This window comes from Labrus mixtus, chromosome 21 (assembly GCF_963584025.1).
Source record: "Labrus mixtus chromosome 21, fLabMix1.1, whole genome shotgun sequence".
NCBI classification, from domain to species: Eukaryota; Metazoa; Chordata; class Actinopteri; order Labriformes; family Labridae; genus Labrus; species Labrus mixtus.
In genome coordinates this window covers 13,282,690-13,343,637 of record NC_083632.1, presented here as the reverse complement: position 1 = coordinate 13,343,637, position 60,948 = coordinate 13,282,690, and the positions used below count along the sequence as shown (strand labels likewise).

Here is a 60,948-nt window from a genome sequence, read left to right as displayed (position 1 = left end):
TATTTTGATCAATAATTAGACATTTCAAGGGACTGCATTTGAATTCCAATGCGGTCAGGACTACTTTTCTGTGAATATATATTTAAATAAAATTAAATAACAAAACAAATAATATCTTCTCAACCAACTTAGTTTGTCTGCAATACTGATATAAAACCCTATAGCCCATTACTGCCAACATGAGTCTCCTATTTGATCAAGACATGTCCTTTAACTCTCACATAAAACACATTTCAAGAACAGCCTATTTTCACCTTTGTTGGATTATTGTAATTCTCTTTTATCAGGGTGCTCTGATAAGTCTCTAAAGACTCTTAGATCGATAGATAGATAGATATAGATAGATAGATAGATGATAGATGATCGATGATAGATTGATAGATAGATAGATATAGATAGATAGAGAGATAGATAGATAGATAGATAGATAGACATAGATAGATAGATAGATAGATAGACATAGATATATAGATAGATAGATAGCTAGATAGTTGATAGATGAGAGATGATAGATGGATAGATAGATAGATAGATAGTTAGATACTTTATTGATCCCGATGGAAATTCAAAATTCTTCAACTAGTCCAAAACGCTGCAGCTTGTGTACTGACTAGAACTAGGAGTTGGGACAACATTACTCCTGGCTTCTCTGCACGGCTTCCATATATTTCAGAGGGATTCACTAAAGTAAGTTTTGTTGGCTTCAAAGTCCAGTGAATCACAAGGTCTCTGTTTCCTGTTGCTCCCACTTTTTCTGCTGACCTTAGCAGGTGCCCTGGTTTTCCCTGCACAGACACAGAGTGACACAGAGTTCTTTTGGTTTTCCTTCTCTGTCACATAAGCAGAGATTTCTTGCTCGTAGTTTGACTCTTAAATCAGAGACATGTCCGTTGACAGGGTCCACGCGGCTTTACCTGACCCTCCACTTCAGAGCGAAGAAGAGAACAGAGAGGAGGAGAAGGCTTTTGGGAATGCCTTTGCAGAGTTAGAATCTGTGGAACTGCCTCTGGGAACCACCTTAAGGTAAACTCTGCAATATACATAAATATACAATATATATCATATACATACATCAGCAGGATTGTTGAACCATCATCTGCTGGTTCATTTAATGGTAGACTCACTTCAAGTGAGTCATGTAAAATGGTTATTTAGCTTTATAAGCATGTAAAGATATTTCAACAAACAAGAAAACAAAAGCCTTTAATTATGCTTTTAAAGGCAAAGGTTTCAAAGCATTTTTAGTTTGTTTTAAAAAAACAACTCACATCTTATATCTAAAGAAAGCAGCTTTGTGAGTAGCTCAGCCTGAAGTTTTTCTTTTCATGCTTCATTTAACCAACCTATGGAAGCACTGTACTGAGGTGCCTCGTCTGCAGGTTTTTTGGGGCCGTTTGAAAGTTATGGTGCACTGCTTGATTTAATTAAATATATTGGATCATGTTTGAGGTTTTAGATTAGTGTTACAAGACACACAAATGCTTGAGACAAGAGCCAAAAATGTCAGAAACAATTTCAGATTTTCATGGTCTCCACTGTGTTTTTTTTGGTGGTATTAGAAATGTTATTGTAGGAGCCATTATGTGCATTTTTTGGTTTTACCTTATTTAACCTGTTGAGTTGTGTGGCTGGAGGCAGACAAAGAGGGTGACTTGGTTTGCACATTTTCTGTTGAGCGTCATCGTTTGTTTGATACATTTTTCACTCTTTTGTTTAATAAATCCACAAACTAATCTGGACATTCTAATTTTATTTTGAAATGCACGAGTCACAGTTACAGACCCACTTAGTCTCTGTGCGGCATTCTCCAATCTAAGCCGCCACAATAGTAATAATTACAATAATAATACATTTTAATTTATAAAATGCTTTTCAGCTACTCACTTATTAGTTAAAAGTAATAAAAAAAAACATAGATAGATAAACAAAAAGCTAAACTTTTAAAAGAAAAGGGAAATAAGAAACTGGGAGCAGCAGGGTGCAGACAGAGTCCTAGGGCGAGTTCATTTATTGTAGATAATATTTACACATTAGGTAACGTGCATTTAGTCAAAATCAGTCAGTACAAGTCATCACCTATCTGTAATATTCTCATAGGGAACATAGGTTACTGTATATGTAGTCTACATAGAATAGATGAGGTTAAAGGTGCACTGTGGAGTTTTGGTAGAGAAATGTGAAAGTTAGAGAAGTGTACATATTCTGTGGTATATGTTCATAACTCTATACACAAACTGTCCTCAGAGAAAAATGAGGTCCCTGGAAAACTGTTTGAAGATATGATGCTTCCACAGTGAAACCTTAACTCTCTCCCGGTAGCTTTTTTTTTTTAGCACCAAACAGTGTCCAGGGACCCATTTTTTCCTTTGAGTAAAATTTGTGTATTCAGTTCAGAAAATACAGCATGGCATTTTTTTTCCACTTCTCCAACTTTCAAATTGCACTACCAAATCTATGCAGTGCACCTTTAACTCTGTTTGTGTATTATAAATGACAAATAAATAAAACAACAGAAGAATATAGGACACAGTAAATAAGCCCTAACAAATATAAAATAAAAAATATAGATGCAGAATTTACTTAAAGCCTCAAATCAAATTTAAATTTACCACAAAAAAAGTGTATAACTGAAGGTAAAAATAGTTACTGGGAGGCAGAAGTGTAAATGTATTATCACAGAATGACTGTATGAAAACAAGCTGCTGTAGTGCGCCCTCTACCGGCCAGACCTGACCTGCAGCTGCAGTCGCACGCACGCACGCACGCACGCACGCACGCACGCACGCACGCACGCACGCACACACACACACACACACACACACACACACACACACACACACACACACACACACACACACACACACACACACACACACACACACACACACACACACACACACACACACACACACACACACACACACACACACACACACACACACACACACACACACACACACACACACACACACACACACACACACACACACACACACACACACACACAACAATCATGGCGGAGAATGAAACCCTGGAGTGTATAACGGAGCACGAGCGGATTTTACAGGAAATAGAGAGTACTGACACGGCTTGTGTCGGTCCAACACTTCGGTAAGAATAAATGCACCATTTCAAAATTAGTATTCATAATAATGTCTGTGTGTTTTGGTCTGTATTTCCATCGTTACCGGACCTTTTGTTCACAAGCTAGCTGAGCTACCCGAGCCACCGGTGAGCTAACTGTAGCAATACGGTGTAGAAATGAAGCATGAGCCTAGCTTGTGTGGCTAGCTAACAGGCCAACATTGAACACTGTTTACGTCAATTGTAAGCAGCAGCTACAGCACAGCTGTGGTTGTGTGGGGTTTTTTGCAGACTCTGTGTGTTGATTGACGGCTGGTGACCTGTCAAATGTAACCGAAACATCATCTGTGGGTGTGGCTGTGCGATCCCACATCTTGTTATCATTACACAGCTGATGCTAGCTAATGATGCTAACTATTTCGGCTAGTTGTAAAGCGACTAAAATGTGAAAATTAGCCCCTCTGACAATCAGTTGTACCGCTGTTTGATGCGTCATCGTGACCCCCCCAGGTGTTTCCTTGTGGTTGCCAAATAGCTGTAGGGAAACAGGAAGTCCAGTTGCTCAAGCTAATCATCTCCTACAAACAGACAGTTAATGTAACAAGCTGCAGTAGTTATTGTGTACCTAACCTGCTGGTTGCCTCATCTTATCACACACACCTGTCCCGTAGACGTGCCTGTAGGCGGTGGTTGTCTTGCAGCATACCAGGGGGAAGCAGTGAAAGTATGCCCTGAGGGTAACTTCACCTGACTCCGCAAGCCTGTTTCAGCTTTCATATAATAATAATAATAATAACAACTGTATTTATATAGCACCTTATAGAAAAAACATAGAAAGAACAAAGTAAAATAACCACAACAACTACAAGATACAGAGCTGCTACATCAGGCCCCTAGGTTTGTTCTTCTTCAGGAAATGTTCACACGAGACATGACAAACCTGATCAATCATATCCTCCATACATGTTGATGACAGTATTCAGTTCACTGTTTTCCAACAGTTTTGTCTTAATTTGCACATTCCCATCTCATTCATGATGATCCGGACAAAACCATCCAGAACCAGGATGTAGTACACGAGTTGCAGAGCCACGTTTCTTAAAAAAAGGATAAGGGCCTCTACAAGTTGCTAATACAAGGATAATAATGTTTACTCACAAAACACAAAACCAGGATATGGAGGGGGAAACTAGAATACTAGTGTGCATGTTAGCAAACTCGTAGTTGTTCATTCTTCAGTCACCACTGTTAAGGGCAAAGCAATCAATAACATATTCACTGACACGCCTTGTTTCACAAAGTCAGTACTCTGGCATGTTTGAGCTGCAACATTTAACCCTGAATACCAACCAAGATGATGTTGTGATAAGAATTGTAATGCTACATTTAAATTCAATTAATTCAAACCATCGACTGGACAGGACTATTTTAATTTGTGTAACGATTCTCCAATCTGTCTGTCACTGTTCTCATTCTTATGCAGCACAGTAATGAGGTTCATTACAAGTTGGATATCCATCAGGCAGGAGTTAGTATCTTTTTATTATTCAACCAGAGCTGGCTTTACTCGCTCATGTTGCAGCATCCTCTATGGGGATGTTTTTTTTCATAGTCCTGTTTTTCTTCTTTCCCTGGCATCCATGCAGAATCGAACAATTATCACACTGCAAGAGAAATGTCCACACCTCTAAACATTGCACTTTACAGTCAAATAAAACACAGCTGGGTCATTATTTCACTGAAGCTTTGCATCAAGATTCGGTAGCAGTATTTCACACCATGATGTCAATTTATCCATGTTTAACGTAGAACTGTGAGGAATCCATACAAATCACCGATCAACTCGTTTCATCTCTACCCATAGGCTGGCTCAGCCTTCCGCCCTGGTAGGAAACAAGAAGATAGTGACCTATTTGTTTCAGCACTACCACCTGGTCTCAATTATTAATAACAGGAAAGAGGAACCTCACACAGTGCCAGGGAGGCTGATCTTTACTGTGCTGCATGGATGTGCACATGTCCGGTTTGGACGGTGGAAATGTGCTAAGCTGTTCATTTCAACAAGCCTTGTTCTTATGTTCAGAGCTCTCCAAACAGTATAAGACATTTTTATCAACTCTTGAACTATTTTTACATTCAATAGATTAAATGAAATTTGACAAGAAAGACACATCAATGATTCAATTATATATTTTTTGTGTCTGTTCAATATGTTGGAAGTTGGTTTCGGTGCCCTTTGCACACACTGAAGGTCTCTGAGTACAACTGCTCTTTTGTGAGCAACACTCAGTTCAGCAACACTTAGGTCACTCCTGCCCCTCTTAAGGCCTTGACACACCAAGGAGACCATCGGCCGTCGGTCCTAGTTGGACCGTCGGTGAGCGGTCGTCGTCCTAGTTTTTGCAGTGTGTCCGGCTCCGTCGCTACCCGTCGGCCCCCGTCTGCCTTTTTTTGACTTCATGGCCACTAGTTCTGCTGTCTGCTTGGTGTGTCAGGGCCTTTAGACAAACAAGCATTTGTTTACAAGCAGATGAAAAAAAGTGTGAAAAAGACAACTACATTACTTTACATTACATTACAATACTACTACAAGAAGCTGAACAACCATGTCGACAGACAAGGTACGGATAAATTACTGGATTTTGTGCAAATATGACTCTGCAAGCGTTTTCAGACCGTTATTTGCATGTTGAGTATTCAACTGTTACCATGATATCTCTGGGCTGTGGCTAAATGGCTATATTTGAGAGAGATTTGGCTATATATAAGATAAAACTTTATGTGTAAGATGGATTTTTTTCTTTGATCGTGTGCAAAGCTGAGACATAACTTGGGTTCAATTACTTTCCGGTGACTGCTAAACATGAGACGACAATGACACTTGTAGTGTTTTGTCACAATCTATTATGAACAATATCTGCAGAGACATTCTGCTTCCTGCTCGGTCACTCTCTCTTTTTCTCTTCCTCTTAACCTCAGCCATTGTATCAAACTGAACAGAAAGGCTAACTGTCTTCTTTTTATAACTGAAGGTTTGTTAGTGAGCTAGTGCTGTGAAGCTGTGTGTACTTCTCGTGAGATGACCTGAAGTTACATTTGCAGTCAACAGGCGATCAGAGCGCGCTGTGGACAAGGGAGAGACGCCATTCTCCCTGCTGAAAGTTATTGTGCTATTAAATTGACCTTTGTTCTACTGCTATTATTTAATGGTGGACAAGTTACATATTGTTGCTTTAAAGCGCCTGTGAGGAATGTACGGTTGGTGTTGATTCTGGCGCCCCCTGTGGACCCTGTGATTTTATCCTTTACATTTGTAAATGTGCTCTTTGACAAGAAAATCGTATCCAGCTATCGTTTAACTATCAAACTTCTGACTCACCAAGGATCAGCGTGCAGTTCGTCTCCTCATCCGACATCTACCGCAGCTGCAGTTTCAGTCATTAAAATTAACAATAGAGAAATAAACATTCATAAACACATTTTTAAAAATCTTGTCGCTGATGGTCTTGTTTGCTTTCGTATGTCATGAAGGGGCATGGCCTCTAAGTCGCTTAAAAGGTTAACAGAATGAAAGGAAGCTCTTTACCTTAAAGCTCTTTTACATATTAGATTTTTTACCTCACTCGCTTGGAGCTTGTTATACAGAAATGTCGTTGTGTGTCAGATATATCACCACTTGCCTGCTGAGCAGAGCAGACTTCAAACTCCTCTGCAAACTCTGTCAAAGAAAAGATAAAAATTTGTTTAGCTCATGTGAAGCAGCACCTCATTTGTTTAACAAAAAGGTCTCCAGTTGTCGCCCACAGAGGTCATATCAGGGTTTGTCGGCTGTGTGGGTATTGTATTAAGGACTTTGGTTGATGGAGTCATCTAAAGAAGAAGGAAAACCTGGTTGAAATATTGGAAATTCATCAAATTACACAGAAGATTGAAGGGAAGAATGTGCTACTTTTTGATCCAGTAGATGTCACCCTTGAGCACCAGCATGAAACAAAACAAACTGCTGTTTGTCCACACCTCCTCCATACTGAAGCCTCCGCTCTCCTCCAGAGACACACCTCCAACCTCCCTCCACTCGCGTACAAAGGAGTTATTAATTTGAACCATTATAATTAAGCACCATTAAGCGGAAGCAGCGGACAAAATTGTCCTTCGCTCGAGTTGCAATTTCCTGTGGCCTGCATTGTTGTGTTAGCATGCTAATGTTAGCGCTCTTTGGTTAACTCATAGCTTCATATTGCACATAAATTGACACAGAATGACCTTGCTCTAAAGACACTTACTTGTAGGGCTGGGAATCTTTGCGTGTCTCATGATTCGATTTGATTTTGATTCTTGGGGTCATTATTCGATTGAGAATCTACTTTTGATTCAAAACTATTCTGGATTCATGATTCAAAGTCTATTTTTGACGTGGAAGTGTTGAGCAGAGTGTGTTATATGATGCTATAATGATAATATTTGCCTTTATATGAATGCTATATGTAGTTCGACAGAATCTTAATATGAACTAAAGAGCAGAGAAGAACATACTGGAGAACTGAAAACATAGTGAAACTGTTTCACTATGTGCACAGAGATTGCACCTGATGCATGGATACAGTTAATAGTTGTGCACTGGTTGCAGGATATAAACATCATCACACTCACACTCGCTTTAGGTGAATTTACTTTCCCACCTCTACTTACATGACATCCAAATAAGCAGTGAGTAGGCTATGTTCTTCTTTTCTCTAGTACTTGACTAAAACAGCTTTATATGCAAGGACGTCCCCGTCCATGTAAACACAGCTCCGACAACAACTTCTTCCTTGAAGTATAATTATTTTGATGGTGAATCAGACTCTCTCCTGTAAATCTCAAAATGTAATTGGAAAATCCCTGTCATCATAATCATCTTTTTAAAGTGGTAAATATTGTCTCATATCTGTCGAAACTAAAAAAAAGTCCTCAGCAGAAAAGTCTAGAAAGGCCACTGCTTTCTCTGCCTCCATGTTTTGGGTTATTTACCTGAGCCCATTCACCTGTCTGCCTCTTCTCTTCTTATAAACACTATCTACTTTATAAGGAAAGCCTTTAAGTTATTTCTTCAGTTTTTGCACTGACCTTACATGGATGCAAGAATGAATTGATTTGAATTTGGTGGTCAAGATGAAGGTCAATGTGAACTGGTATACATTGTGTCAGTATTTATCTAAACAGCATCCATCACATTTATGTTCCACTGAATGCTGTGCAGTTGCTGTGTAGAGTTTATGTAAATAAGCTGGCCTGAATCTCGGTGCACCTGTGTTCAGTAGATTTCCATGAACGTTTATCTGAAATGAGCTTCAGCGTCTGATAAAATGTGACAAATGTGGTTCTCTTGAGGGCATTACCTACCTTCAACACTTCGATGAACCTTTGACAGTTTGATCAATTGATTTTAAACCCGACTGATAGACATGGATGTGGATGAAACTTCATCTTATTATCTTACCTTCTGCTTTCCAGTCTGTTTGTTTTGGCGTAGTGGTTTAACGCTTTACCACCGCAGGATGGAAACAATGGAGCTCTAGTATTGTTTTAAAGCGACACTGTGGGGAGGAGGGGAGCATGGCATTTTGAAGTCATTACATATTTTGGAATAGAGACTGCTAAGAGATGATCTGTTATAAAACCTTGTATTTTTTCCTGTTTTTTCTAGCTCTTCACTAATCTCTAAAAACACGTACTTTGATGAAGGAAGAATGCTAAAAATTTGGCTCAGTAGTATGCAACAAAAGAGGGAAACCACACATAACACATTGTTATGCAATACATTTTAATTAAATTACTAAATGTCATGCTTTTGTGCTTGTGAGGACGTCAGTGTGTAATGCAGTGTTGTGTGTGTGTTGAGTATGAATTCGGATATGTCTAGAATACAATACAATACAAACGAATGCTGACAGCAGCATGGAACAGGTGTTGCTGCATTACAGAGTCCTCTCAGACTCCACCCACATCTACCTGCACCCAGGAAAACAAAGCCAGCAAAGGGCAGAACAAACGGGTAGAGAGGCCAATCCTGAGGCCGTCGCAAGAATCTGTAGGCAAGCGAAAAGAGTTCTGATTTCCTGGGTGGTATTGACTGTGTCCAGCTGTTTTCATGTATGCTCGAATGGGAAATCGTAAATCGTTGTGCACTGGTCGTAGAAGGATATAAACGTCATCACCCTCTCACACTTGCTTGCGGTGAATTTTCCTTCTGTGTTCTCAGCTCACGCATAAACACACCTTTAAAACATTGGTGCCACATAGTTTGTTTTCATTCCAGCATAAAAATTCCACATAACAACTGATACAGTGACTTATCTAGAGCTGCAATATTAAGTCAATTAATCATCCAAGAAAAATATTGCCGCTTTTTGGATTATTGATATTTAAGTTGTTTTTTTAAGCATGATATAAATTTTGCTTATTCTTATCATCGCTATATGAATATTTGCAATAAACACTTTGACAGTCAGAATTTTTTCCAATCAATAATAAAAAATATTTTATGTAAATAAGCAATGCTTTCTCACTCAGCATGCTTACATTTGACCCAATTTGTGGAGTCCTAGTTGTCATGGAAATGCTCTCACATCATTTGCATGCAGTCAGATGAGGCTGAGCTATCAGCTATCTTTAGATTAATAGATGATAATTTAGTGGTGATGCTTATATTATTATCACCACTAAATTGTAATTAATATTCATATTTTGGATGTATTTTGGATTCAGGACATGTGAGCAATAAAGGTAACATGATGCACTCTTTAATAGTTAACATAATGCTGTTATTGCAATGGTAAAAATATATTTGCATATTGGATATCTTTCTTATATTCTGCAGGCTTACAACAATCTATGGTAACCATCTCTATCATGTATACATGCATGTTTCTTATGCTCCACACAATTTCAATACTGTAATCATCTATTGTGTTTAATGACCGAATAACATTTCATCTTAGGTTTAAATGGATTCTGTGTCTCTAAAGCATTTGAAATCATCTGAGAAATTAGTTCACAATAATTAAAATATAGACTGGCTATAAGACTGGCAGACCTTGTTGATTGAATAGTTATAAAAGGTTATTCATATCAAGCAGAATAATAATTCATGTCAGAGATTTTCAGAAATCAAAATATTACTCTTGTCATTTCAACAATATGTACGTTTGTTTATGAATTGCATTTCACTTCACTGTCACTAGATGGAGCTGTTCCTACAGTTAAAATAAAATTCTGCTTATTATGGTGTTGTAGGTCACTGGCTCATAGACTGTCAGTCAGGCTTGTTGTTTGAAGACATGCATACAGCAGCTGCAACAATTTTGTGTCAACACTTTGCATTTATGACTGATGGATGTTTCTCACATCCTGTCTCTGCTACCTGCTTGATTCACACTGCTCCAATCTTCACTGAAACAAGTGTGAATTCAAAACTATACAGTGATATTTATGTATGTTTAAGAAAAAAGTATTTAAGTGTACCAATAAAATTACAATTGATTAATAATAAAGAATAATCATTTATTTGGAAACAGCGCTAACATAGAGTACAATAGCTCTGGGTAGTTACAACAAGAGCAGACCTGAACGTTTCTTTGAACCTGTTTGGATATGAAAACTTTGAAGACTGGGATGCAGCCAAACCAAGAAGTGAAGAGGCACTCTTCCTCTGAACACCACAGGATGGCGCCTGCCACACACAAGCTGCAAGAAATCAAAAGTGATACTGTGAATCACATAAGCCATCCTCTCATGTGACATTAGCTTTTTAATTCCTACTTAAAGCTGTTGCAGACAATAAACAAAACCCATTATTTATTCTTCTTCTTAGTGTCCGTTTCTCAAATTAGCTGTATGATTTTATATATTTAGGTTGTTGTTAGTAGTCCCTCCTCTTGAAATATTAACAAATGGAACATGTTCTACAAACTGCATGCTTTTGATCTTTCTCAGAGACGGTGTGGGACTGTCACTGCTGACATTTTCTTTCACGTTTGAAACAAATCAAAAGGTGAATTCTTCTGCCCAACAAAACACCTCTTCTCTGGATCAGCAATTAGCTTGGCAGCATTACATTTACAACACACAACAGATCGGCTACCAACACGATGCATGCCACATGATTTGCAGATGTGCATCCCTACTTTGTGTCAACTGGGTGCAGTGTTTTTTTCATTTGCATACCATCAGCTTTCAGGCTAATAGCTGAACTGAATCACTCCATGAATCACTCCACTCGAAATATCTCCCCTTGCTCATACATAGTTATGACCAATTCTACTTGCTTACTCACCATTGCACTAGAGCCCTATGAGATGGAAATACAGTATTAGTCCAACCCTTGGCCGTAACCTTGGAGACAAGGTTGTGACTTGGGAAAAGCTTCATGTTTTTATTGCAAACATTAGCCCATAGCTAACTGTGGTACGGCTAATTGGCTGAAAACTTTCCCTGTCAAAATAAACAAATGAAATAAAATAAATAATTAACTTTTCCATGAATATGCACCGATTGGGTAAATCAGGGCTGATACGTTTGAATAATAATTTAGCTGATTTTGAGATTCTAATTCCGATGTTTGTTTCACGACTTCTTTTGGTGTAAGACTCCTACAATTTGGACTTTTTATCTCATGTATGACGATGAAAACAAGTCAGAGTTTCTTTAACAAGTCTCTTCTCTGAATCAGTAGTTAGATGTACTAGATGCCAGCATTAAATTGATTTGGCACAACAAATAAACATCAGCTCATTATTGGCTTATCGGCCAATGTTGAACCAACGCATCGGTGCATCCCTCATTTTACCAAGTGACAGTGTTATAAGCCTTCCAACCTGATGATGGACACATTGGGCCTCATTCACTACGAACACACACACGAACACTTGAAGGAATCTTGGTGTTCATGTGTTACTTTTAATGACAGCTGTCTTGTTCTATCGGAAAGGTATCCTTAAATGACTTCTTCCCTGATTTCCGACTCTATCCACTATCCTATCCCTACAATAAAGGCATAAAAAGCCCAAAAATAAATCTTAAATTTTTTTTTTTACTTGACCTTCATCGGGGGCGGGCCGCCCCCCTAATATAATGGTAGGGGAAACACTGCATCCAGTAAAAAAAATAGCCTATATATATAAATTTATATATTTTAAATAAATGTTGAAAAGGCAAGCATTAAAAACTTGAATTAACTAATGCATTGACTAAATGTATTAAATAATCATCAAATGTATGCCTTTTCATCCTTTAACCTAAAATCTCAAATCTAATCATCTACCACTCCCACCAGTAGTGCCATGAAAGATCGCATCTGTTACCAAAACCACCTGATTAATCTGAGAATATTTAAGAGCATGCAGGGAACATACATGATTAGAATTTACCTCTAAGAATGTGTAAAGATCAGCCTTGCTGAAAGATATTGCAGCCGGTGCCTTCAGAAGAAAGTGCATCAGACCGTCACAACACGTTTGGAGAATGTGACGAATGACTGATCAGCTGATTCTGACTGCCAATGCACGTACTGCTGCAACTATGTCATTCACTGTAACGGCATCTAAGCCGCAGACACAGTGACCTTTTTTGCCTTTTGGGGCCATCTCCTAAAAACTTCTACGTGTCTCCACCTCACCGCTCTCGTCCTGATACACCAATCGGATGTCCTTATATGGAGAGATGGGGGTGTGGTAGTATGCTGATTGCAGGCTGTGGGCACGAGCCTTACCATTTAGAATGATTCTGATTCACTAACATACGCAAGGTGGTGAGAACAAAATTGGCTGGTACGCACGTGTCATGAATCTGACGGTGATTTTGCGTATGCACTTATTTTATGCGCAGAGTAAGAACATTTCTACGCACATATTAGTGAATGAGGCCCATTGTCCGGCTCATCTACCTCAAAGTCATACCTGCCGTCGATGTATAAAAGTGCTTTGTCAATTTACCACTTGTACCTGATATAAAAGCAACTCCAGAGGGTACACATCAAGGAAGACAAAATGTTGGACATCTTGATCATTTTTCTTACCACATATATTTTGACCGTCAAAACTTAATTTCTTGTTACTTCCAAAAATAAATTCTATGTGAAGAGAGCTGATGCTTTTAGACAAACACATAGTAAAAGTGCCTGGTTAAACAAACGTACACACCTTTTATAGAAACTCACATGTACTCATAACATAAACTATTAATCAAAAGTATTACACTATCACACAATTCATCTTTTGCTCTGTTTTCTTGTTTCTCTATTTCTATCTCGTTCTCAATTTCGGTCCTTCTCTGTCAGTCTCTATCTCGCCTAAACACACACTCACACAGAAAACTCAAATACATACAGTATGCATACACAACCATCTGTGCCTGTTGAAGCTAGGCCAGAGTATGACAGAGTGGTGTGTGTGTGCGTGCGTGCGTGTGTGTGTGCGTGCGTGCGTGTGTGTGTGTGCTGGATCACCAGTAGTGATTCATGGCAGGGTTCTTTGCAGTGATGTGCAAACAGCTGGTCACCTTGGCCTCACCACTTGCACAGTCATGTTGATTTTCTTTTTTTTTCCAGGACCTGTTGTTGAGTTAACAGGTCAAAAATGTTTCCTTGACTTTCAAAAATGGATATTCAATATTGTTTTTTTCCCCGCTCTTTTGGTTATACAGTAATGTGTGATGGTTCGTATTCTGCTTTGTAGTAAATACTAATAGTTGGCAGATAATAAAACACAACACTCGACCATTATTTCATACAGCAGTAACCTCTGCATAAGCTGTGTTAGCTTTCAAGTCTCTTAGTGCACCACAGATGTTCAAAGGAACCTCCAACATGTCAAAAAACAAGTTTTGTAAGAGCAAATCATTTTCATTCTAACTTTTTTTGCTATTTTTTTCTTCTTTTCCTGTCATCTTCCTCCTTTGTTTCCTTTCTTTATTTGTCCGTCTCAGGTCAATTTACGATGACCAGCCCAACGCCCACAAACGCTTTATGGAGAAGCTGGACGCCAGGATAAGGAACCATGACCGTGAGATCGAGAAGATGTGCAATTTCCACCACCAAGGTTTTGTGGACGCCATCACAGAGCTCCTCAAAGTTCGTGCTGATGCAGAGAAACTGATGGTAAGGAAGTTTACTAGTGCACTACGGCAGGACCAGCAGGCAATCCTAGGACATTTTTCAATCAGATTGAGTAAGCATCTAACCAACCATAGATTGTTAAAACAAACATAGTATGGATGTTTAACAGGTCATTCATTAGCCTGCAAATCTGCAGCTAAGCTCAAAATCACCAGACGGTATACTTGTTGCTACTACTGCTGATATAAAAGGCTTATAGCCTTAGCCGTAGCTCAACAGCTTAACTGTCCTTTTTTTTACAACAAGGTGGCTTTTCTCTGTTTCCAGGGTTGCAACACAGACTTAGACTTGCTTCTCTTAGTAGCATTATAAGGAGAAAGTAGGATGCATCCTCAGGAGACATTGATCCAAGACTTTAGTCTAACTGATATCATTCTAAATCGGATTTCTTTAAATTGGACTAACTCACCTTGATAATGCTGTTGAGGGTTGATTTTCTCTGGCTTGTTCACACCTCAGTTGGCTACAAACTGACCTTTGCGCTCTGCACATGCTCCACAGTTCCCGTGCCAGGCTTTGACCCTGAAGTCAAACAGCATATATGTGTAGAATTAAGCTGGGATGAAAACGGGAAGAATTCTTCGAGTGCTAGAGTGAGACCACACATTTTTGGACAGATGAGGAAACACAGTTGTTGTGACAGAGTTCTCTATTTTAACAACCAGATTGCCTCTTGCTAATTTGTTTGCCAATTGTTTGGTAAGATTGAATTGTAACTAGCTGAAAGGGTGCATGGTGCCACCTATATGCCTGATTGAGCTATAACTGTAACTGTGCATGTAAACGTTGACGAGTGGATTTTTATGTTTCCTAGACATGGGCCCTCACAAAATCAGCCAGTCACTCTGGTGGTGATGCACCCGTGCTTCGTAAAAAAGAAAAAAAATGAGACAGTGATTATGTAGCCGGTCCTGCTTGTTTGGAAGCTTCCCTGTTGAAAGGATTGTCATCAAAAAGCCGACTGGTCATTTGGGTCATGGCTCTCAGCTGTGTGACAAGAGCCGAGAGTTCAAAAATCTTCATCCAGAATCGAGAAGTTTGTCACTGAATCTGTGAGAAAGAGCCTGTCACAAGCCATTAAACGCCATGAAAGGCCCAGTGCACCAATGATGGGTTCAGGTCCCTGCTGCCTGGTTAATCTGAATTTGCCTGCTTTTGTCCCTCCATGGACAATGAGCTGATTTCAAGGCTGAGCAGCTGCAGCGAGGGAGGTAGAGAGGGAAAAGAGAGGGCATGAAGAGGGGGAGCAGACAGAGGAGAGGGATGGGTAGACATGTGACAGCATGTTAGCTGATCCAAGACCAAGGTATTCATACCTCTCCAAAATGTTTTTAAAACTTGTGAAGTGCTCCTTTGGAGAAAGTCACTAAACAAACCCACATTTGGGACTGAAACCATAACTTGTCAGCGATAATTGAAGATTTCGACACATTATTGAAGATCTACATTTTCCAACCAGGGCTTTGATTCTCAGCTTCATCAAACTGCAGGTCCCAGCGCAGCTTTAGAGATCTGGCTCTGCAGTTGTTAGATTTTCTTCTGTTTCTGTCTACATAGTACCCAGAGACAACAGATGGTAATTAGCTATAAGCTAACTTAGGTGCAATTACATTAAATTGTGCGATGAATAAATATAAATCAATAATCAATAAAATAAATAAAAAAATAAAAATTACTCAGACAAAGTGTAAGTCTCTAGCTGTTTCAACACATGCAATCCTGAACATTTCAAGGACATTTCAGGACAGCCTTTCTCCTTAGGTGCTTATTTACACACATGTCCCTCACAGCATGAAGATCTCTCTGTCAGACTGGAATGGCGGGGTGTCAGGAGACAAACACAAAGTAAAAAAGATGCCGTGGAAATTCATGAAGGAATAAGGGCCCACTCACACTAAGCCCATTTGTCCGGTATTGTGCCTTTGAACCCGATTGTCCTCCACTAGCCTGCATTCACATTTCTGCAGCCCCAACCAGGTCTGAGAACAGTTACCTCTAGTACATAGTACGTCATCAGAAAGTCACCGATTTACCCAAAGACCTCAAAGTTCTTGTGGTTTTATTCAGCTCTCTCTGAATATTTGCACCTGCTAAAATTTTGAGCTCTGACCTCTGAATCGGACCAATGTCAACCCTTTACCACGTTTAATCTAAATGAATCTAAGAACATCTAATGTCTGTGTTTCTTTTGACAGGGCCAGGTCACAGACACTAATCGGAGACTACAGGAGGCTGGACGGGAGGTGAGTTCACATTTGCATGCATGCAAAGTGCAGAAGACAAAATGTGTGAGTTTATTTGTGTTATCAGGGTGTTGCTTGCTGGTCTCTCATTGTGTGTTTGTTTTTCAGGTGACAGCTCAAACAGAGGAGGTGATTCGCTGTCGCATCCAGCAGAGGAACATGGCCACTACAGTGGAGAAGCTGCAGCTCTGTATACCAGGTAACACTGCAGCATGGATGGTCAGCTTAATTCTAGTGTGTATGAAGTGGTCAGTGTGAACGCAGGGTGCAACTGGAAGCAGTAAACATGACAGCTAATGCTGTCGCACCTGCATGTAAGACTAAGCCTTTGAATGGAGGTCTTCCCGAGGGAATAAAGGTTAAAACTGTCATCCTGCAAGATGATTTCCATTGCGCTCAGTGAAGTTCAAAACTTGCAGTTTCTGTGCAGTTGTAAAACTCTTTCTGGCCCCACCTGTTTGAACCTTGTGGAGTTAGCGACTGCTGGATAAGTTGAGATCACAGCCTATGGTAATGTGAAGTATTGACCCACAGCCCGAAACCAATATGCCGTGAGTTGTACTTCACACCCCTACTGGTCTTGGCTAAAATTGAGACGTCTTGTCAATCGAACTTTTACTGTTGTATGTTTAATCTAACATACCTGTGAATGTTTGAATTCGGGCAAAAAGCCCTGCTACTGACACATGTAACTGATCGTTCTGTCCTCCTTTGCAGTGCTAGAAATGTACAGCAAACTGAAGGAGCAGCTGGAATCCAAAAGGTAACGGTTTCATCACAATCTGCCTGAAGTTTAACTCTTATTATAAAACACAACTTTAAGATTTTGAAGTCCAAAGATTCCCAAATCAATTAAAGTAATTTTTTAATCCACGTCCTTTTTTCGTCCCCCTGTGGCACGCCCCCTGCTCTTCCATTCTTTGTCGAAGTACAACAGGCCGCACACTGCTTTGATGTAGTCTGGTGCTGTAGGACTATTGTTCCAGCACGTACAAACGTTTGTAAAAAAGCTTGTTTTGCCACCTTTTTGTTTCATCTTCTCATCTTGCAGCAATTTTGAAAGTGCTGTCTTATATTTACATCATACAAATATGAAGAGTTTACATAAAATACTCTAAGATATAAGAAAACATGCACACATCCTCTCAGGTAAAATCTATAGACTGTATTCAACATGTAGTCTCAGTGACATCACTCATTGGTTTCTGAAGAGACGTTCTGAAGCCGAATGATGCCGTTTGCCATATGAGGGAATCCTGTCCCGACCTCAATTTAGTAATAGACAAAGAGGCGGAACCAGGTACGGAGTGGGACGCATTTTCAGCCCGGGAGTTTCATGGCTCAGACCAGCCCACTTAAGTTCATATCCTTTTGCTGGAGATATGCTATAATTCTATCTATTACAGTAGGCTACATACTTATGTCTGAAATAGTGCACTCCTCAATACCTTGTATTAAATAGTGTATTTGAAAAAGATATATATATATATATAATTTTCAATTCAAAGCATTAGCCGGCAGTGTTTCCCACAGGATTTTATGAGACTATTGTGGGGGGACAACTTTACTTTACTTTTTAACAACTTTATGCTGTTATAGTAATTACATACAAATTGTCAAAACATAGCTGGGGTGGACTGATAGTGTCTGTGCTCTCACTGTTTGCCTATGGACACAGACAGGAATTTCCAAGATACCAATTCCTTCTGGAAGAAAGAATCAGTTGAGGAAACAGACTTATGTGTTGAAGTAAATAAATGTTTGTAACTAGAGGATCTTAGTGGGAGTGGCCTGTAGTGCTGTGCATTCTGGGATTTGGTGTCTTTGGTGTCCCTGGCGGCCCTTCAGGCATCCCAGCCCACCGGGAATTGTCCTGGTTCTCCCAATTAGCCACTCCCGGCCTGGGTGGAACCAAGGAAGGTCTTTATTCTCCTAGCAAACAACTGCAACACGCCCACATATTCTTCCAACAGCCAAAAAAGACGCTGCAAAAAAAAATCGCTTTCATAGACTTTGGAGCAATATAAAAAAGCTTTTCTTATGAAATATTGTTTTTCTAACCAGGTTGTGAACATGTTAATATCTGCTCTAAAATGGGCAGATGGGGTTCTTCCTAATGACTAAACTCAAATTTGTTATTGAATATTCAACTAGCCTAAAGTGAAGAAAACAGTCAAAATCAAGCTCTATTAATCCAATTCAGCTAAACATGGGATCACAGCATCTGCAGGTTAGTTTGCCTAGTGTGGCTAATGTTAGCAATCCTTCTTGCAGCTTAATGTCTATATACCTGTGCAGGTTACACATTGCTCCAGTTGAGTTGCTATATGCCATTTTACCCTGACACCACCTACATACAACTTTATCTCCATTCTCTAGATCACAATACTGACTAGCTTCAAGCTCTTGAGATGTCTTCCAGCCACTTTGCTGGTTAACATCCAATAAGTAGTCCATTATGTTAATATGGCAGTAGACATTCACTGAAGATACAACCCCTTCTAGCAGCGAGGGTGTTGGTATTTAACCATTTGGTCAGCCACATCCATAATTTTAATATGGGGCGTAATTTGGATTTCTTGGCTTTTGCAGCCAGCCTCAAGTTGACACTCACACAACTGCAGTTCTGCATTGCTTTATTGTCAGTTATGGAGCTTAGTAAAAAGATGGACAAACGAAACAAAATCTAGACTTATCAGTTCATGTCCGTTCAAAATTATGGAGCTGGCCGGCTCAGAGGAGAACTGTTGGAACAGTGAGAACTTAGAAAGCGAGACACTGCTCTGCAAACAGGAATTCAGTGACTTTAAATGTCAATAAAAGCGTTCATCCAAATACTGATGTCCTATCAAATTAATTGGTAAAAACCTCATCCCATTCCTGCTAACTCCTGAGCTCACCCACTGCTGTGCAGGTTGGATTGAACTTCATTTTTACCCCATGAACTTCATGTTTGGCAGTAAATGACATGCCTGTCTGTATGAAGTGGAGAGGGGGCTTCACTTTGAACAGGAAAATAATGACCCTTTCTTGTTCATTACTGTGTACCAAAGGAAGCGGCCATTCACTGGCAGGACAATTGACCCTCAGTGTGCCCTTGTTCACAACAAGGCCGCCTCTTTCACAGCCCACAGCCAATCCAAGGCAATTAGACCATACTGACTAATGACATAGTACATACACATCCTATAAATTAGAATGGGTTTGTATGGCAGTAATGCAACTTTTTTTTTTAATCTGTACTGTATGTGCTGGTGCCCAGGTCACTCCTTAATGTCCTGCCACTTGCAGCTTTTGTGTCCTCCATCCTAGTGCTCTGCACTCTGACAAACCTTTTCACTGTACAGTTCATGAGGCTGTCTTCTGTTCATGTGTATACAACACATTTTACACTCACTGACCGACCAATTAGATCCCTTCACAGCCTGCCTATCAGCCTAATGATGGGAGCTCAGCACACTGACCCCACGCTGAACCCTTTTGTTGTGTGCAAACTATGAAAGACCTCAGAATCTTTATTACGTAGGTAGCTGAATAGGCATTGAGAATAAGACATCCCACAGTACTGAATGCATAAGACAGACATGTTGCTCTTAAATTGCCCTCTCAGAAAAAATGTGAAAAATAACAAGTGAGAAATGGATCAATTAGTGGGTATTTTAAGGAGACAGCACTGCCCCACCTAATTTTTTAAAATACAAATCTTTAATCCAGTAAGTTCTTCCAGAACATATCATGGTCTCATGTTTTCTAATATACTTTATTTTGTCACTGTTAGCACAATGTTCATTCAACCAATTGATGTACAAATGTAGATGATCTACCCTTACTTGGTTGTGAATAAAGACTCATAAGTGTGATTGTATCCTTACAAGATCTTTATTGTTTGCCTCTTCAGATATTATGCTGCACTGAAAACCATGGAGCAGTTGGAGAAGGTCTACATTCCCAGGTATGTTTCTTTAAGGACGTTTGGGAAGTTGTGTAAATGTCAATAAAAACAGAATAGCATTGGGGCGCTGGTGGCGCAGTGGTTATTGGCGCGCCCCATGTATGGCGGCTATAGTCTTTCAAGCGGGTGACCCCGGTTTGAATCCCACCTGTGGCTCCTTTCCCGCATCTCATTCCCAACTCTCTCCCCAATATCCAACTCTATCCACTGTCCTATCTCTCCATCAAAGGAATAACATTAGCAAAACATTGAAACTCCATATTTGATTGAAAAAAGCACAAAGACAACATCTCACATGTTGAAACTGAGAAATCTCATCGTGTTTCTGAGAATGATATGCCCATTCTGAACTTGATGGCAGCAGCAGGTTTCAGAAAAGTTGGGTCATGTCTACCACTCTGTTGCATCTGCATCTGTTTCTTTTAACAACACTTGGAAAAAGCTGTTGCTGTTGGAATCCCTTCAGAGTACAGTTTCCTCTTTACATGGTAACGGTAGCATTTGTGAATGCATCTGTAAACTGCGTTCAGAGACAAACATTTATGGTAGTGTTCCTGAGCCTATGGAGTGATGTCATCTGTTCTTCAGATAGACTTAAGGCACACTCATACCAGGCAATCCGTACCGTGTCCAAGCATGTTTGAGCCTCACATTTCAGTTTGATTTACTCGTGAGAGTGCTCCATTCAGTGCTCAACACGGTACACTTCTTTGACCCTGGCACTGATGGAAGAGTACATCTCTTCAGCACAGGACAGTTGGTCATGCACAACCACATGTACACACTGTGAACATGAAGTATGATCTATCCCTGCCTCCATTATTGAGAAATCTGGGAGGGTTTTGTCTGTGCTTAAACTAGAACGAGGCAACTGGGCCGAGTGTGAGTGCGCCCTTATCCTCTCTTGGAAGTTTTTTTTATGCCCATGATGTTACTAACTTGTTCCCTCTTAACCGTATTAACTGTGAGATGCACCATGTTTGTTTTTTTTTCACATTTCACACCTAAACAGTATTTTGTAGCAGCTGTTCCATCTTTTTTTATTTGTTTTAATTGTCAAATTTCCAAATTTTCCAAAAAAAAAAAAATTCTAATTACCAATATATATTGGCAATATCTGACATCTCTTCTTTGCTCTATTTTCAATCATATATTGGATATTAATGTTTTGCAAATCATCACAATCTGTTTTTATTTACATTTTGAACAGTGTCCCACTTTTTAGGAATTAGAGTTGTATTAAATAGACACTGTGGGATGGTTGATATATTGTTGTTCCCTGGGCTGTGAGTAGCATTGAACTGATTGTTAGATGGTTTCATCATTGGTTTTGGTTGGTTTGCCAGCATTTATTCTGTGTTATTTTTTTTATTTATACATTTTGTTGATTGAATACTATTTAAAGTGGTTATATCATGACTGGTTCTGCTGTCTATCCTGTAGGGTCAGTCATTACAGGTTCTGTCAGATCATGGCTGAAAACTTGCCCAGACTCCGAGAGGAGATCAAGGAGATCTCCATGTCGGACCTCAAGGACTTCCTGGAGAGCATCAGGAAACACTCGGACAAGGTTGGCGAGACTGCCATGAGACAGGTACGAGGGTCTGTGTTCTTATCCAATCCTACAACAGATGTAAAAAGGTATCAATCTGCTCATTAATCTGTTTGTTTGTATGTGTTTTTGTCCTCTCAGGCTCAGCAGCACAGAACTTTTAACAGCGCAGTAGCCAAACAGGCCAGCACGGGCCACTACACCAAGCCTATGTACTCGCTCAACGGACGAACACACACCCACAACGGCCTCATGATCGAGGACGACTCAGGAGAGGAGGAGGAAGCTGATGAAGAGGTGAGGAAATACTGTTGTGTAGCTGGATGTAACTTTATTAACTGTCCATCAATTTTTTATTTGTATAGCGTCAACTCATAACAAGTGTTATCTCGAGACACTTTACATAAAGCAGGTAAAAGACCTTACTCATTCTTATGTTACAAAAAGCAGGTAAAAGACCTTACTTATTGCTATATTACAAAGACCTGGCCTATCCATCATGAGCACTTTAGCAAAGCAGCAAAAGTTACAGTGGTAAGAAAAAACTGTCTTATTAAAAGGCAGAAATCTTCAAGCCGCATCCCCGGCTCATGACGAAACAGCCTTCAGAGGCCTAGACTGCGCCGGGCTTGGAAAGGGATAGGGGGAGAGATGGGATAAAATGCAGGGATCGGGAGCAAGGGGGGTGTTGTTGTTCAGGCAGGCCGTCTATCAACGATTCCAATAATAAGGCAGTTAATTACACAGGTTTCTATCTTCTCATTGGTTTATTTTATTGATGGCTGCTGTTTGAATGTTCTCATGTTTCTCATCCTTGTCTGACAGGTTCTAACAGCTCAGGACCTGGTGGACTTCTCACCTGTCTACAGGTGTTTACACATTTACACAGTGCTGGTAGGTAACCTGCTGTCTCTGTCTCACTCACAAACACATACTGCTCCATAAATCAGAACATAGCAACAAGTGGTGTAGCAGAATTACATTTAAACATTGTTAAACAAGATGAATAAATGACCTTTTCACTGACGTCTGCTCTTTACTGTTAACTAAACTACAGGCGCTCAGGTCAGGTTTACTGACATTTTAGAGGATTCAGGTTAAATTCTGAGACATAAAACAGGAAAACAGTACCGCTGTATTGGAGCCTGGCTCTTATGGAACTACTTAAATGCCAACTTTGCACCTGAATGACTCTGCAAAGTTACCTAGAAGACTCCTTATTTATAGAAGTATCTTCATTAAAGAATCATTTACATTATTATTCGTCGTGAATTAATTCAGTCCACCCTTTGCTCAGCTGAGCTGCCCAACTACGTGTGCTGCTTCATTAGCGGCATGTGTATATAATAAAATAAAATAAAATCAATAAAAGTGTGATTAGTTACTTCTGATGGACTCTTTACACAGCAGCCTCTACTACCATCAGTGTGTGAATGTGTAGGTGTGACATGTGGTGTAGAAGCGCTTTGAGGGGTCAGAAGACTAGAAAATAAATATACAAGCTCAAGTCCATTTATGAGATGAATCCATTCTTACACATATTAACACACTGATGACAGAGGCTGATATGTACAGTTCCCATCAGTATTAACTCATCCCATTTCAACACATTCAAACACCGCTGTTGATGCAACACGGAGCAATTTGGGATTCAGCATCTTGCCGAAAGGACACTTTGCATTAAATGTTTGCATGTATCAGGAAATGTCAGATAAACTGCTCCCATTAGCTAGTCCTGTGGAGGGCGCTGTAGCTACACATTCTTTAAAAAGAAAAAAAAATAATCCTTATTTGCATCAATACATGGGTGGCATTTTCTAAAAGAGAGAATGGGAATGTAAAGGTGATCATTTTTATAAGGAGATAGAACTCTGACTTTCTTTCTTACTATTATTTTCAGATGTATCCAGATGGTTTTCATTATGACTTTATTTGGAATATTGTGTTATTATTTACGTCATAAAGGACTCTTACTCTGAATATATTGTTGCTTTCTTTAAGAGGAGTTCATTTAAGTCAGATGTATGTCTTTGTGCCTGCAGGGAGATCGGGAAACATTTGAGAATTACTACAGGAAGCAGAGAAAGAAACAGGCCCGGCTCGTTCTGCAGCCTCAGGCTAACATGGTGAGCAGCACATCTCAGATGTCATTATGGTCAATGGCTGATCGCGTAGCACTATCATGACACATACATGTAATAGATATTTTTGAATAAATTCAAAGAACCAGATTCTACAGAAGCATATTGCATTCACGTAAGAAAATAAAATCTGCTGTTTTCTAAATTAATGAGGTTAACATCTCGGAATATCAAGTTATGCTTTAAATCAGATTCTGCTCTGTTTTTTTCTGAATGGACAAGATACCGGTTCCTTTAGATCCCTACAGAATTTTATTTTATTTTAATTTATTTTACCTTCATTTAACCAGGCAGGTCATTAAGAACAGATTTACAACGACAGCCTGGCAAAAGACAGAAGCCTTTTGAGGGGGGGGGGGGGGGGGGTGAAAAGAAAGGTCAATGTTAAAAGGACAAACAGCACAGTTAGAAGATAGCAGCGTACAACCTTTCCAACAGCCAACTACATTCCAAACAGTCACAGCACAATAAAAAGTGAAAAGAACATATCCAAACATACCAGCCATAAGGAAGGCAAAACACAGTCATCACATGTACAACGTATCCTCCTTACATACACTCACAACAGCAGCACAGCACATAGAACAACCACATAGATGTGTGGCATACACATGCAATACACAGAGAGGTGAACATCTAAAAGACAACATGCATGGGAGAGACAGTAATGAGCCAGCAGATAGGGGTTTGGGAAAAGTTTGTGCACTGAGAAACAGTTGCAATTGTCAGTGAGAATGTCCATGATAGAGTCCTTGAAAGCTGATTTAGGGATGAGAATGTCCAGTTTGAGAGTTTTTTGTAAGTTGTTCCAGTCAATGGCTGCAGCAGCCCTGAATGATGTTTGACCAATAACTGTATTTGTTTGTGGAATTTTTAGCAGAACGGGTGTTGTCGTTAGCGGTTGTAGTTTGAAAGAAACACAATGTGAATTCACACACTGGGACACTAATACTATGCAGTCGCAGAATCATTATGAATGTACAAAGACATGATGATGGCTTAGCTTAGTTATGGTACTTTTGAGGAAAAAGCAGTCTGAAAGGGTTGATAAGGCAATTAATGAAAATACTGCATCAGAGTGCAACTGAGGCGCCTCGTAACTCTTAATACAGAGATTATTATCTTGTTCATTCAGAAAAAAACTGAACTCACTTTTTATTTTACTCGTGAATACAATCGCTTCTGTAAGATTCCTACATATTAGTTGATGTTCTTCATTCATGTACTGTGTGTAAACATGTCTATGTGTGTGTCTGTGTTTTCAGCATGAGACAGTGGAAGGCTACAGAAGATACTTCAATCAGATTGTAGGGTAAGATGTCTCTCTCATGTTCGCGCTGTTTGTGCCCGTCTGTCATGTGTGTTTACAGAAAGGTGAGAAGTGAAATTAAGTCCAGCAAACACAGAAGAGGAAACGATTCAATGTTTCAGTTTCTTTGGGTTGCCTCTGTCACTTCCGTTTGTAAATGACAGATAACTGTCTACAAACTGGATTAGGGTGGAACTCGCTGGGGGGGGGGAAGGGCGGCCCGCCAAAATGTCCTTTATATTTAGTCAGATATTAGTCATTTGTTATTGATTTAATTTAGTCATTGCACATCATTTTAGTTGACGAAAATAGAAGATATTTTAGTCAACAAAATCAGACGCAAGCTTTTATTTTTATTATCAGAAGCTCTAGGGGGCGGGGCTTCACAGACCTGCAGGCGAGAGGCTCCAGGCTGCACATTGTTGCACTCACCACACACGCACACCTTTGATGACGTCTGCTATGGTTTACAATGATTTTAGAACAGCTGAGTGGGTTTAACACTTCCTTATCAAGGACGTGATAATCCTCACTTGTAATGTAGTTTTCGCCAATTAGATGATGAAGTAATATTATTTATCAAATCGTCAAATAGCAGAGTTTCGTCTCGTCATCGTCATAGTTGACTAATTTAAAAAGACCTTCGTCAACGAATATTTTCGTCACTTATTTCGTTGACGAGATTATCACTGGTCAACACACACACACCCAAACAAATGTTTTTATTCAAGTTCTTGCAGAAACCTACATTTTCTTTTTCTTGACCTTACATTTGAACACATCATGACGTGTAGGTGTATTTACCTTCGCCTATAGACATTTCACTGAGCCGACCTTGAACACATCATAATGTAACCTTATGTCACCATGTTAAGTTAGCGAACTAGTTTTTTAGCCTGCCGATTTCAACACTGGATTACTATTTTTAACCAACGGGGTTTGCTACAATGTTTGGATGCTCTTGCCTTGGTTACTTTGAGGGGAGGAGGAGGAGGACTGTCCCCCAGCAGCAGCCGAAGGTGGTGTTGTTTTGTTTAACCAGACAGTTCAAGGTGCTGCATTTTGGTTTAAATAGATTTTCAGTGCTGATGTGCTTGTTGGCTGTCAATTAAATGTAATTCATAAAACTTTAGCAGACAATCGATGTGTGTACCACGTGTGTATTTGTTTTTTTATTTTAAATATATGGATCTGGAACTGGATCCTTATGGACCCGGGTTTCAATCTCCATCCCCACGCATGGTGTGCGACATCTCTTACGTTATGTTCCTTCTCTCTGACCGTAATAGAAGTATTGAGATATGACTGTTTTCTGTTTGTGTTTTCAGTTTCTTTGTAGTGGAGGACCACATCCTTCATGCAACACAGGGGCTGGTGACCAGAGCTTTCACCGATGAACTTTGGAACATGGCGCTGTCCAAGATCATCGCTGTGCTCCGCACGCACTCTGTAGGCTCAAACACACACACACACACACTCAAACACAAAGACACGCACACACACAGCAGGGAGGGTTACTGTGAATGAGAAGGTGACTGTGAGTTAATAGAGATAATAGAGCCTTCTGTGGATCTATTTATCATGGAAGAAACGCCATTCACTGGTTGATACACACACACACACACACACACACACACACACACACACACACACACACACACACACACACACACACACACACATAACACTACAGAGGTCAGTTCACCCACAAACACACTAATGATGTCACTTTCAGGAGAAGAGGTCAAAACACACATACGCATGCGGCCAAAGAGGGGGTCATTGGGGCCTTAATGAGAGACAGATTGCAACAATAACAGCAGATTAAGGAGGCATATTCCTGACCGCTGGGCTCTACTCAGTTGTAAATGACCCAGAGGATTATGCTAACAGGCCAGAGAATGGGCCGCACAGCTTGGGGTGAGAACACTAACAAAGGCCCCTAGTGTCCCCCCCCCCCCCTCCCGTGGCCTCCAGCCCCTCTGCTGGGCCGTCACACAGGCAGCTCCACACTGTCAGGGGTCCTGCCCTTACAACCACTGCAGCGGCAGCACACCGGGACAAAATCTTTTCACGAACCCATCCATGTGCAACTTCGATTCTAATTCTCTGTTAAAAAAAGAAAAGAAAAAAAAAGAATAAATAAAGACAATTTTATGGCAAACAATAAAATGTCTTCATACTGTTTAAACTTCGGGCATTAAACTTCGAAACACACTCATTGTTAAAAAGAACTAATCGAAGGGACTCTTGTAATTGTTCACACTGCATGAGTGAAACACAATGACACATATAGTCAGGTTTAGAGCATGTAAAGCTGGAGTAATAAAAGTGTCTGAACATGTGAGGTACATTGTTTAGTCCTGTCTCCAGCTGGTTGTTTACTCAGACACACACATACACACACCAACAGAGAGGCAGGCGGCCGCTGCTTTACGTCAAATCTCAGCCTGTGTTCATTTACTCTGTTGATTTACACACTCCTGTGTTGGCAGGATCCCTGTGTCTGTGTGAGGGACTCTACTGTGCTCTCAGGGTCATAAATCACTCTGCACCCCAGAAAAATAGAGAAACCTTCTCGGTGTTGATTGACCTTTGGCTAAGACCCCTCCCCATACCCCAAACTCCCCCACTCGCTGTGGCCTTGCAGTCAAGCTTTCTATTCCAGCGCTTCATTTACGTAGTTAACAAACACAACTGTGGAAAATCGTCTCGTTTGGTCATCCAGCTTTACTTTACAGTTAGCAATGAATCAAAACTGTGCCTTTAGCTCCATCACTTATTATCAGAGAATTGTGCAGCCTTATTTTTATATCAAATTTGATAAAGAAGATGATGTTCATGTCACAAACTTCCTTTTTTAAAAGTTTGGAAATAATTGATGATTTTGTAAAGGCACAATCTTTAGAGCATACATTTTCACTCATTCCCCTTAGAGACGCACCAATTCTGGTTCTTTTTAAGTCTGCTTATTCCAGACTGTAAACACGTTATTTCTGCTGTAAAAGTGAGCATTTTCTTTATTAGACCTAATGAGGGTTCTGCCAAGTGGACAGTTTAGGAACTGCAGGTTTTTGCACTTCTGTATTGGCTTAATTTTTCAACACCAGAGTTTGCCGCTTGGTCTCATCTCAAGTCCTGCTCTTTTACTTTAGTTAATTAGTTTATTTGAATCAGGGACAATGTACAATGTTACAATTCACTTAGCAGATGCTTTTATCCAAAGCGACGTACATCAGAGAGTGAGTACTAATCCATTCATACACTGCCACTGAAGTGCGGGGTTAAGTGTCTTGCCCAAGGACACATCGGAAATGTTGCTCAGCTGGGGATTGAACCCTTGGCCTTCCGGTTGAGAGGCAACGACTCCACCAACTGAACTACAGCCGTCCGTACAATGTACAAAGAGAAAATATTATTTCTCCTAGATTTAGAGTAAAGTCTCTGGGCAGATGATGGCAAAAGTCAAATACAGATCAACCAATCATCTATACGCACAACGCACATTCATTTCATAAGAGAGAAGAAGAACACAGAACTATATACAGATATTTAAACATTATGTACACATGTCCCTGGATTGTAAAAAAGTTGTCGAGATGACATATTGTATGACTCTCTGATTTAGATTTTTTTTGTCTTTCCCTAGTCATACTGTGAGGACCCAGACCTGGTCCTGGAGCTAAAGAACCTCATCGTGATCTTTGCAGACACACTACAGGTAGGTTTAGAGCTGTACTTCATGGGACTCTGGAAACTAAAGGAGAACTGAGATTAACACATCATATTTCATGCATGTGTGTGTGCGTCTGTGTGTGTGTGTGTGTGTGTGTGTGTGTGTGTGTGTGTGTGTACAGGGTTATGGGTTCCCGGTGAACCGGCTGTTCGACCTGCTGTTCGAGGTCAGAGATCAGTACAATGAAACTCTGTTGAAGAAGTGGGCGCTGGTTTTCAGGTGAGCTTAGTAGAAGTTAGACGTTAGTTACATTGCTCTGTGAGATACGTGCAACAAACCAAAACTAAATCTACAATGAAAGCAGCGACTGACCACAAGTCCAAGTGATAGTAATCAATCAATGAGGGTCGTCAGGATTTTTAAACTTCAATACATTATTGGTAGCAATCCGACAATAACGATACCTGTTTCGATAACCACAGCCAGAAGAAATAGACTCCTGGGCACACAAAATAAGGTTGTTTCCTTTTTTTCATATGGCCACCAGTGTTGGTACAGAAATGGTCACTGAATAGTCGGCCCACCAACATTTGAAACACTGTAAAAAGCAATTCAAACAGTAATAGAATTTTCTTTAAAAAAATGTATAGACTCGAATGTTCCCTCTGAATTATCACTCATCATCCAGAAAAAGTGTGCAGTGCCGTCAGTACTCTGTAATTTTCTAATTCTTTGTTTGACTATTTTTTACATTTATGGCCGTCAATCATTGTGCAGTGGAGTGATGCTCGCTGACATTGCTCTCTGAAACGGACATTTATCATGTAACTGAGATGCTAAAAGGACCTGTGAATTTAACACTCTCAGTTGTTGTTGGCTGAGTGCCGCGGTGTGGCTGGGAGCAGAGCAGAGACACGCACTGTCGGACTAAATCCAGCTCCTTCCAGCACGTTTGTGCAGAGCTGTGGACGTTTATTTGAAGGCTTTTAATATAAAGTTTTTACTTTTAACAAACATTATGCAAAGAAGAATATTCCTGTTGAATGTTTTTTTTCTTAACCTTCTTAGTTCAATGAGGAAATAATGTCAGCCGCCACCACACTCTGAATAAATAGAATGGGAAAGAGTTTGATTTCATTTGTAGATATCAAAGCTGTTTTAACACATTCATAAATTGTACAAGTTATCCAACTATTTGTCTGTTTGAGGTCAGTTTTATTTAATTTAAAGAGGACATATTATCCCCGTTTTCCACCTTTTCAAACAGTCGCCTGTGGTCAAAATATAACATGAATCAAGCACCAGAGGAGGTTTGTGACCCTGTATAAACCAGCTCTCTCAGAACGCTCCGTTTCTGTGTGTGTGTCTCTTTAAATACAATGAGCCCCCCCTGAGTTTTTCCCGTAGACATCACTCCTTCGCTGGCGAGAATAAAAATGGCCGACCCACGCTAAAGTCTTGTTCTAGGCTGGAGGTGGAGTCCATGGGTGGAGATATCGGGGGGTGGGAGGGGATTTTTTTTTATATACCAGAATCCCACTGTGACATCACAAGGAGAGCACATTTGAAACAGAGCATTTTTCTCTGTGTTGTAAGACTTATGCAGACCACAAACAAAGGACTGGATGGATTTATTTCACATTTTGTGGGTCAGTAGACACTCAGGTTACCCAAATATATGTTCAAAAACCCTGTCAAAGTGGATTTTTCATAATATGTCCCCTTTAATTAAGTGGTATATTAACACATATACTAGTTTGTCATTATGGTGATTCCATCATTTCTCTTTTTTACTTCCTTTGTGATAAATACAAATACAACTCCAGCGTGATGTCATCTTTGGATGAAATCTGATGAACACAACTGAACCTTTAAACCGTTGGTGAACAAATTAGAGGCACTCAAGGCTCCACTAATGTACCAAGAGTTTGCACAGATAGTAAACTGTTTGTTTTCTTTCACAGGGAGATCTTTGAGTTGGACAACTACAGTCCAATCCCAGTGGAGACAGAGGAGGAGTATAAACATGTAGTCAGCCGCTTCCCGTTTCACGATACTGAGATTGAGAAGGTAAAAAAAGTTAAAGTGACAAATGACTCTCTAATCTCGTTTTAATAAACCATTAAATACTCAAATGTAATGAATTTAGGTGAATCTTAGGCAACATGTTAGTAATTTTATGTTGTTGTTTGTTGTTGTTTGTGTTTGTGTAAGCAGCAGGACTTTCCTAAGAAGCTGCCCATGTCTCAGTCCGTCCCTCAGATCTACACACAGGTCAAAGAGTTCATTTACGCCAGCCTGAAGTTCTCTGAGTCACTACACCGCAGGTTGGTTGACCAGTTACTATCTGTTCAATATTTATTATGTTGATGTTAGCCTTAGAACAGTTGCCTGATTTTTTTGGTCTATGTTTTTTGTGTCCAGCTCAACAGAGATCGACGACATGTTGAGAAAATCAACCAACCTGTTGCTGACCAGAACACTCAGCAGCTGTCTGCAGAACCTCATCAAAAAACCTCACATAGGACTAACCGAGGTACGAGCCACACTGCAGTTACTAACCACAAATATCATGTAGACTCACGTCTAACACTGTAAACCTGCTCCTGTAGCTTGTGCAGATCATCATTAACACCACCCACCTGGAGCAGGCCTGCAGGTATCTGGAGGAGTTTATCACGAACATCACCAATGTCTCCCCTGAAACCGTCCACACCACAAGACTCTACGGCTTGTCCACTTTCAAGGTGAAGTGTGAATATAATATTGATTCTCTGCAGGTTTTTTTCTTGGTGTTTGGTATACAGTTTGTTGCCGGGGTGATTACTTATCATTGCTGTTTCATTACTGCCAAAATCAGCTGTAAATTCCAAGCTAATGTTAATGCTAGTTCGCTAACTGAGAGGCAAGGCTTTGTCTGATCCGCTGTGTTTCTACATTTTGCAAACCTGAAACACATCAGTATAACTTAGAGGTTTTGAGTTTCCCAATCCTGAGCATGTTACAGCAGTAGAATAGCTGCCATGTAAATATATCGTGAATATGGCCAAAACCATGACTAGCCTAACGAACGCAGAAGCACGATTGCCCCCCCTACCCATTCCCTTGCTGGCCTGCACTCACATTCCTCCAGACCTAACCGTGCCATTGTATATGAAGCGGGAAAGTGATAAGTAGATTTCCTCACAGTTTCCAGGTGTTTGATTGTAAACGTATGTCTCTTTTCCTAATTGCTGTCAGGAGAACAGTATTTAGTCCTGTTTTCTTGTCAAAGCAGCTCATAGAACATATTTTTCAGGACGCTCGTCACGCTGCAGAAGGAGAGATTTACACCAAACTTAACCAGAAGATTGACGAGTTCATCCAGCTAGCAGACTATGAGTGGGGCATGGCGGAGTCGGATGGTCGAGCCTCTGGATACCTCATGGACCTGATCAACTTCCTGCGCTCTACTTTCCAGGTCTTCACACATCTCCCGGTGAGTCATACCCACTGACCAACCTCGTCTGACCCATTGAACCATGCCATCACTCTCCTGTGGGACATTGTTTTCTTGGTTTTAGACACTTTGACATTGTTTGTGGCACCGTTAAATGTTGATTTTTTTTGGTCATAGGGATGTGATAAACCCATATTTTATTATTTCAGTCCTTCATCCTTAAATCTCCCAACCTTTACTGTTGTTTTACTTCATGTTCATCACATCCCTATAAAATGTGTGTACTCTCTGAGAACTGCTACACTGGTAACATTAAAGCTGTACTATGTGTGTGATGCAGAGGTGGTCCGTCCATAAGCATGTTAACTGGGCTGTTACTGCGTCGTAGTCTGCCTTTGAACACATTGATATCAGAGAGTGTTTCATGAGATAACGTGTGAAGGACTCTGAGTGTTTCAGCACTCATGGCAGACAGCTTCAGCCTGTTTGGATCCACTCTCAGTGGGCCACCTGCCTCCTCTACTTTTCAACGTCTCTTGTTGTGTCTTGAATGACTGTCAGTTTTATTAATTTATTTTTTATTTTCAAGAATGTCCCCTGTACTCCCATCCACACCCCCTGTAATTAACCGCTCTGTGACTAATTTCTTTTACTAGCAGTTTTACTTCTTAATTTATTTGACTTGTCAAGCATGCAAGATATCTCTAGCTGAATTTACCTCCTCCTGTCCATTTATTGTTGGCACATTTCTTTTCCTTTCCTTTCCCTCTTTCCCTCCCCCTCTTCCATTTTTGGTTGGTTTGGGGTGTCTCTGCTCAGAATAACAACAATGACCATGCATCGATGTCGGTGAGTATAACTGCCTGGCTGTTACAATACTTTACTGCCATTCTGCAGGTGGAGTGGAGATGAAAAGCATGCTGTTGTCTGACTTTGGAAGCTCCACTTCTCTGGGCTTGTTGTCGGCTCTTTTGGCACTTGTTGTAACCTGGAGGTGTGAGATTGACGGATGGAGTTTTAGCAATAAATGGTCTCATCCAGGGGGATGAGGAAGGTCCTCTAAGGAACACTAGATGTCTGCCAATTGTATTTTCTTATCTCAACCTCTTTTTAAAAATTACTTCAATCACTTAGGATTATTTGTTTGTGTTCTCCACTATTGAAACCATTCCTGTAAGCTGCTCTAGCTGCATTATTGGAAGTGAAATGAGCCTTAGTATTCTGGAGGAGCTCTGTTTTACCCGTCACACGTTGACAGCTCATCCAGTCTTTCCTTTTTTTTTTAATAAGTGAAAGCCTAATTTTTCTCCCCTTCCGTTTTCTACTCACCACATCACAAGATGAAACTGACACCAACAAACAATGAATACACACATTAAACCTGCTTTTTATCTTTTTAAGGGCCTTTATATTCTTCACCTTCACCATTTTTTGATTGTCTTGCACTTTATCAATCTTTGTCTAACAGCTGTATTGTGATATTATTTTTAACGTAGGCCACATTCTGCCCTAAGTGATCAGATAAAACACCATAAAATGTAGTGTTCAATCTCCAACCATCAATCAGATCATGCCATTGCTATTTGTTTAAATCTATATTTTCCTTTCCTTTTCTTCACTTCAACACCAAGCTAGCATTATAAAGACCACTTTCTCAAAGCTCAGGTTCTGATTCACAAAATGATTGTGTGGTACTCAAAGGGTTAAATGCGCCCTAAACTGTGCACTGGTTATGGTATTAAAAAATAGCATGTAATTCACAATGAGAGTGCTAAAAAACACTTGCAGTGGCAGTGAATGTATTCACCACTCCTGAGAGTAGGTGGTAACTGCCCCACAGTTTTTATATTGGACGTCATGCTTAAGATTTCCTTCCATCAAGAAAACAACAGAATTCGTTGTTTGAAAAAAATTACAGTTGTATCACATCTGGAGAGTCTGTCCTCTCCCTTTCCTCAGCTCAACATCTGTCATCATGAGAGCTCATCTTCACAATCAGACACCAAAACAAGAGCAAAATGCATCGAGGACAACTTCATGGGCGTGTTTGAGATTGAATATCATTTGACCTTCAGTCAGAGCACATAGCGGGGGGCAATTGATGCACAATTCATGGAGCTACTAGCGAGGTGAATTATCCCCAAATCAACAACTACATTTAGATAGAAACATTTTGAATTAACTTACTCCGTGTCAATGTTTAGTGTGAGCAGCCACTTTTGTGTGTGAATGATTACTCTCCAAGTTGGCTCGCAGTCTACGTAGAGTCGACAGTTTATGTGAGGTAATATAATACCAGCCATCAGTGGAGATGTGCCTCATGCTTATCGAATGGATCGTTCTTTTTCAGTACACTACATGTGGAACTGCCAGTATGCCACTTTATTGTCAGCATGACGGGTGTAAAAAGGGATGTTGTGGACCTCGAACAAAGACAAGCCGTGTATATAATGAGTATATACATACCGTGTATTTATATATACATAAATATTACATTTTATATTATATACATGGATTGTCTATGCATGGTTTATGTTGCACCATTTGATTGACTTTCTAATGTCAAAACTTTTTGCTATCAGTTGTAAAAATATAATGTACCCCCATATACTTCACAGGAATCAGTTGTATTATGTCTAACTGTGGTAATATCCTTATGTGAATTAATAGAACTACACTTTCCTTGACATTGAGGGGTCACCACATCATCCCTGTGTTTGAGAGGTTGTTTTTAATTTTTGCATGATCTGTGAGTATGGATTTTGTTGATCTGCTTTTTCAGTTCCCACAAACACTAACTATGATCCATTCTAAGTTAGTCAGCGTTTAAAACCCTCAGGTTAAAGACATTTCGTGAGTTTCAAGGTGGTATACAAGATAAAAAACCTACCTCGTCACAAAAGTCACCCAGCAACCATTGTGTGTTAGGCCCTGTGTCCACCTAGCGTTTATTTCTCAGCGCCTGCGTCTTTTTCAGTTGTTTTCAATGAGTAGAGAGCGTTCGCAGCAGAAATCAGCCGTCCGGAGAAAAAGCGCTCCGAGCACTCAAGTTGAAAATATTTCAACTTTTCAGAAAAGGCGTTGTTGACGTCACCGGCGCTCTTTTCCAAATGTACAATATTCTCTGTAGTTTTGCCGCCTACAGATCGTGTCTTGTACCCACATCTTCTTTGCTCCGTGTCTGATCGGGTAAAAAATGATATTAAATATAAAACATGCCGTAAAAGGTAACGGAGCAGTGTCGGTTATACAGCGGCCGTTGTCAACAGACTGTTGTCATAGAGACAGGACGGACATGCAGCTGTTTTCTTCTCAGCACACAAAGACACTGAAGACACTCCCGAGCGCACAGCCAGCACTTTTCTGCCCGGAAAAAACGCCAGGTGGACACGGGGGCCTTAGTAAAAATGCTCACGATTGTTCTTTTTGAAACTTGATGCTGTGTACGTTTGTGGAGTGTTCCTTGTGTTCATTATTGAATGTGCTCATGTTGTGCCCTTCCTGCATGCATTGGGATATCTGTGATTTGGATTTAATGTGTGATGTTTAGCACTGAACACACGATGGGGAATTTAAGCACCGTAAATGCTTCATTCATCGTTAATGTAATCGACTGTTACCATTCTAATTTGTATCAATATTGTGGATACAAATCACTGCATTGAACGTGTCATGCTCCTAGCTTACCCTGACCTAATGCAGGAATGTTATTAGGGGGCTTGCAGGAAAAGAGTCTGGGTAAAGTCACGTTGAAAAATAAATTCCAGACGTTTGCATTCACACATGCAGCTCACCCTGAACATTTCAGGAGTTTTGTGCATATGTGAAAACAGCATTGTTGAGAATCAGTTTTTCACTTGTCAGGTATTTCTCCCGGCAAGTCATAAAGTCCACACCCAAACTGACTTATGCCTTGATTACATCCGTCAGACGCAAGACAAAAATATTCTATTTATTTTCAGTCTAAATACATCTTAAATCCCTCACACCCACACCAGAGAGTGCCACATCCGATTTTATGGAGCTAGGCCGACATAAGTGGTGCTACCAGCCAGCGGCTAAAAGCTTCCTTTGTTTTGGGCCTGATGGCTATCCTTCACTTAGGAGGTCAGAAGTTGTATAGCTTTAAGAAGTCCATGACCCCCGGGCTAGATTATGGACTGTCGCAGGTGCCTGTTGTGTGCCTTAAATATTACATGTACACCTGTTTCTCTGTTAATGAAGTCTTAAAGATGGAGCTAACTTTTGATCTTTTTAACTTGTTGCTCTTTTTCCCCCAAATCTTTATAACCTTTATATCTACTTCCCAAAAATCGTCCTTTTTTCTTTCCCCATTTAAACCTCTGTTTTTCAAAATCTCTTTTGTACCTCTTTATGATCCTCTTTGTCATTTTTCCTTTTAACACTCTCTTATTCCCCATCCCTTTCTGTGCACGATCTCTCCACCTTTTCCTTCATGTTCCCCCCGTCTTCTCTTCTCATACCACCCGTCTCCCTGCCTTCTTTTACTCTTACGTTTCTCCTCCACTCCCTCACCTTAATCTTTCACACACTCTTAAATCTGTCCTTCCTCATTTTCATCCTCCTCACCTCTGTCACCTCTCCTGTTCTTCCTTCTCCTTCTCGCTGTCCTTCGCTCTGCAGGGTAAAGTGGCCCAGACAGCTTGTATGTCAGCCTGCAAGCATCTTTCCACATCACTGATGCAGATGCTGCTGGACACAGAACTCAAACAGATCAGCATGGGGGCCATTCAGCAATTCAACCTCGATGTCATTCAATGTGAACGTGAGTACAAAAATGTCATTTGATGAAATCAGTGATTTGTTCATCACATGTGTCGCTTTACATGAGTGAGTCTTGTAAAATTGGATATGGTGTTTTTGCTTCTTGTTAGTGTTTGCCAGTTCTGAGCCGGTCCCTGGCTTTCAAGGAGACACGCTCCAGCTGGCCTTCATCGACCTACGACAGGTAAACTTTCTAACTGCACAGCGTAGAAGACATGAACTCACCTGTGTACACAAACACACAGGCAGTTTACCCTTGGTATTATTGACAACATGGCTGATTTGACCAACAGCTCGAAGCACAGCTGTTTTGACCTGGACAGATCATTTATCTCCAAATCTGCCTCCAGTGACCAGTTTTGATCGGCTCTCACTTTTCCCGACCAGTAATCAATAATTAAAGGCTCCTTGAACAAAAGAATCACTCTTCTTATCTTTTTTTAAAGATTTAATTTTATTATTGGAGAGATAGGACAGTGGATAGAGATGGAAATCAGGGAGAGAGAGAGAGTGGGGATTGACATGCGGGAAAGGAGCCACAGGTTGGATTCAAACCTGGGCCGCCCGCTTGGACGACTACAGCCTCCGTACATGGGTCGCGCACTACCCACTGCGCCACCAGCGACCCAAGAATCACTCTTCCTTAGAGCTGATCCATTGTACCAGCACATAAAGATGGTAAAAAGATGTCAGAAAGGTGGCCGGGGGTGCAGATGGCCTCGCTGTTAGGTCGTGCAATATATACGGAGGCAGTCTTCCAAGCGGTGGGCCCGGGTTCAAGTCCGACCTGTGGCTCCTTTCCCGCATGTTGTTCCCCACTCTCTGTCTCCACTATCCTATCAAAATAAAGTCCACAAATAAATCTTAAAAGAAAGGAAGAGGCCCATAATTTATGTGAACATTTAAAACTTACAAACTAGTTTCTGTATCTTAAATATTTCCCTCAAACTTTTCTGCAGACCCACATCTCAGCACTCTGCGTCCAACAGTATTTTATTTCCCAGGCTTCTCTTGTGTGACCTTTTCAACTTTCACTTGTCCTGTAGTTCACCAGCTTAAGAAAAATACCTTTTTCAACAACAGCACCCACCGTCTGCCCCCTTTTCTGTAGTAAACAGCAGTGGTATGTAAAGTGTTGCTGGGTCTCATTAACTTGTTTCTGTGTTGACCTGTTAATCTGAGCCTGAGGGAGGCTTGGCTCTGCCCTCCAGTCCAGGTCACACTCATACTTAGGGAACTTGTTGAAAGAATAAATGTGAAGATTTTTACAGAGGTCAGGAATTTACATTGAACTGAATCAGTTTTTTTTAAACAAAAGGATCCTCCCAAAGTAGCTTAGTTGTGCATTTTTTTGTCCCTGCTCTGGTTTTAAATCATAAAAAAGATATGGGAATGCAAAGTTAGGGACATGTATTGAAGGTACACAGGTGAAACACTCTCAGTTAATAGGATGTTGGCGCGGCGCCCAAGTGATCTGCTTTTTGTCCTGGACTAAAGCCAGCAATTAAGAAGTTCTGACTCCGTGTGTCCAACTGAAAACCCCTTTTTAATTGATCTAAAGTATTACAAATGTATGTTTTTATAATTCAAATTAGCCATCAGAATCCTATCTTCCTTGGCTGATCCTGTTATCTGTTTGTACTTCAATTAATTTTTAAAAAAAAACAATACGTCAAAAATGCTGAATGATGTATAAATCTGTTTATTTTCATGCCCAGAATTGTTTGTTTGGAAAAGTATGATTGGATACAATACGATACGATATGGTACACTTTTTTCTCACTTTGGGGAAAGTTGTCTTGGACCTCAAATTTCCCCAAGACAACTTCCCTAGGGGAAAAAAAGTGTATTGTTTCCTATCGTACTATCTTAGTACTTTTTAAAATGTCGTCTGAAAGGGCAGATGTTACTTAGTACGAGTTATCAGGAAAGCACACCCTTAGTTTTTTTAATTAATTACAATGGAAAACTTTCATCCTTTTTTATTTTACATAGAGAGCAAAGAACATCCGCCTAATGTCTTGTTAACAGGATATCATAGAGTTCACCATAGCCGAAACTTGGGGGACCAGGGTTAGCCACTGATTGGCCACATCCCAAACTATGATTGGATATTCCCCTTGTAAGAGGCGGGACTTCAGTTATATCAGCGATTTGAGTTGTGTTGCAACAGCCTGCACCTGTACCTTTTTTTTTATTTCAATGTTGCTCTTTTTATTTGGTTATGTCTTTAAATTGAGCGTGCGTGCGCATTTCGCCCACACGGCTTCAACAGGTTTGTCATACGTGTTGTTAGTTTGAATAATTCAGCCTTCTTGTGTTCGGTGAATCTTCTCATTTGCTATCAAGACGATGTTTCTTGCCATCACTTGCACCAAGATATAAGGACTGACAGTGCTGTGCACAGGGCGTCCACATTTGCAAGATTATTAGGACTTTAATTTCATCATAATTCATATAAAGTCCACAAAACTAGTGGGAGATTAAAGGGCTACTTCACTCTTAAATATAAGTGTAGATATTAAAGATTAATTTTTCATCGTAGAGAGAACATACTTGCTAACCCCTCAAAGGACCTGACCCTCTCAGCCTTACCGGATTCCTTATTTGCCGTAGAGCTAATTTTCCTGCAGTGCAGATCATCACACACCTTTTAATACAGGCTGCTTGGTTGACATGTTAATCCTAGCCTTAGGTAAAAGGAGTCATCCACAGGCTGAGGTTACTCAGAGGTCATCCTGAACTTTCCCTTTATCTTATGGCGGCTGATTTCTAAACTATATGTGCTTTTTAGATCGTTATCCTGTAACCATTTAGAGTGATTGAAAGTCAAACATATCTAAGGGCATATAATGAGTTTTCAAAGAAACACCGGGGTAGCAGGAGGCTTGATTTGTGTGCTATGCTCGGAAACAGAGGTAATGCTAATGCACTTACTTTAAACAAACCTTGACTAAGAAGGTTTCACATCAGGCTTAGGGACCCCCTTTAACTTTCTGAAATTAGAAGGAGCTCGCCGTCTTCTCGCAACTTCATTGTGTACTTACTCTACAAGTGTAGCCACTATAGAAACATTTTAAGGCATATCTGACTCATGTGTTCTGAAACTGCAACACGCTGGTAATGTGAATCCATGTACTCAAAAGCTGACATTTTCAGGAGTGCATATCATGTAAAAACAGCTTTTGAGGATGGACAATAAAGTGTTTGTGTTTTTAAAAATTAATTAAAAAAAATTAAATTTCATCTCTCAAAAGAAGTCTGACACGTGCCAAAAGACATAATCGAACAAATAACCATCAGACTGAGTGTAATATTGTGCTCATTTGAACTCAGTTGAGGCCTATTAGAGACGAGACAGACTGTCTCCTTGTCTTTGTTTAGACTGCAGGCAAATCAGATCTGTTTCTAACATCAGATCTTCAGGACAGACTGTCTGCATTGTTATTGTCGAGTGATTAGATCAGATTTAGAGAGCAACTACCTCGCTTTACTGCACATAGTTCTGTTTACATCTTTTTACTGCACATAGTTCTGTTTACATCTGTTAGTCCGATCACTGTCCACTTATATCTACTCTTTTTATATTTTGTATTTTAAGTTAAGTTAAGCTTTAAGTTGTATTTAAATTGACACTTTATATTTAGGTTAAAATGTTTCGTCTACCTGCACTGTTGTTATTTTACTGCTCTGTGTGCCTTTGAATTTCCCCCCGGGGACAAATAAAGTTTTTTGAATTGAATTGAATTGAATACATCGGCCGCTTTCGAGTCCATGTGACCACGTGTATGGGTGACAGGTCTCTCAGGAGCTTTGAGACCTATGAAGCCAACATGTGGGACGGGGGCTTTACATGCAGCTAGGACTTCACTCAAAGCTCGAGATTCTGCATAGAAGTCAGTCAATCAGGATCTTGTAATCAGAACTATGTTCAGAAATTTTCTCAAAATGAAGAGTGCATGTTTAAAAAATGAAATATGAATGCATTTTTAATATTTGGGATTTCTGTATTCAAGACATGACATGAGCAGAGCGGCTGTGGCTCAGTTGGTAGAGTCGGTCGTCTCTCAACCAGAAGGTCGGGGGTTTGATCCCCAGCTCCTGCAGCCACATGTCCCCTGCTTCATCTGAGGTGTATTAATGTGTATGAATGGATTAGTTACTTCTGATGGTCTCTTTACATGGCAGCCTCTACCATCAGTGTGTGAATGGGTGTGACCTGCGGTTTACCGGAGCCCAGAAAAGAGCTCCTTGTGATCCTCTAGCAAGACATGCTGCATCTGAAACTATTGGTCGCCTGCACGTCCTCTAAAACAATTGTTTACACAAATCTCTTAGAAAAGACATTGTAGAGAGCTGGGAAGTGACTCTGAATTGTAGTATCCCAATATATTAGGATTTAAAAATATAACATGTTCTGTATTTAGGCTTCCGCTGAGACGCATGATTTCACCTCTTGAAAAGCAAGAGCCCATTGTTTCAGCAATCCCATTATCTCAAAATCTATCCAGAGCTCATTGCAGAAAGTTACTAATAGTGCTTTCACATATGCACTCCTAAAAATGTCCAAATCTCCTGATCTGGTAGTTCACACATGCACTTCACAGATTGGGTTCCCCTGAGGCAAGATGTGAAATAAAAAGAGCGATGCAAGAGTGGCCGCCCAAGCAACAGAGTCAGCTATGAGAATATATTGCTATTACTTCAACAGAATCATAATATCAGCAAAAGAGTGAAGAAGAACCTACAGGAGAACAAAAAACATAATGCATCAGTTTAATTCCGTGCACCGAGATAGTAGCAGCTGTGTGCAGACTGTGTATGGTCGGGCACCAATCACAGGGAATAAACGTTACAACCCCACCTGTTTGGAGCTGAATTCTCCTGATTATATCCTGATGCGTTCTCACATCAGCTCTGCCTTTGTGAAAAACTGTTTTTGTACAGACATGCAGCTCACCCCGAAAACTTCAGGACTTTTGCAGGAATCTAAAAGTGCTTTCACGCTTGCATAAAACTCCTGAAGTTTTCGGGGTGAGCTGAACGTGTGCCTGTGCTCCCTGATGTAGTCTGTAGCTGTTGATGTATCACATCGCTGTGTTAAATCCAAAAACTGAAGATACATTCGCTAAACTGACGCTCTCCATCTGTTGTTTATCTCAGACAAAATGCCCTGCAGGAGCAGCCAGTGCACACAGGAGATCAAAAATGTCCCAAACTGCACAGGGGAACTTGCGTGCACACAGCTTTGACAATGTTAGTAATCAAACCATGGGAAACATTTAAAAAATGTAGATCCTTGACTTTTCCCTGTAATGGATGAAATCCTGTGGAGTGTTGTGAGTGGTTGAGAGTTCAGTGGGTGTGAGGGTAAGATGTGGCTCATCACTTAGCTCCAGGTGAGAATAATGGCTTTAAGCCTCTCTGTGTGTCGGAGTCTCAGTCAGCTGAATAATGCTATTATCACTAAGCTGTTCTTTCACTGCTCTTTCAACATGACCCAAACACCCAGCTGTTTCACCCTATGACATTAGCATACACTGTGTGTGTGGGTGGGGTAGGGGGGTCATCTCCATCAGGTTAACCGGGGGTCGTAGCGGGGTCATTTTAATGTTCCTGTTCACACTTAAAACTCAACACGCAGAGCCCCCTCCCCGTCTCCCTTATTCTCTTTGTAAATCTCTCTCTTCTGTCGTCTCTGCCTCTTAGATTAACAGTGACCCAACATGCACAAATGTCTGCCATCATCTCATTATGTGACCTTAGCTGATTTCACACATGCACTCCTGAAAAATTCTTGAAAATCCTCGGGACACGACCCTCACAGCCTGAGGATGGATAGGGAGTCTCAGGAGGCAAGACATGATGTAAAAGGATGCAGCGAAAAAACGACAGACGCCGCAACAGTCTAACACCATATTGACAGATTTCTGCCTTCATGTAATTCTACATGTATTTGGACATATTCAGTGTCAAACAAAAGAGCAGAGAAGAACATAATGGTGATATAGATAAAGTTTCACACATCACAAACCAGTCATGCAGCGGTCAGAGGATATACATGTCAAGTACTTTTGGTTCTTCCAATGTCTGTCTTTTTAACAAATATATTAATATGTAAATGCACTTGAGCTTGTATAGCGCTTTTCTAGTCTTCTGACTACTCAACGTTTTTTTACACCGCATGTCACACCTACACATTCACACTCTGAAGGTAGATGCTGCTATGTAAAGTGACCATCGGTATTAACTCATCTATTCATACACATTCATACACCGCAGATGAGGCAGGAGCAACTTGGGGTTAAGGGCATTGCCCAAGGACACATCGGACATGTTGCTGTAGGAGCTGGGGATCAAACCTCTAATCTCCAGTTCAGAGACAACCCACTGAACCGCAGCCATATGTCACAATATGTGATTCAAAAGAAACATTTCTGTCATATCAAATATGAAATGGAGAGTAACAATGTAAACGTTTGTCAGATTTAAGGCAATGCAAAGAACATTTTGCACTTTTTGTAAAGGTGTAAGGTGCCAATATGTCTTTGTGTGTGTTGCAGCTCCTTGACCTGTTCATGGTGTGGGATTGGTCGACTTACCTGGCGGACTACGGCCAGCCAACCTCCAAATACCTGAGAGTGAACCCGGCTACAGCCCTGGCTCTGCTGGAGAAGTGAGTGCATTTCTAACTTTCACCCTGCTGGGAGAGTGAAAACAATATGTCAGCATGACTTTCTAAAGGCCAGGGTGTGGGTCTGCTAATGGCCATTAGAAAATGCAGGCTTAATTGTCACAAACATAAGACATACTGTTCCATATAACAGTTGTTGTGCTGTGTTTGTTTGACTCCAACACTTTTAGAGCGTGACAGTGATTTTTTAATGAAGCTTTCAGAAACTGGCCCTCACACTCAGATTGTCCCCTATTGTGCTAACATTTGCTTTGCTTGTTCTCACACTGTATCAGACACTTCCAGCTAACTGAATCAACCTGAGTTGGTGGGAAAAGGTTGAATTTGAGTTTTGGAAATATGTGCAGACAACATTATCTGCATCTAGGCATTTAAGTGAGAGCAGGGACTATGCGCAAAAGTCCTGAAAATAACCTATCATTATTATTATTATTTCTCAACCTGACGTTATCAGCCTGAGTTTTTGGTAAAAGGCTGAGAGGTTACAATATCTGAATTTAAGGAATGAGTTTGAGCACCAGCCGAGAACATTTAAGTGCAAGCAGGGCCGATCTCAGAGCGAGGATAGCGTTTAGAGGGAAACCATTACAACATCTGAACTTAAAATAAATAAAAACATAAATTCAAAAGCAGTAGAGTTTCAAAATGTAACACATATTGTCTTTAAATGCACTGAGTGAAAATTGTGAGTGAAAATTGTGAGTGAAAATTGTGCATTTAAACAGTGAAAACAGTCTAACTCTGACAGCTTGCCGCAGGGATGAAGGGAAATATCAGCCTTTCCATGAATGAACATTGTATGAAGCATTTATGGAAATTTTTACAACTTTCGTAACACTTAATAAACATCTGAACATGAGTTATTACAGCTCATGATAACTTAAGACATTGATATGGCAGCTGTGTCTGCTTCTTCCTCTTGTTGTGTTTCATCTCTTCTCTTCCTCTAAATCTTTTCTCTGCTGTTTTTCTGCTGCTGTTCAGAGTCTACAGAGGGTAGGTGCAGCTTCCTCTCTGCTTCTCTTTGGCTTCTGTAATGCATGCTCTGATCTGTGTATAGTCTTTACTGATAAAGCCATATTAATTAACAGGTGATTCATTCATGGACAATTTTGCTAGCAGAAGGCTTGCCCGGTCAGTTTGGGAGTTTCTGCAGGATAAAATAAAGTCTAATGCTCTGAAGATCACTTTTGCCTTTTAATCAATGCTATGTGAAGTTCAACATGTGGAGATTTTTGGATTTTTCTGCCGTTATTTTTATTTTTTTTATTGCAGTTTTGTGCATGTGTGAGAACAACAATGATTCTAAAATGATCTCGAGTCGAGTTGCTTTTACATATTTGGTGTTCACTTTTTTTAAGAGTTCAAGATCAGCAAATTGTTTTTTTTTTTTTATTCTTCTAAATTCATGCTAAAATATATATTCGCTTTGTAAAAGTCTGGGTGGTATCTGGAAAGGAGAAAGGAAACTCAAATGGCCCCGCTGTAAAACTGACAGGAGTAACAGGAAGTTAACATTTTTCATGTTTTTGTTTTTTTTTTTCGTTTTGAACTCGGCGTGAATGTGCTCATTAGTTCCCATCTACAGAAGAAAAGTCTGAAATCCCTCCACTTCAAACTAAATTCTGACGTATCAGTGTCTAATGTGGCTGAAAAGATGATGATGACATATTCAACCTGAACAGTAAAGTCGGCTTGATCCCTGAGTGTTTGTGTAACGTTGATGTGTGTGTGTTTGTCTCTCCAGGATGAAGGACACGAGTAAGAAGAACAACATCTTCTCTCAGTTCAGGAAGAACGACAGAGACAAGCAGAAGCTGATAGAGACTGTGGTCAAACAGCTGAGGAGCCTGGTCAACGGCATGTCCTCCTAAACACACACACACACACACACACACACACACACACACACACACACACACACACACACACACACACACACACACAGACAGGAGTGACGTTCACACGGGTCTCAAAGAAATAAAGATGGGAACAGGCATGCAGTCACATGCACACACTGAACTGCCAAGACTCTCCCAAAGGTAACACACCTTGTAAAATGATGACACGCGACGTAACAGTGACAGATAAAAGAATCACACAGGGAATTTACACACACAGACAAAAGGGACATGCACACATCACATAAAGGCACAGCAATACACACGATGTACAAAGCATGCAGGGAACACACACACACACACACACACACACACACACACACACACACAGGAAGTCCTATCCTCTCCTTACTGTTATACCTGACTGAATACTCCGTGTAAATAACAAACACACACACACACACACACACAAACGTCCATACACACACTTTCACAGGATTGAACAGTAAAATGTTTGTAAAGTATTTTTAATGGCGATGATAAGACAAACTATGTTTTGTACATCTGTGAGAGTGTAATCATTGAACCTGCAGGAAGAGACACTCGCAAGTACTGGGACAATGAGGTCAAAGGTCAACCTTACTACAACACTTAGTTGTTCAGTCAAAAGAACTTTATAGCTGTGTCCTAATTCAGGGGCTGCATTATTCGTGGGGGGGGGCATTTGAAGACTGATTACATCACAGCGATGTATCGAAGGCTCTCACACTTTGAAGGCTCCTTCAAATGTATCCGCCATCCGGTGACACCATCCCCTCGTGGCTCAACATATCCTGAGATACATTTCACTTAAATTGAAACGTGACAGCTGGCCCTCAATTAATTTCATTTTATTTGATCAGGAAGTCCCATTGAGACTAAAATCTCTTTTAGAAGAGAGCAGTCAAACCCATTAAAGAACGCTGTAAAATCACAATTTCAAACAGGCTCTTGATTGAACAGTGGCCTTTTAAGAAAAACGACTACATGCCTTTGTGTCCACGTTCTTTATGATACTCTTAAATTAACTCAGCAGTATGAGTGACACTTTAGCTCTTCTTTTGTTCTCCATTTTGTTTGTTTATGCTCATGACTCTTGCACGTGCAGAGCGCTCTGAGCTCTCATTGGTCATAGCACTGATGTGATGGAATCAAACATGTCAGACTTTCTGTGAGGAGGTCGTGAGGCGTCCCAGATGTGGCCTTGTTTGTTGTTCATTATGACATATTACACGGGATAAAATGATCCATTTTCTGGGCTGACGGGTCCAACAACCGTACAGCTGCTGGTTCGGACTGTAAACATTCTTATATGGTGTCTGACCTCGGCATAATCAGAAACTTAGGGCGCGGTCACACCGTCAATCTGTACCGTGCTGTGCTTGGCAATGGTCAAATGAACTGGACTTTAGGGGTGAAGCTATGCGTGAGACAGCGCCCTTACAAAAACCTTTTCAGGTGGGGCGCTGGTGGCGCAATGGTTAGTGCGCGCGCCCCATGTATGGAGGCTGTCGTCTCAAGCGGGTGGCCCGGTTTCACATCCCAACTGTGGCTTCCTTCCCGCATGTCGTTCCCCACTCTCTCTCTCCCTGATTTTCGACTCTATCCACTGTCCTATCTATCCATTAAAGGCACAAAAATAAATATTTAAAAAAATAAAAAAAACCTAGGTGGTAACTGGCATGAAAACATCTCACTGTTTCTTCCAGCATCTCTCTTCAGACATATGGGTTTAAAATGTGACCTGACAAAGATGAACTGGCACTCATTGTCCCCGTACTCGAGCTGTTTCTGTGTTCACGTGTGCAGAAATGAAGGGATGCTGAGGCCATGGATGGATGGATGGATGGAAGAAGAGATGAATGGATGATGACGTCTCGAAAGACTGATGTTCATGAAAGAGTGAAGTTTTGTTGAACCCCGCGGTGGTTTCTCTCTCTGTTGTTTTTTTCCTGCCTCACATTGTACGTTTGAAACAACCTAAACGAGACATGACTGTCCCAGCCAGTAAACGCGATTTAACTATGACGAGACGGATAAGAAGGTGACCCTCAGATTGTACTTGGAATCTTCACTTCCTGGTTTCAGATGTGAATGTGAAAAAGGGAGGGCAGCAATCTTGAAATGAATTTATTATTTTTATGTCACAAAACACACATTTATGCAGATATGGGGCGGCTCAGTGAAGGTGGTTGTTCTTTATTTGGCAAGACTGTGCAGGTGATCAGTAAAGGCTCAGAGTTCTTAAGAGTGACCCGTGCATGAAGCAATCCTAATTCAGGGTTTGCGTCATAAGTCAAACAGAAAATAGTCACCTCTCATGTTGTTTGGATACGTCTGGTGTGAATGCAAGCAAAACACACAGCGATGGGAGTGTGAGCACGGTAAACAGTCCGGGAACATTATTTAAAAAGAAATCATCTGACATGTTTATACCAGTTGGAGATGGGGGTCTAAAGATGGTCCTCAGGCCTTAACTCGTTCACAGCTTTTATCCATTAATCTCCGGATAGCTCACCTGTACTTGTTCATAGCAACCACGGCTCAGATGTGAAGAAGGTGGTATCAGGTCAAACGTGCCGCCTTCCTCGTCTCACTTCAAATCCTCCGTTTTTAGAGTGAAGTACTTTATTTATGTGATTTTAACCACAGTTACGTCTTACAACTCTCTCAAACTACTTCATTCATACAAGAGAACTTCTGGAATGACGTTATTAGTGATTATTTACACATGCTATATATTTAACAGTTCAATGACTCGCAGTCTAATTATTCTTTCTTTTTGTTCCTCAGGGTGAAATGAAGCTTTAGAATCTCATAACCCACATACAGTTTATCCACAAAGCACAGCAATAATAATGAATTGGTTCCTTTGCAGCCTCTCTGCAGGCCGCCGCTTACCTAAAACCTGCACGTGACTCCTGATGACAAACGTTTTATAACGAGACTGTTTCTATTCTCTTTGTGTTTGGAGTCCGTGCTCCACTTTCAGCAGCATTTTTGCACTGAAACTGATTGTTGTTGTTTTTTCCTTTATTCTTTTTTGTCCTTTTTTTTTTTTTTTTTTTAAGAGTTGCCATGTAAATGCCACTGTATATACTGCATATTTTGTAAAGAATATCACAGCAGCGCGTCTGCTACAAACAGAACTGGAGGTTGACATTGTGACATGCAAGATTAGAATGTGTTGCTTCCTTGGCGACTGTGTGAGGAGCTCAGTGATTGGTACCTTCTCTCCTCTCATTTGCATGGTTACCATACAAAATATGCTTTATTGTGTTCAAGCATAAACCCTGTGTAAAAAATGTGAAGTATGTAAATACAAATACAAAAGATTTCAAGTGACTGCTTATTGGTATTATCCAAAATAAAGGACGATTCCAAATAGCGTAAGGGTTTCTGTTCACACACCTCCTGTCAGTCGGATTAGATTTATTAAAGTCAATAGGAGTCATTAAATATACCGCTACCACGGCAACGAAAATATAAATCCCAGTCTTTCGGTATTGTGTAAATATATTGTGTCATTTCTTGTTTTGAATCACCAAAGAGTGCAGACAAACTCCTGCACGCTTCCTAAATCGCACAAAGGTGTTGACAATGTTTCTGTGCCGAAATGTTGACATTGTGTTAGTGCAATTTAGACAGTGCTCGCTCTATCTCTCTCTCTCCCTCTCTCTCTCTCTCTCCCTCTCTCTCTCCCTCTCTCTGTCTCTCTCTCACTCTCTCTGTCTCTCCCCCCCACTCTCTCTTGCTCTCTCTCTCCCTCTCTCTCTCTCCCCCCTCTCTCTCTCTGTCTCTCTCCCTCTCTCTCCCCCCTTTCTCTCTCTCTCTGTCCCTCTCTCACTCTCTCTCTCCCCCCTCTCTATTTCTCTCTCTCTCCCTCTCTCCCCCTCTCTCTCTCTCTCTCTCTCCCTCTCTCTCCCCCCTTTCTCTCTGCCTCTTTCTCTCTCTCTCTCTCTCTCCCTCTCCCCCTCTCTCTCTGCCTCTTTCTCTCTCTCTCTCTCTCTCCCCCCCCTCTCTCTCTGGCAGCTTTTTAAAAATATTTCTGGAGATCTGTAGTTATTTCAATCTTCTGTACTCTAAAGATAACAAAGATTGTATCATATTAAAAACATTGGGCGTGGAAAGAATCAAAGTCTTGAACATTTTGACGACCATACTCCTGTCTGGGTTTCATCTCCTCAGTAAAAACTGGTCCTCTTGGTTTGATGTGCAGAGCAGCTGATGTGTAGTCCTCCTCCTTCTTTCCTGTATTCATGTTTCACTTAAAAGTCTTAAATTCAAAGATTCAAATACTGACCAACTTGCAGAAGCACAAAATCAAGGCTCAAACTAAATCTGTTTATATGACAAGAGTGACGTCATACTCATACATACTTTTTTTATTTTTGATCATTTCAATTGATTCACTCAATAAAACTCGAGATCATCAAATTAACGCCTACCTGAAAAAATCTAGTTTTTAGGCGCTGTGTCCATTAACCTCAGGTTCAGAGCGCTTCCCAGCAGCTCTTACTGTTGCTAGGTTACGAAAGGTAATTTCCACATCCACAGGTATGTTTTGGATAGTTTTGTCTGCTTAATCTTTTACTTTACTTCAAGGAAATATCACCAAAAAAAACATGAATATCATGTAAATGAGACGTGTCCTGCCATCAGCTGTCGCTCTTCACCTGGAAATCATTCCCTCAGAAAGATGATTCACGTCAGTCTCTTCTCCATCTCGCAGCTAATATCAGAAATCCTGCCCCCGTCTTGTTTCTGATTGGTTGATGAGGGAGAAGTGACACTGACAAGTGTGACAGCGTTCCAAAAGTTGAACTTTATTCAACTGAGAGCGGTGTGAGCACATCGACAAAAAAAAACACCTGACGCTGAAGGCAGTTCTGCGCTGAACTGAAATGAATTGTTCTTGGATTGAAAAGGAACGCATGCAGCCAGCACAGAAAACAGGGGTAGTGGACTCAGACCCTTATGATCATGAGATACTTTAAATTTGAGCCTATTTTGGTTGGAAGTGAGGAGTTCCACTGACAGTGATGTAAAAGCCAATGAAGAAAATAACACATCTGAAGTAGGAAAAATCTGTAAATAAGATTAGTATTTTGTGAAATTAGTGTAGCAGAAGGGTAAGATAGCGTGACCCTGGTGATGGAGTTGGAGCTTAAATAAACGTTAAATAAATAAATTTACAGGGGCGGATCCAGACCTTATTTACTGGAATGTCCCACACACACACGTATTGTTTGTTCTGTGAAGACTCAACTAGAAGATGTTTGTCCAAAGTCAAAACTTCAAGAACTACCAAATAGAGTGGAGTATATTGGTAGGTAAATGAAGCTCGGTTAGACTTTTACAACACGGTCCAAAGAGTTGATTTTTACTTAAGTCCTGCCTTTGACAAAGCAAATTAGCCAATCGAATTTTCAAGGCTGGCCCTGTTTATTCATGAGTACAGTTAACAGTAGAGGGAGTGATCATCACAAGCAGATCAGAAAGAAATGTCTATTAAAACTGAAGTCCACAATATTTACAATGAAATGCAATTTGTTGCGCATAGTTTCTAAAACCGTGGCCACAGTTTCCAAATCTGCTAACACAGACATGTAATCTGTGGGTGAAGATTTACAAACAGCTTTTCAACAAGGAATGTGGAATAAAGGCCTGGCCCTCTTTTAGCAGGCATGGTAAATATATGACTTGTCAATGTTTGTTAATTTGTCACATAATCACTGGAAGAGTATAAAAGATTAATATCAAACACAAAGTTCATGTGCAAATGTTCTCAGTTTGTTGTCTATTTGATTTTTGACACTTTAATGTTAACTTATAAAATGGTTCAAATCAGATTTTTCACTGCTGACATCCCAATGATTGTTTCAACTGTTTCCTCGTCTTCTTAGTGGAGAGAGGGTACACTATGGTATCCAAAGGAATCCTTGCTTTACTGTTGTCGCACCACGACTGAGATGTTTTCCTTCGTTGGTTGTTTTTATTTGTGTGCTGTAATAAAAGTTTATTGAACATCGATCTGTGTGTTGTTGAGTATACTGAAACCAAAGCGTGCAAAAGTCCTGCACACTGTCTAAATTGTATTTTTTGGTACCAAAACTTGTGTAGAGTTCATCTTAATAAAGACTAGAAACAAACAAATATATCATAATGAATAATAAATGTTATTCCTTAGCTTTAAGTCTTGTTTCCTAAACTTTACTTTATTCAGTTCTGCAGCGCTTTGTATCCAAGAGGCTCTGTCCCTCAGTGGTCAGAGGAACTGTTTAGAAACGGGATCATTCCTGGATGTCAGACAGTTTTGGTTCACCGTTTTCTTTTAATGATCAAAGTATTGAAAATAACTGAAACTCAAATAAACTACAGTCGTATTTTAAACCCAAAGACTGAGACACTGTCTACATGTTTTGATGCCGAAAGGTTGTGCTGGAATTTGCCCGCACTGTTATTAAGAAATGATTCATTATTAAGAGTCTAGTCGTTTTCACATCTCACCTGTTGGGTTTGGTTGAAACCAGCTTGAGTCTGTTTGTCCGTTTAGAGCATTTCATTTGCGTTGGTGAGAAAGCAGTCAATCAAATCCTGGTGCAGACAAAACAAAACATTTTCAGACTCTGTTTGTTTGTAGTAAGAACAGGAACTGACCTCGATCCCCCGATCTCACAGCAGGAAGCAACAACCTTGGGCCCTCTCTTTTCAACATCACTGAACATTAAAGACCTCAGGCAGATGACGTGTCTTCACAAACAGTTTAGGTGGATGAGCAGGTCCTGGTTCAGGAGGATTAACGTGCTCCTTATCCTGTCTAATAACTGTCTTGATAAACACCTTTATCAACTCCAGAACATCAACATTTTATTTTCCAGCCACAGTTGAGCCATCATTATTTTCAAACTCTATTGTTTGCATACAGGAATAACTTAAAACAATATAAAAGCCAATGAGCAGAGCCGACCTCAATCGTGTAGTTTTCTGTCCAGTCAAATAGTCTTTGTTCACTTCCTGGATTCTTCCTGCAAGAAATTCCAACCAATCAGAGAGCATTTTCCAAGTACATCACATATTTTTCGTCCACTTGTACATGTGCCTGTGTGAACACCGACCAAACTTAAGGTAATTATGCAGCAATGTAACAAACTAGTCGATGATTCAGACCGGAGCAAACACACTATCGATGTAAAAACGCTCAAAGATTTCTATTTATTGTTGCTATGGTATTGAAACAGGGGATGGTATTGTGTGATTTCTACTATCTTATCAAAGTCTAAAACTCTGGTATCCTGAAAACCCTCGTACAAACAAGAGCTCCAGTCAAGTCCACTTAATTATCAACCACTAGTACAGCTAGCTGAACGTAATATTGTTTTTTTCTGGACAAGATGCAGAGACACAAATAGTGCACATGACAAACAATAACAAACCAATCAACAAACAACAGACAAACAAATGTGCTGCAGATGACGGTGGTGTATAAGGTGATGTAAACAAAGTACTTGAGCTTGTGCAGCGCTTTTCTAGTCTTATGACTACTCATGAAGTGCTTTAAAGGCCCTGACACACCAAGGAGATCGTCGACCATCGCTCCTAGTTGGACCGTCGGTGAGCGGTCGTCGCCCTAGTTTTTTACATCGTGTCAGGCTCTTCCGCTACCCATCGGCCTTTTGCCCGATTCGACATGTTGAATCGGCGTCGGCGTTCTGTGAGAGGGATCTCTCTGATTGGCTGTTAGAAGGTTTCATTTCTCTCCAGCTCTCAGGTTCAGGAAAGCCCCTTGAGCATGCCGCTGTAGTATCCATGCTTTCACCCATTAGTGCGCTTTCTCCTTATCTGTCTTCCTCCTTCTTTTCTTTTTCCACTAAAAGACCAAGGGCTGACAACGCCAGCGCCATTTTCAACTTTTTATCAGACATTATTCTCCATTAGTAGGCTACCTATAATACGAGTGGTGAGCGACAGCGGTGTCAAAATGGTCTTCTTGTATCATAACAACAGACTACCGCCACCTGCTGGCATGGAGAGTTATTTCCTCGCACGCATGCTCAGAACGTACGTGGTGAGGCGACGTGAGGTGACGCCGTCTCTCTCAAGCCGTCTGCTTGGTGTGTCTGGGCCTTCACACCGCATGTCACACCCATTCACACACTGATGGCAGAGGTTAGTATGTAGTGAAGTAACTAATCCCATTCATACGCATCCATACGCCACCGACAAAGCAGCAGGAGCAATTCAGGGTTAAGTGTTTTTCCCAAGGACACATCGGACATGATGCTGCAGGAGCTGCTGCGTGCATCGAACCCTCGACCTTCAGGTTAAGAGACGACGACTCTACCAACTGAGTCCCTCAATGTAAACATAGTACACAAAGTAGAAAACAGCACAATAGCTATAAATATCAATAATCTCATGAATTAAAATACAGTATGTCAAATAGATGTGATGAGTGTTAGTAGTAACAGAATGAAATGATCTGGGGTTAGCTAACCTGTATTGTAGCCAGAGATGTCTTCTCTTTAACTGCACCACGTAGATATTTACTGTGGATGTGAGTGCTCGCTCTCTTCCTCTCTCACAGCAACAGAAGCGTCACTTTGTTCTGTGATCTCGGCTCTCTTCCTCTGAGCCTCGCTGTCCCACCACACACACGCTAACTGGGAAACAGCAAGTGAACTTTGGCCTGGGTCAGCGCTTGAATGCGAGGATCCCTGTCGCCGCAGATGTAATGAGGCGAGAGACATTTGGAGAGTTCTATTATCACTGGACGGCAGCGACCCTGCCAACACACACACACACACACACACACACACACACACACAGAAATGTGTTTGTTTTCCTCAAAGGGTCACGGTGCACTCTCAGCTCTACTGTCGTGTTTAATTCTGCCACCGCTCTTATTTAACATTGTGACCTTTTTTCACCTCCTCTATCCTCTTGTACAGCAAAAGGGAAAATATAGTTTGTCTTAATAATTTAATATTCTTAAAATAAAATGTGATTTTAAGTATTATTGAACATTTCTAAATAATTTCAGGAGGACTGCCCCTAAAATCCTTCTGAGCTGGTTGTTTTTCACACAGGCACCTCACAGAGGGAGACTGTCCCCGTTGGACAGTAGGGGGGTCAGGGATGGGAAGTCTCCTGAGGCAAGACATGACGTTAAAAGAAAAAATGATAGAAGTGGCAAAAGAAGCATCAAAGTCCACAGTGTAACCTCAGGACCCACCAACACCTCCTAAATGACAAATTGTGAATTGTGAAAACATTTAAATTCACCATTTAAATGTTTTTAATGAAAATGTTTGGACACTGAGGTTTTTGTCCTTCCTTTTTGTCCTCAGTGTAAGAAAGCCCATGTTTTCTTTGTCATATTTGCATTTCACCTTGCCTTGGCAGCAGCAAAACAAACTTTCGACTGTCTTCTTCTTCTTCACTTGTAGTTTAATGGAAGATGACCAGTTAAAGTGCTTTTAACATCACTTACTGTCACCTACTAGGTATGAATAAACAACCCTATTATCTACAGTATGTATTTTATAATAAAAGCGCACCACTTTGCAACCCCACTTTTGCGTCTCACCCACCAGTTGAGAACCATGGCACTAGTTGACGCTAAAATGATTTTATATGCTGATATATCATTGCTATGTTTAGTTTGACAGACTCGGAATATGAACGAAAGAGTGAAGCAGTTAAATTAGGTGCACAGAGATCACAACAGTGGCGTGCAGACAGATTATGGTCATGCACCGATTGCAGGGAATAAACGTCACCTCCTCAAACTCCCTCAAGGTGAATTCTCCTGATTATTTCCTGCTGCGTGCTCACATCAGCTCCCTCAGACTTTCTTCTGAATGATACCTGGGGGCTGGCAGAAGAACTCAGCTGCTTGTGTTCACACATGTAGCTCATCCAAAAAACGTCAGGAGTTTTGTAAAAGTGTGAACAAGGGCATGGTGAAAAAATCTCAGGCGTATCATTATTTTTAATTGCCAAAGAGACGGTCGAAATGTTGAAGAGGCAGAAGCGACAAATAAGAAGAAACGGCAGCGGCATGCTCAAGAGGCTTTCCTGAACCTGTGTCGAGAACTGGAGAGAAATGAAACCTCCCAACAGCCAATCAGAGAGATTCCTCTCACTGACCGCCGACGGCGATTCAACATGTCGAATCGTGCAAAAAAAGGCCTTTGGTAGCGAGAGAGCCGGACACACCCCAAAAAAAAACAATAAACCGGAAGAAAAATACAAAAATGTGGATGTGATCTTCATAAAAAAAAAAAAACATTGGCACAAACACTTCATGAAATAACACAGCTCCACCGAGCGTTCACCAACGGTCCAACTAGGACCGAAGACCAACAATCTCCTTGGTGTGTCAGGACCTTCAGGGTGAGACATGATGTTCAGCATGGTGAACACCATCAATGGGACTGCAGTAGCCCGGAAATAAATAAGCAAACTGCAAACAAAGTATCTTAAACAGGAGTTGTGATTAGGGGTGATCAGAGGAAACGATTCTGCGTTCCTGTGTAAATGCAGTGGGGGGGGGGGGGGGGGGGGGTTCCTTCCTGGGTGTCAACAGGAGTCAGAAGTATTTAGTGCAGGGATCAAACACTTTAACAAGGCAGTAAAGAGCTTTTCCATTTACTTTAACAACGCAGTGGAGAGACAGAGGAGGAAGAGGAGACACATTCACGTCTGATATCTTCACACTCCTCATTACGGAGTCACACGGCTTTTCATCTTTTCCTTCAGAATACTGTGGCTACATTTTAGCTTCTCTCTTTATTTATTTATCACACACAGGAATGTAAATACAAGGCATATTAATAAAATGTATTTTTTAAGTCGTTAAGACTTTTTTTAAGTTACCTAAAACCTCTTCAAGAGTTAGTGTCTAAGTTGTTGCTCAGTCTTTAAGGATCTACATAACTTCTATCTAATCTAATAATTCTTCTGAGTTTCTAAGTCATTTCTATGTCTTAGAGTTTTCAGTCTTTTTAGAATTTTCTAAGGGCGCGGTCACACTGGCAATCCGTACCGTGCTGAAGCACGATCGGAGAACATGACAGCTAGTTTTTGTCTTTACTTTGAGTCATGTTCGTCAGATACAGACATGAAACTCTGGATTTCTCCATAATGAAGGCTGTCAGCGTTGTGTACCCGCGTGCTTGTGCTCGTGCATGAAGTGTACCGTGCCGAAGCACACCTCTCTGAAGTGTGCCAAAGCCAAGGAAGTGTACGGCACAGAGCAAGCAATGCTTCAACCCTAAAGTCCAGTTCGTTCCGCCTGTTTGTAAACTGAGCACGCTTCATAATAACATAAAGCGTGCATGTGTTGTATTACAACGTTATGTATAAGAGGTAATTGTGCTTAGGCACGGTTAGTGTAGTGACCGCGGGCCGTGCCGGCCAGAGTGGGAATGGCGCAACGGGGGGCCAATCGTGCTTGAGTACAGCACGGTACAGATGGCCAGTGTGACCGCGCCCTCACACTAAGCCCAGTTGCCCCATACTGTACCGAAGCATGATGGTCCCCCCTCCTCTGTCCCCTGCTGGCCTGCACTCACATTGCTCCAGACTCAACTCGACCTCTGCATCCGAGCAACATGAACACTTGAAAACGATTATCGAGAGGTACGGTCACATGGATAAGGCTCGCATCATGTCCACGTTGTGCACTGTGTTTGTGCTGATGCATGAGCAACCATACCGTGTGAAAGCACCCCTCTTCCAATGGCACGGAGCACTCACACTAGTTTAACAAACTGGACTTTGGGGATTGGACATGCTTGGCCACGGTAGGGATTGCCTAATGTGAGTGCGCCCTGAGTTTTAAATTCCACCAGATGTCTGTCCGTCTCTGCTCCTTCACGGCTGTCGTGCTGATAGGTTTGGTGGATTTTTAGTATTTTTTTTAGAGTTTCAAACTTTCTTTTTAGTCTTTATTAGAGTTCATAAGTCTTTAAGTATTTTCAGCAGAACAATATGTTCTCAAGTTGTTTTTCTGTACTTCTGTACTTTCTGAAAGTACATTAAAGTAACATGTAATTTGGGGAGGAAACAATGGAGTCATGAATTACATAAATGTCTTTGACACTGAGCTTCAGATTCTTCTTTTATCATTTATTAAACTGTTGAGGAACAGAAAAGGGCCAGGGAAGAAGAACAATGACAGGATGCAGATTGTTTTATTATTATTGACAAATGAAGTTAAAATATTGAGGAGGAAACACAGTATTTGTTTATGTCTTTATCTTTCAACTTTATTCTCATTAATATTTAGACCAAAACAACATTAAATCTCTTCTTATACGTACCTGACAACAATACTGACAGATTTATTTTATTGTCAACATTTAGAATGTATTCCCACAATGCAAGAAAAACAAAAAGTCCTCCTCTTAAATGTTTTATGCTTTGAGTATACTTATATCAGTGAAGCAGTGGTATAAATGTGCAGACTGAATGATTCACACATCGGCACAGTGACTGAGTTTGTGTTTGAGGTCTAATTAAATATAATCAGGAAACATAATCATTAACTAAAGAGCGGACTGATCAGCTGTTTGTCTGATTCTACATGACCTCTCTCTCGCTGGTGAGTGAACTTGGTTGCGCGCGAGGGTTCACAGAAATGTCAGGGTCGCAGGCAGGTCAGCGAGCGCGCGAGCTGCGGGAGGAGTGATACAAACACGCGCCGCGGGACTTGTGCTGACTGCGCGCTGTGTGTGTGTGTGTGTGTGTGTGTGTGTGTGTGTGTGTGTGTGTGTGTGTGTGTGTGTGTGTGTGTGTTTGAGTTTGCGTGCCCGTGAGCGCGTACGCGCGTGTGTGTGATCCACAATGATTGTTTGACTCAGGTTGTACCTTACTAAGTTTTATGTAACAGGGAGGAAAGTGTTTTTCTTTCTAACAGTTGCTCTAACTTCACATCAGAGAGACTTTATTACTAACTCTAGGCTAAGAATGCCACAGTATGAAGCATTGCTCTTAAAGCTATTGGTGGGTCGGGACCCAAAAGTGGGTCGCAGAGCCGTTTTCAATGGGTCGTGAATAAGAGGTGTCTAAAAGTCTGTGAATCACTTTTTTCCGTTTCTGTTATAAAACTTAACAGCAGTAATGACAGAGCTGTTCAGTTGTGCAGGAAGGTGCAGTGTGATGTTTGGTGAAAATATCTATCCTACAGTATATAATTAAAACAGTGGCAGAATAAACAGAGGTAAAGTCCAGTGTGCTTAAGGCCCTGTGTCCACCAGCGTCTTTTTTGTGTTGAATTAACAGAGAGTGTTTGCAGGAGGCGGCGAAGCACTTCGATTTGAAAATCTTCCAACTTTTCAGAAATGCGTTGTTAACATCGGCCCTCTTTTGTCTCCTACCGATCATGAGCGCAACGATGCAGTGTCAATCATACAGCGGGGATTGACAACGGACTACTGTCATAGAGACCAGACCGAAGTGCAGCGGTTTATTCTAACTGCACAAATGTTTCACGCGCACAGCAGGCGCTTTTCTGCCCGGGAAAAACTCCAGGTGGACACCTGACCTAAGTTATGCATAAGAGAGGGTACAACTTCAAAACAATATATTTGTACCAATTTCATAGACGAAAGATAGCAGAATTCTCGATACATACAGTGTGCTAATTAAATATTCAGCTAATTTCTTTCTCAGTAAAAACTGTACAGGGGTTGAATTCATTAGCTTTGCATAAATGTCACATAAATAGGGGCGTGGCAGAGTTGACTGACAAGTGGGCAAATTGTAGCTCTTTGCAATGACGCTAGAGACCCACCTCAAGTCAGGCACAAAACTGCTGAAAGTTTCCTAAATGGCGTAACATTTTTAGGGTGAGCTGTATTTGTGAACGTCCTGGTAAAGACCTGACTCGCCCCCTGGTAAAATTTATGCTTGAATTAGGGTTAAGCTGATGTGAAACCATAACAGAGAGCGAGCAGGCGGTGGGTTATGACTTCAATATCCTGGCACTGAAGTGCAACTGGTGCGATCGTTGTGCATGTAATGAAACTGCTTCATACTTTGATACTTCAAACTAAAAAAAACTCTGATTTAGTGTGGGACTCTGCTGCTATGTAAGCCATCTTTTTTTACATTGTGTCTGTCCGACAGGGAAAACTTCAAGCTATGAGGGACATGTGTGAATAAGCAACTCACTAAGATATCAGAGGGAGGCTGTCCTCAAATATTCTGGACGTTTTCAGGAGTGCTTGTGTGAAACAGCTTAAGTCTGTTAATAGATTGACTGAGAGTTAGGTTGAGATATAATTTCCAACATGTCTGCCATCATTTATGTGCTTCAGGAACCAGTGGGTGACCTCACAGAGACTACGTCCATGTTTCATACAGTTTATGGTTTACAGTGAGTTGGTGCAGCAGTATTGTGAGCTGCAGTTCTACACTTGAACTTCCCTTCAACCCCCGCCCCCTGCTGTATCACACCTGAACAGCAGAATCCTGTTGAACACATTCACACAGTGATGAGAAAAACTCACCAGCTACAACAGGAGCAGCTGGAAACCCACTCACCCTAAACAGGCATCACCCGCTGCTCTCTGCCTGAGCACACCCAGTATCTATTGATTCATTTATTTATTTAGGTCAGAGCACATTAATCAACATTTTAACAACATGCATCTATGTAAATATGATGGACAACAGCACAAAAGCTCAATTTCATCTATAGTCCTAAGGCAGGTACCAACAAAAAAACAGATTTACATTAACAGGACCGTATAGGACACACACTCACAGACAGTTTGACACACAAAATGGAAAACAAATTTAGATGAGAAGATATATCAGACACACTTACAATTAGCTAGTTAATAATGCATGAGAAGCCCTCGGGGATGGGCACCAGAAGAGAGGACAGATTTTATATATGTATACATGACAGGTTTGTTTTTCACTAATGTTTGAGGGAACCAAGTTAAGTAGTTGTCACAGTCCCTTATGTGCTGGTAATATGTTCCAGGAATGTGTGCCTCTGACCCGTTTCCCGGTGTTTAAGGTGC

At 40.8% G+C, this 60,948-nt stretch overlaps 1 protein-coding gene and 1 long non-coding RNA gene across 8 annotated transcripts; both read left to right on the top strand.

The window, feature by feature from the left end:
- The first annotated feature begins 779 nt into the window (after positions 1–779).
- exoc6 (exocyst complex component 6) lies at positions 780–46,356 on the top strand. 7 transcript variants are annotated; one of them, XM_061028178.1, is made up of 24 exons: positions 780–1,023; positions 14,047–14,218; positions 16,432–16,479; positions 16,588–16,678; positions 17,197–17,242; positions 20,378–20,431; positions 21,875–22,025; positions 22,125–22,280; positions 22,809–22,877; positions 24,026–24,109; positions 25,390–25,436; positions 26,762–26,882; positions 29,083–29,154; positions 29,291–29,388; positions 31,074–31,179; positions 31,327–31,436; positions 31,534–31,645; positions 31,722–31,856; positions 32,408–32,587; positions 33,368–33,397; positions 37,193–37,334; positions 37,444–37,517; positions 43,897–44,009; positions 45,775–46,356. In XM_061028178.1, the coding sequence occupies exons 1-24, from the start codon at positions 884–886 to the stop codon at positions 45,899–45,901; spliced, it is 2,478 nt and encodes an 825-aa protein (XP_060884161.1). In that variant the 5' UTR covers positions 780–883; the 3' UTR covers positions 45,902–46,356. The 7 variants fall into 7 exon arrangements, with proteins under 7 accessions (XP_060884161.1, XP_060884160.1, XP_060884163.1 ...); XM_061028177.1 differs by having other exon boundaries at positions 31,324–31,436; XM_061028181.1 differs by lacking the exon at positions 780–1,023 and adding an exon at positions 2,889–3,111 and having other exon boundaries at positions 31,324–31,436.
- A 430-nt stretch (positions 46,357–46,786) lies between these two features.
- LOC132955366 (uncharacterized) lies at positions 46,787–49,295 on the top strand. The gene is made up of 2 exons (XR_009665924.1): positions 46,787–47,365; positions 47,578–49,295. It is a non-coding gene; the product is annotated as an uncharacterized LOC132955366 (long non-coding RNA).
- Positions 49,296–60,948: the final 11,653 nt, after the last annotated feature.

Bases quoted from the DNA above. Each gene is read 5' to 3' on its own strand.
- exoc6 (XM_061028177.1), top strand. From the start codon at position 884: ATGTCCGTTGACAGGGTCCACGCGGCTTTACCTGACCCTCCACTTCAG. The intron at 25,437-26,761 runs GTAAGATGTCTC...TTGTGTTTTCAG, and splicing joins TACTTCAATCAGATTGTAGG to TTTCTTTGTAGTGGAGGACC. The intron at 37,518-43,896 runs GTAAACTTTCTA...TGTGTGTTGCAG, and splicing joins CCTTCATCGACCTACGACAG to CTCCTTGACCTGTTCATGGT.